Source organism: Heteronotia binoei, chromosome 11, assembly GCF_032191835.1.
Source record: "Heteronotia binoei isolate CCM8104 ecotype False Entrance Well chromosome 11, APGP_CSIRO_Hbin_v1, whole genome shotgun sequence".
In the NCBI taxonomy this organism is placed as follows: Eukaryota; Metazoa; Chordata; class Lepidosauria; order Squamata; family Gekkonidae; genus Heteronotia; species Heteronotia binoei.
In genome coordinates, this window is record NC_083233.1 from 84,342,656 (window position 1) to 84,394,241 (window position 51,586).

Genomic DNA, 51,586 nt, shown 5'->3' on the forward strand with positions numbered 1-51,586 from the left:
CCCCCTCCTCCCCCCAGAGCCCTTCGTTTCTCCACCCTGAGGCACTTTGTCACTGGCCAGGGCTTGTGCGTGTGCCATGAGGGCCCCATCCTGTGGCTTTGTTGGAGAGAGGTCTAATGACGCTCTTTGATGCTACACTCGGCTTTTATTGGATCCCATTTATCTATTTTACGATTCTTGTATCTTTAAGTGTTTTGATATTTTGATCATCTGGAAGCCATTTGGGGAATCAAGCTGAGAGAGGAAGATGCTCTTTTCAATTAATCAAGCATTCAAGGAGGCCGGTGTTGGGCCCAGGGACTGACTGCATCACACTCACGTCAAACGGGGGTCAGTGTGGGGGCTCCTTTGCCCCGAGCCAGTGCCTTGGAGCTCCCCCTTCCCCAGAGTCAATCTCTCTTAGGCTCAGTTTGGTGTAGTGGATAAGTGCACAGGCTCTTATCTGGGAGAACCGGGTTTGATTCCCCACTCCTCCACTTGCACCTGCTGGAATGACCTTGGGTCAGCCATGGCTCTCGCAGGAGTTGTCCTTGAAAGGGCAGGTTCTGGGAGAGCTCTCTCAGCCCCACCCAGCTCACAGGGTGTCAGTTGTGGGGGGGGGGGAGATATAGGAGATTGTAAGCCGTTCTGAGTCTCTGATTCAGAGAGAAGGGCAAGGTATAAATCAGCAATTCTTCTTCTTCAGTGGGATATTTTCCCCTGGCCCTGTTCAGCTACTTGAGGAACCAGCCACAAAGCTCTACCAAGCAAAGGCCTCATTCTGGCAAGATTCATGGCGTCAGCTCAGGGACTGAGCAAGGCTGCGGAGAGACCAGTGCCTCTTTTGGCACAACCAAAGTGGGAGCCACATTTCTGTCTTGGAAAAAGGAGTGTGAGAGAGGGGTGGGGGGGAGAGAGGGGGAGAGAGAGGGAGAGAGAGATCTGTTGCCTTCCTTTATTGTGTGGATTCTCTGCTCCTCCTCCCTGAGAGCCCCACAGATCCCCCGGCTCTGGCCTTGCAGGGAATCTGCTGGTTCCATCAACATTTGCCTGCTCTCTGATTATCGCCCCCTTCTTGCCTGGTGTTTACGCAATTAATGGCAGCAAGATTACGATTTGGTTCTTAAGAGTAATGAGATAAAGCGGCTTTTGCCAAGGAAACCGCAAGCTCTCCCTTCCATTCCTCCAACACCTGGAGCTTTGGCGAGCTTCCAGGACATGTGGGCATGGAAGATGCTGTCTGGAGCTGGTAGCTGCCTTTGGATGCCATCTGGCAACATGTGGAGAGGAACCCACTCTTGCCCCACAGTGGGAGCTGCTGTGAGAGGGCTGGGCAGTCCAAGTGCCCCCAGGCGGCCTGCATTCGGTCACTCACGCTGAGGGACGTTTAGAGCAGGCGTGAAATTCCACACAACAAATGAAATAACAGCCTGTGGCTGGCTTCAGTTTTCTGGGGGTCTCTGGGGGAGGTGCCATTCAGTGGCCCTAACTGAGTTGTCCTTGTGCACACACATGCATACACCCTCCTGGAAAAGGACAGGGTGCCTAAATCTTGGGGTGAGCAATTGACCCAACTTTCTTTGCTGGCTGTGATGTCTCTTGAGGCCAGCCTCAGATCGATCCTTTCCTCACAGCTGATCAGATACTTTCGAACCTGTTCCCTTCAGGGAGCAGTTTCCACACTGACTTTGGGCTGCTGAAAGACCACATGCACCACAACAGCTTCTGGGACCTGTTCTCAGCCATCCCCCGAGACTGGGGCTGCTGAACCACTCAGCGGCCTGCTTGCTGCTGGGGTATGGATGAGACTGGCCCCCTTGCCCAGCTGCAATGAACATAGGAACAGAAGAGAAGCCATGTTGGATCAGGCCAATGGCCCATCCAGGCCAACTTTCTGTGTCACATAAGAGAAGCCATGTTGGATCAGACCAGTGGCCCATCCAGTCCAACACTCTGTGTCACATAAGAACAGAAGAGAAGCCCTGTTGAATCAGGCCAATGGCCCATCCAGTCCAACACTCTGTGTCACATAAGAACACAAGAGAAGCCCTGTTGGATCAGGCCAATGGCCCATCCAGTCCAACACTCTGTGTCACATAAGAACATAAGAGAAGCCATGTTGGATCAGTCCAATGGCCCATCCAGTCCAACACTCTGTGTCACAAAAGAACATAAGAGAAGCTCTGTTGGATCAGGCCAATGGCCCATCCAGTCCAACACTCTGTGTCACATAAGAACACAAGAGAAGCCCTGTTGGATCAGGCCAGTGGCCCATCCAACACTCTGTGTCACATAAGAACAGAAGAGAAGCCCTGTTGGATCAGGCCAGTGGCCCATCCAGTCCAAAACTCTGTGTCACATAAGAGAAGCCATGTTGGATCAGGCCAATGGCCCATCCAGTCCAACACTCTGTGTCACATAAGAACATAAGAGAAGCCCTGTTAGATCAGGCCAATGGCCCTTCCAATCCAATACTCTGTGTCACATAAGAGAAGCCATGTTGGATCAGGCCAATGGCCCTTCCATTCCAACACTCTGTGTCTCACAGTGGCCAAATAAACCAAGTGCCATTAAGAGGTCCACCGGTGGGGTTAGAAGCCCTTCCACTCCCCCCCCCCCAGCACAAGAATACAGAGCATCAGTGCCCCAGACAGAGAGTTGCAACAATAAGCTGTGGCTAATAGCCACTGACAGACCTCTGCTCCAGATGTTTATCCAATCCCCTCTTGAAGCTGGATATCTTGTAGCCGCCACCACCTCCTGTGGCAGTGAATTCCACATGTTAATCACCCTTTGGGTGAAGAAGTACCTCCTTTTATCAGTTCTAACCCGACTGCTCAGCAATTTCATTGAATGCCCACGAGTTCTTGTATTGTGAGAAAAGTACTTCTTTCTCTACCTTCTCCATCCCATGCAGAATCTTGTAAACCTCGATCATGTCACCCTGCAGTCGACATTTCTCCCAGCTAAAGGGCCCCAAGCCTTTTAACCTTTGGCTGCCAATGGGCTTCCCCACAGGCACCAGCAGGGGAGAAGGTGCTCTAAAAACCTTCCCCAGAGGCAGTGCTGGGGCAGGAGGTCAACCCACATCACTGCTTAAATTTTAAGTGCGCCAACAAAACTTTTTTCTTGACACCCCCCTCTGCAGCCTTTTAGGCTGTTGCTTTAGTTCCATTTGTGTTTTGCATTGCTGCCTTCATGCCTTTTAGGTGGCCGTTTTGCTGTCCTTATTCTGAGTGTCCCTTGGCAGATGTCTGTCTTCTAAGGAAAAGCCTTGCCTGCCTTGGAGGAAGTGGTTGTGGGGGGGACGGGACGGGCAGAGGAGCTGCTTTCTGGGCAACAGACTGACCAGCCCTCCCTTCGCCCCCTGTTCTCTTTGGCCCATCTCAGTTAACCCTGAGTGGGTGGGGTGAGGCAATCCAGTGCTCCCCTTCCAGTTTGGGGGATCTTTAACTTGGAGGAGCCTGGAGCATCCCTCTCCCCTTGGTTCTCTTGGCAATATGATGCCCTTCTCCCAAGGAGAGCACAGGCTGCACTGGCCGTCAAATCTGAGACATTAAACACTTGGGCAGAGTCCTGGGAGTTTTGTCTTAAAGACTGCATTCCAAAAAGAAAAGGCAAAGGTAGAAAGAGTGCTGAATAACTTGCTTGAAGCAGAGAGCAATGGAGAAGATGCTTTCAAATTCAGTCATAGAATCCTAGAATCCGAGAGTTGGAAGGGACTTCTAGGGTCATCTAGTCCAACCCCCTGAACAATGCAGGGAACTCACAAACACCTCCCCCTAAATTCACAGGATCCTCATTGATGTCAGATGGCCATCTAGCCTCTGTTTAAAAACCTCCAAGGAAGGAGAGACCACCACATCCCGAGAAAGCCTGTCCCACTGAGGAATTGCTCTAACAATCAGGAAGTTCTTCCTAATGTTGAGCTGGAAACTTTTTTGATTTAATTTCAACCCATTGGTTCTGGTCCTACCTTCTGGGGCCACAGAAAACAATTCCACCCCATCCTCTAAATGACAGCCCTTCAAACTTGAAGATGGTGATCATATCACCTCTCAGCCACCTCCTCTCCAGGCTAAACATCCCCAGCTCCTTCAACCTTTCCTCATAGGACTTGGTCTCCAGACCCCTCACCATCTTCATTGCCCTCCTCTGGACCCGTTCCAGCTTGTCCAGATCCTTCTTAAAATGTGGTGCCCAAAACTGAACACAAGACTCCAGGTGAGGTCTTACCAGAGCAGAGTAAAGCAATACCATCACATCACGTGATCTGGACACTATACTTCTGTTGATACAGCCCAAAATTGCATTTGCCTTTTTAGCCACCGCATCACACTGTTGACTCATGTTTAGCGTATGGTCCACTAAGACCCCGAGATCCTTTTCGCAGAGACTGCTGCTAAGACAAGTCTCCCCCATCCTATAACCATGCATTGGATTTTTCCTACTGAAATGCAGAACTTGACATTTCTCCCTGGATGGATCCCTTGAAGGGGAGTCACAGTGGAGCTGGTGGGAAGGCAAGCTAAGCTGCCTGCACTCCCAGTGAAAGGAAAGAAGCCACGGGACTGGACAGGAGCAAAACATGCCCTGGGCGAACTGTTCCACAGGGTACCCAGATCCCTACCAGTGCTAAACTGAACATGCCCCTAGTTGGTTTGACAGTTTCTGAATCCATCCGTCTGTCTGTCCATCCATCCATGCCCTGCATGGCAACACACATCTTTATCTCCGTATCTGGATGCTTCACTCCCTCCTCTGATTAGGGAATCGGGACCAAACAGTTCTAGGAGGACTTTGCCTACTCCAGAGCCATTAGCAGCAGGGTTCTCCAGGAATTATCTATTCAAGGCTGCCTGTCAGCCCAGGTTCCTCGTCAGATTCTGGAAGATCAGCAGGCTGAGCCTCGGCAATGTTCAGATGGGAGAAGTCTAGGCAGGCTGCGGGAAACCACCTTGACCTCGAATCAACTAAGGGGACACCATATGTCAGCTGCGACTTCACCGGCAAACAAACACACCTTTAAATCTGAGAATACAAACAAGCTATATGTGAGGACAAAGGGTACCTTTAAGGAAGCTTAATTCTGGTTATCAGCTTTCATGTGCAGGCGCATTTCTTCAAATACGTAGGTGTGAGTGCTGTTCTTTCTACTAAAACCAGCAAACCAGACTGAAAACCTTCAGAGAAGTTATCTTTTGTTGGAAAAAGAAATAGTTCTCTTTAGTATGCGAGTCATTCAGAAGCACAGAAGAAAATTAACCCCACAGCTACTGCAAAAACAAGTGCTAAAATGATCCGAGTTGCTAACATGGCTTAATCGTATTATGGAGAGCAATATTTTAAAAAGCAAAGCAGGTTTCAGTTCTTGTCTCTCTGCCTTTAGGGATTATCAACAATCCCAAACCACACAAGCCCAGAAATCTCCCCTGAGCTTCTTCCAAGACTTCCATGCAGAGAAATCTGATTTGCTTCTCGTGGTAGTGCATTTTAATAGAAAAATACCAGACATCTTTTTCTAAACCTCTTCTCTCTTAATCATGTGATTACTATCTAGAGACGTGCTTGGTTCTTGATATGTCAGTCCAGGCAAGTGCAAATGAGCCAATCACATGAGTCCCATCTGATAAAACAATTTGAACTCTTAGCCGCTATTAAAGAGCAATTGATCCCACGTTTCTTAACCTTTTCAATTCACTTCGATTCAGGTGGGTAGCAGAACAAAGCTGGGATCCAGCCAGGCACCAGTAAGACCAACGATGTCCTATTCTGGGTAGAAGTTCCCACTGGATTTCCATTCCGTGCAGCTTAATATGTTGCCTACCATGAGGAAAGATGCAGGTGGGCGGCCATATTGGTGGACTTCCACATGGAAGCTTCTACCCAGAATAAAACTTTGTTGGTCTTAAAGGTGCCTGGCTGGACTCAGACTTTGTTCTGTTTCAACTAACCGTCAAAGATTAAAGTAACCTTAAGCAAACGGAGTACAGTTCAGTGGACAGTGGAAGAGTGCGCAAACTCTCTGTTAATGTACAAATCAGCAAGAATTTAACCAAACCTATGGAACAATGGCAACTCGGGACCTGTAGAAACCTGTAGCAGTTAACAGCCAGTCTGGTGTAGTGGTTAAGTGTGCAGACTCTTATGTGGGAGAACCGGGTTTGATTCCCCACTCCTTCACTGGCAGCTGCTGGAATGGCCTTGGGTCAGCCACAGCTCTCGCAGGAGTTGTCCTTGAAAGGGCAGCAGGGTGTCTGTTGGGGGAGAGGAAGTTAAAGGAGATTGTGAGCCGCTCTGAGACTCTGATTCAGAGAAAAAGGCGGGGTATAAATCTACATTCTTCTTCTTCATCATCAGACTAGTTTCTGGGAGATCCAGGATCAAGTCTCCACCAGAGCTATTGAAGCTTGCTAAGTGACCTTGGGCCAGGCACATGCCAGTAAAACTCAGGAGTGATTTCACAGATGCTGGAGGATTTTCAAAAGCTCAATGGTTTTATCATGGAGTTTTTGAAAATAGAAGCAGCCAGGCCATTAACAAACAATTAAAGGAGCTCCAGTCCTAACACCATTCCTTCTGGGCTCCACTGCTCACTTCCCCCTGCTGCAAGAACTAACTTCTGCTCTGGGCTTCCTGCTGCTCCACTAGTTTCCACTCCATGCAAGGAACTGTCCTCTTACTCCTGCCTGCCGGGTCTCCTCAGGAGCCTTTGGAGAGGAACTTTGCCCTAAACTGAAGCCCCAAAAGCTCATTAAGGACCCTGCTGGGTCAACCAGCTGCAAGGGCTAATGAATGTGTGGTGAGGGAGAGGGTTGCCAACTCTGGCTTGGGGGACTCCTGGAGGTTTGGGGGTGGCAGAGTTTTGGGAAGGGAGGGAGTTCATTAGGGATGTGATGCCACAGAGCCCCCCCTCCAAAGCAGCCATTCCCTCCAGGGAACTGTTCTCTGTCATTAGAGAGCGGACAATTCTGAGAGCCCTCTAGCCCCACCTGGAGTTTGGGAGCCCTGATGGGGCACTCACTGGCCCCTTGCCAGTTTCCACAAGGTCATCGGAGCCACTGGCTTGGAGCTGGTTCCCCTCATGCCAACCATAACTGGAGTCAGGGCGCAGTCCGCCTTGTGGTGTGTTTGCATGCATGCGGCCTCTGTGTAGAAGCTGCATCCCCCAGCCCCCTCCCCCCCGCCCTCCCACAAATCCATTCTCCACAGGCAGGCATGCTCTGCGGAGGAGGCAGAGAGCGTCAGGGGGCTCAGAAATACAGGGGGCACCATCCAAGCACATTGAAGGTGCATCAGCTCACCCATTTTGAGCTGCACAAATAATTCCAGGGGGTGGCTTCCTTCTCCCTGCCCCTTCCAAAGCACATGGGAGAGTTCTGCATCAGGCCCACTCAGCCCCTTCTCGATGGCACCATCCTGGCTAAATGAGCATGAGGAGCTGCGTAGGCTGGAGTATGCACGGAATGTGCCAATGACTCCGGAATCTAGTGGGCACATTCAAAACCACTGAGGCAGCTGGTGAATAGCCCACTGAAGCCCCCTTGGCACAGACATTCTGAGGCTTTTTTTATGCTAAAAGAGAAGCCTGGAGAGGGTGCCCCCCCCCCGGGCACTGCCCCCTGATCAGCCTGGAACCATCACAGCTTCTTGCCAGCTTGGCTGCACTCCCACCTTTAAGGCAGGGCAGCTGAAGGGAAGGGAAGGGCTCTCCCAGCTCCTGTGTTCTGTGGAGGCGACTTCTGAAGTTTCCTTCCTCAAAAGGCTCTGCTGCTGCTGCTGCTGTGCTCCTGTCCCACATCTGGTCCCGCTCCAGAAAGTGGGGGGGGGGTTTCCTAAGGCATTTCGCTGCAGCAGAATGATGTAAGCAAACTTCAGACCCCAACAGAATTCCACCCTGGCCGGAGAAATGGTCTGGGAGAGGCCCCCATCTCAGATGGCAGGCAGAAATTCGGAGCTGGCCGCCATTAGCAATATGCAGAGCTTTTTTTTGTAGCAGGAACTCCTTTGCATATGAGGCCACACACCCCTGATGCAGCCGATACTCCAAGAGCTGACAGGAGGCCCTGTGCTAAGAGCTCCTGGAGGATTGGCTAAATCAGGGGGATGTGGTCTCGTATGCAAAAGAGTTCCTGCTACAAAAAAAGCCCCATGATGGCCTTGAAAGGACAGGAGTCTGAAACACACAAACTAAAAACAAAACCTTTCTTGGAAACCACATTTCTCTTCTGCACTTGACCCTCTGCTGGAGAAGACTGGTGTCTTCCTGTTGCACTCACTTCCTGCCAACGATTCCCTCCAGCTCAGGTTGCTTCTCACAACAACCCTGTGAGGTGGGTCAGGCTGGGAGAGGAAGAGGGACCCAAAGCCACCCAGGTGTGTTGTGGCAGCAGGGACTGGACCCCCTGGCCTCTCTGAGCCTGCTCCGGCAGCAGGCCGGCCCTGGCAGTTCCTGCTGCTTCACCCAGAGAAGGCCTGAGGCTGCTTGGCCAGTCCCTTCCTCTGCAGAGCTTCTTGGAGCATCATCAGTGCAGCAGTTGCTGCTTCCCAGTCCTCCAGACAGGAGCTGCTTCAGACCCTCCTGGTTCCCTCTGGAGAGAAGAGCAGACAGACCAAAGCAAAACAAACATTCTACAAAAGCATTAGGGTTTGTAGAATCTTTCAGGCTCAAGTGCCGTGTTCTACTGGAGAAAGTTTTTCTTCCAGACGTTTCGTTCTCGGCTGCAGAGAACATCCTCAGTGGCATTGCAGCCGGAGCAGGCGCTCTGACCTTCTTGGCATTCTACAAAAGCATCTGGCCAATTTTTGACCACCAGCTTTATTTGATGTACTCCGCTCTGAGCCCCCAATGGGGGGACGGGTGGAATATAAATAAACTAATAATAATAATAAAGACAAGTTTATCTTTGAAATGTCTTTCCTTCTTTCCATTCCAGACGTGCATGCTGGGGAAAGGACCGGCTCTTCTAAAATGTCTCCCCCCCACCCTGAGGAATTCATGAACAGCACACTTCTCAGAGAGAATGCCAGCTCCAGACCCCCCACCCCAGGGAGCCTTGTCCAGTCAAGAGAAGACCCCGCTGGCCATCTGGCTGAGAGAGCCGCCTTGTCTCAGAGGGAGGCCTTCCCAGAGGCAACTTCTTCCTTGCAGCTCCCTTCTGACAGGAGGCAAATGCCCTCCCCTAAGGAAAAGCCCCCCTCCACGAAGCAAGAAAATGCATCCCGGAAGCACCCGAGGCTCCGGACAGCCACTGCCAGAGCTCCCAAAGCAGCCGCCCATCCCAGCATGCCAAACTCCAGGCTGTTTGTCTCTGTGGAGAGTCTGGACACACCTGAGGACACCCTCATTGCAGCTCGTGCAGAAAAGCCCACCGTGCCTGAACTGACCCTCTGGGGCAGCAGGAAAGGAGGCCGTGGGGTGACTAGCCACTCCCCCCTCCAGATCTCCCCCTTCACAGCCAGCCCCATCACTTCCCAGGCCCTGCCCCCTGGGCTGGGAGCTGCAGAGCCAGCCATGGTGGATGCCAGGGCCCGTCACCAAGAGGAGGAAGGCAGCAGTCTGGTGCCCGTCCAAGTCAAAAACACCACAGAGGAAGAGCAGGAGGAGGAGCAAGACCCAGCAAAGGGAGCATCCTTTGAGGAGGGCCAAGGAACCACCACCTCCACCATAGTAACCACCACTGTGATTTCTACAGAGCACTCGCCAGGTAAGGGCTTTCTAATCTGCCTTTTTGTCACTGCTCATTTGCAAACCAGGGGTGAGAAGTCCTGGGCATCCAGTCCAAGGGGAGCCCTCCTCTGCCAAACCCTTGTGCCTTCAACTGCTGCCACACGTGGGGTGGGCACTAACCTGCACCTGCTCTCCCTCAGGGCCTCTTCTGAATCCCCATGGCGAGGAGGGCAGGGCGTGCTCTTGTGCTCCCGGCCCCCCAGCTCAGCCTGGGTTGCAGTGCCTTCTGTGCAGGGGGGGCAGGGGGTGGGGGTTGCTGCCAGCACTAGCATTTCTAGCAGCGGCTTAACTGTTTCGTGATGTCACATTTGCTTGTTTTTGAGAGCTGCTTTGGATAGCTTCAGGAGAAGCAGGGAAGAAATAGACAGGAGAGAGGTGACAAATGACAGAGTGTTGGAAAGCAAGCGATGCACATTTCAGACCTTATAGAATTAACTGTTGTTGATTACCAGAAAAGACAGATGTGATGTATTGGAACTTAAACCCAATTAGGAACTAAGCAGGAGTCAAGTCGCACCTTATTCCCTCATCTGAAGAAGTGTGCTTTTAGCACACGAAGCTTACGTTCTGAATAAAACTTTGTTGGTCTTAAAGGTACAACTTGATTCCTGCTTTGTTCAACTGCTTCAGACAAACACGGCTGCCCACTTGGATCTACCAATTAGGAACTGCCTCTTCTAAACCCTGTATTGGCCAGCTGGCACCTTGGGTGTGAGAAGCTCTGATGTTACTTGCAAGCTGGATTGCCTGTTTTCCTGTCTCAGTGTTCTCTAGGTAGGAGAAGCAGCTTAACAAAGAGTTGTAAAGTAGCCAGGAGCAGACGGGAGGTAGATGCAGCATGTAGAATGCAATGTTTATTTCTTCTACTCCCAAGTACCTTTTCCTGATACTTTTTGCTAGTAAACTTTATTTCTTTCGATAAGCAATGCTCTTTGACTCCTTTATGCAAACTCCTCGCCTCTAATTTAAACAACTATCTCAACAGAGAGCAGAGAAGGGTACGAAGGCCCTTAATTTGGGGAGGGGGGGCTGAAGAACGCTTGCTCTCCACTCAGCCCACGGGCTTCAGCCCTTCTGGGATAATGCTGGGGTGTTCCTCGGTAGGTCTGAAGGGCCCAAGTCATTGACGGAACCTTTGTGGTGCTATGGAATGTTTACAGACATTCTAAGGGTGGTGAATAAAATGGCCGTTGACCCTGTGGGGGAATTTAAAGTGCAGGCGGGGAAAGATGGCACTTCGGATGTCTAGAGCAGGGATGTCGAACTCATCTGTTATGCGGGCCAGATCTGACATAAATGAAACCTTATCGAGCCAGACTGTGTGTGTTCCTATTTAAGATTAGGTAGCAGATATATAAACTTTTAAAAGGACACAGACAAACACAACTAAAGGGTTTTTTTAAAAAAAAACACCTTAAAACATGCTTAAAACATTAGCACTTGTTGGTATTAAAGGTGCTTTCTTTGTATCTCTCCCTTCATGGGATCCAGGGAACTGGGCAAAGGAAGCTCTGGCTCTTTCCCTCCCTCCCCAGAATACCAGGAGGGGGAGGAGCCTCAACCAATGGAGAAAATAGAGGTTTTGCTCTGTAGCTCCTGAGCAATTGAGCAAGCCTTGCAAAGCAAACTGAGATGCAGAAGGAAGCAAGAGAGAGGGAAGAGGAAGCAGATGACAGCCAGTTGCTTGGGGGCCTGATAGGAGCCCTCCAAGGGCCTGATTCAGCCCCCGGGACATGTGTTTTACACCCTGCTCTAGAGAGAATTGCAATGAAGCGCCGCTCTCCGAAAGGCAGCTTCCCCTGCTGGGCGGTTGTCATCTGCGGAAGGAAAGGAAGGAGGATCCCTCTGCCCAATAGACCTCCCTGGAGAAGAAGCTGGTTCTCATAGGGGGGCTAAGAGGAGGGGCCGAAGTCCAGAGTCTGGCTTGCTAACCCAGAGTTTCCCTCCAGTTCTCTGCGGCATGAACTTCTATGACCCAGAGGGATACATCGACTCGACAGATTTCCCTCCACTGCCTCGGAACAACTTCCTGGAATGCACTTACAATGTGACGGTCTACACTGGATATGGGGTGGAGCTGCAGGTAGGAAGGCTTTTGGGGGGGGGGCTGCTGCTGAATGGCGTGGGGGCACCCCCTCCTGCCCAGGCACACCTCTCAGATGCTCCACTTCAGCGAGACCCCCCCCCCAAGTCTGGGTCCCCCCCCCCCACTGCCTTTGCAAGCTCTGAATGGGCCGTGCAAAGCAGCCCAGGGTTCAGAAGGGCCTCTGGGTGCCCCCAGTGTGGCTCCCCCCTCAGCCCCCACTCTGGCCCTCACAAGAGGATTGGATGCTGGTGGGCACTGGAGAATGCTGTCTCTTCTCTTTTTGGGAAGAGCTGGTCACAGGAATTCCCAAGCCCAGAGATCGCCAAGGAATGTTGGGCCAGAGGGTTGGCTCTGGCCACCCCCTTCCCTGACCCAGCTCAAGACAGGATGGAGCAGGAAATTAGCCTTCCCCCCACTCCCCAAGCCCCCTTGCTGGCTCACTTTGCTGAAGCTTCTCCAGACAGCAGGAAGATCCTTGAAGCTGAGCTGGGTTTGCCAACTCACTCCTTCCTGACTTGCCACAAGCAAGCCAAGGAGCCTGCCTGGCTGCTCTTCTGGCTCAGAGAAGGCCTGCCGTGGGGGGAGGAGGGAGCAGTGGGAGATGCAGCGGGAACAGGTTCAACAAGGAAGGGAGAAGAAGGGCCATTCACAGAAGCAGAAGAGACATGAGCAGCAGTGCCAATCCAGAGTGCAGCATTTGGGCACACCCCATAAGCTGCCAGGCTGCTCTGACCCACCCCCAGCAGGCCGGAGGGACAGGCTCTCTTGGCCAAAATGAAAGGGGGGCAGAGCACTGCTGGGTCTTGGGTGCAGGGCCTTCTCCAGGGGCTCCGCAAGCTTTTCACAGGAGGTTCTGGGAATGCCAGGGGTACGGCCCTCCGTGGGAAGGGCAGCGTGGCGGGGAGGGGCACTCCCAAGGCAGGGACGGGGACTCCTCATAAGCAGTGATCCAGGGAGAGCAGTGGCTGGAGCAGCAGTGGATTTGGCGGCGGCAGCTTTCGTGCCAGGAGCTCCCACCGCTGTGTGATGAGAGGGGTCACCCTTGCCATATCGCGCCTGCTTAAAGGATTAAAATGAAAGGGAAACTGTTAAGCTGATTCCAGCACAGGCTGCAAAAGGGATTTCCTCCTTCCAGGCAGGCAGCGGCCTGCAAGAGCCAGCCCCAGCACAGCATCTCTCTTCCCCCCACTCCCTCCTCTGGGGTCTGAGGCCAGAGCCCTCTCATAGGGCAGAAAGGCGGGCTCCGTCCTGGGCAGTTCTAAAGGCTCCCGGGCCTCATCTCCAATGAGACAAACCCCTCTTGTTCATTCAAAAGCCTGTGCTTTGAAGCAGGCTGTGTCGCCTTTGTTGGATTGTACGAAACAAGCACACAAGACAAACACACTCAAGCCCCTCTATGGGAACAGACTTTGTGGAAGTCGGGTGACTCCATCAGAGGCGGTGCAAAGGGGGTTTAATCAACTATCCAGGATTTAAAAATTTCAAGCACAAGCACTTTTCTCCTTTTAGAAGCTGGATGCACTTTCATTTGATACAGACTGCTAGTGGCACTTCAAAATCTTCTGGAACCTTTCAGAACTTATCGCATGGATATGTGGCTTTGGAACTAAGATGGATGTGTACAAGCAGGGAATGAACTTGGCAGTCCTTGGACATTGTTTACACAAATGAGATGGTTATAAATATTTATTGAAATGGCACATCCTTTATTTGATAGTTATTAATTCATGGTGTTTCTTCTGCAATGTATCCCTAGAGACAGGGCAGGATTAAAATGTGCTAAACAGAGAGATAGCTGTGCAACAAGCAAGATCCCTCAAAGTCTGGCAGGATCAGCCCTGACCTGGGTAGCCCAGCTGCAAGCCCAGTGGTCTCCTCAGATCTCGGAAGAGAAGTTGGGTCAACTCTGGCAAGAACTTGGGTGGGAGACCTCCTGGGAATACCAGCAGCCAGGAGGGCAGGGGCAGGCTCTATTCAGCCACCTCTCTGAATATCCTCCAGGCTCCCAGGAGGAGGCAGTCACCAGAGGCCACCATGACTTCCAGGTGCGCGCACACATGTGCAAACAAAATAAAGAGCCAGTTTGGTGTAGTGGTTAAGTGTGCGAACTCTTATCTGGGAGAACCAGATTTGATTCCCCACTCCTCCACTTGCAGCTGCTGGAATGGCCTTGGGTCAGCCATTGCTCTTGCAGAGCTGTCCTTGAAAGGCCAGCTGCTGTAAGAGCTCTCTCAGCCCCACCCACCTCACAGGGTGTCTGTTGTGGGGGAGGAAGATAAAGGAGATTGTGAGCTGTTCTGAGACTCTGAGATTCAGAGTGGAAGGTGGGATATAAATCCAATATCATCATCAAACACACAAATACAAAAAAAAGTTTGCAGCAGTCTCATGAATATATATTACATATAAATACACGTGAAGCTGCCTTATACTGAATGAGAGCCCTGATCCATCAGGGCCAGCCTTGTCTCCTCAGACTGGCAGGGGGTCTCCAGGGTCTTTCCCATCCCCTCCTGCCTGGGCCTTTTCGCCAGGGATTGATCCTGGGACCTCTTGCATGCCAAGCGGATGCTCCCCACTGAGCCACGGCCCCACCACTCCCCCTGTGACTGCGCTTGAGACCTCCAAGGCCTTCAGCAGCCTCAGCCCCACGACCTCTTTTCCCTCCCTGACCTGCAGGTGAAAAGTGTCAACCTATCCGAGGGAGAAGTCCTCTCCATCCGCGGAGTGGACGATGACAACTTGGTGATCTTGGCCAATCAGACGCTCTTGGTGGAAGGCCAGGTGATCCGGAGCCCAACCAACACCATCTCGGTTTACTTCCGCACTTTCCCAGAGGACGTGGTTGGGACTTTCCAGCTGCACTACCAAGGTACAGGTGCTTCTCTTGCAGTCAAGATGAACTCCCTCATCCCAGAGCTTGGGGGAGAGCTCTGTCTCTCTCTGTTGCCATGCTTCTGTGGAGGCCTGGGCTGCTCTTGCAGGGCGACGAGGGGACGGAGTCTCCCACACAGCACAAAGCCCTGTTGTGCAAGTAAGGGAAGAGAAGAGAACACAGCAGCATGGATTCCCTTCTGTGCTGGGAATGCTTTCGTTTTCACCAATGGGAACATTGCAAATGTGACTCCCACACCTGTAGTTGTCAACGGTGCCCTCGGATGAGTGTGGAGGGCAGGCGGAAGAGAGCAGAGCATCTGCCAAGAAAGGGATTGGCGTGTTCTGCAGAAAGAAAGCAGGAGGGAGAGGCAGAGCAGAGCAGAGAGAGCTCTTCTCATTTCTGCCCTGCCCGAGCCCCTGCCCCGCTACCCAGGGTATCATGGGGGGGGGGGGGATTTGGCTCAAGGAGGCCCAGCTGGTCCTCGCCAGAAGGCCACAATCCGGCCGCTTAACAGACTTCATGGAGTTGTTGTGAGGCTAAAATGAGAGCACCATAACCCAGTATAATGGAAAGGCAACTACAGTAACTGGATCCAGCAAACAGCCTCCTGTTGTCAAAGATCTGTTCCCAGCATGTTCAAAACCTCCTTTCAGAAAAGCCAACAGCAGCTTGGGAAGGTTCAGTAAACAGTCAGCCCAGGGCACTTCCTGTGGAGTGGGTGGGGGCGAGGTTTGGGACCACGGAGCAACCACCGAGCAGTCCCTGCTTCTGGCCAGCTGCAGGCAGCACCTTGAGGGGGCAGGTGCTCAAAGCGGAGCCCCCGGAGCCCCTCCGGAAGAGCAAGGGGACCCTTCAGCTGCTGCCTAGGAGCAGGGAGACAGGTCTGGACTCCAGTGGGCAGGCTGCGTGAAGCCTCAGGCAGCGGTGTCACTTCTGGGTTGTGAAATTCCTGGAGGTTTGAGGGTGGGCCCCGGGGAGGGCCGGGACCTCAGTGTGTGTGGGGGGGGGGGTACAGTGCTAGAAAGTCTACCCACTGAAGTTGCCATTTTCTCCAGGGGGGCTGATCTTCATCATCTGGAGATCAACTGTGATTCCTGGGGAACTCCAGGCCCCAACTGGAAGTTGGCAACCGTAGTCCCACAGCCTGACTGGTTCTGACCCCTGTCCGTGCAAACAAGAACCAGTGGGCAGTGAGGCTGCAGTCCCGGCTAGGGCAGGGGATTGGATGAGGTGCCCTCCGGAAAGCCAAGAGGCCACCACCAGCCTGAGCTCCCTTGCTCTGAGAGGCAGAAGGCAGCGCTCTCTCTCTCTCTCCTCACCCAAAGGCAGGGGCAGGATCTCCCCCAGTGCCTCAGGCCCCCAGGGCACAGAGGCTCTTGAGAAGCAAATGAATGGCTCCATCTGGCTCCTGTCGGCTGAAGGCTTCTTGGCCGGCAAGCTACTTTCTTGTTGTTGTTCTTTGCTCAGCCCCGCAGGCTGCACCCTGCAACCCTTTCCAGAACATTCCCCAGGTCTGCAGCCACTTGCCTTTGATTGGCGGGAGAGACGAATGTGTGTCCTCTGTAGAAGAAGGACCCCAGCAGCCGGAGCCTGGGGAAATGGGAGGGCCAGAAGCCCACAATGGGAAACATTAACTGGCATTAAAAACAATAGGGATAAAATAGAGGCAGCCTTTGGAGTGAGGAGAGAACTGGAGGGGGAGGAAGAGAGGGACTCCTGGGCCTGCAAAGCAGGGGGAAGGGGGGTCCCTCCTGGTGGATTCCTGCTTACAGCAGAGCTGAAATGTCAGGGACTCCTAAGACAACCTTTCTGGAGGAAGCTGTGAGCCAAGAACAGAGGGGTCGCTCAGCAGCCCCAGCCGTCTCCGCAACCTCCAGGCAGGGCCTGGCATCCTCCCAGAGCTGCAGCTGACCTGGTGGCTTCAGAGGGTGGGCTCAGTGGCCTCCCACCCCAGCGAGGCCCGGCCTCCCTGGGCTGCACCCCCAAACCCCCAAGGATTTTGCAGCGCAGAGCTGGCGGCCCTAGGGAGAGTCCAAGGGGCCCCTTCGCAGGATCTGGAGAAGCCCCTCTGTGCTGAAGCCCCGCCTTTCCCTCTCCCAGTGTTCATGCTGAGCTGCAGCTTCCCCCGGAGACCGGACTTTGGGGAGGTGACGGTCCTGGGCCTGCACCCGGGGGGCACTGCCCGCTTCCACTGCCACCTGGGCTACGAACTGGAGGGGCCCGAAGTCCTGACCTGCATCAATGCCTCCAAGCCCCACTGGAGCCCCCCTGAGGCGGCCTGCGCAGGTAGGCAAAGGCAGGGGTTGGGGGCTGGGGGGGCCTGAGGCAGACAGCTCAGCATCTGACCAGGCCTCCTTCCCTTCTCTGGCTTCCCAGCCCCCTGTGGAGGAACAGTGCAGAATGCCACCCTTGGCCGCATCCTGGCACCCACCCACCTGCAGAACCACTCGGAGAGCCTGCTGTGCGTGTGGACCCTGTGGGCGCCCGAAGGGCAGAAGCTCCACCTCCACTTTGAGCGGCTGCTGCTGGGAGACAAGCAAAGGTGAGGGGGGGGGCTGACGCTGGCTGCTCTTGGTGCACCTGGGATCCAAAAAGGAGAGCGACCCACAGCTCTAGTCCCCTCTGGGCTCCCATGACTCCACCGGCACGTGCTCGCCTCTGCCCCATGGCTCTGTGCAACCTTCTATCCCTGAGCCCTGGCTGCAGGGCTGCCTCATTGCCCTTGAAGATGCTGGAATCTGTGGCTTCCCACGCAGGAGGAAGGAGAGATGCCTGGCCTCAGGTCTCAAGAGCAGGGAGAGTTGGCTGGCATCTTCCAACCTGTGAATGGTGAGGAGGTTTGGGCTGGACGCTGGGAAGAGCTTTCGGCCTGAAAGGCTGATGCCCCCACCAGACAGCTGCTGGACGGCTTTGATTAGCTGTGGGGTGGGTGGCTTAGTGGGGGCAGCTGGTGTGGCCTAGCAGTCAGAGGGTCAGACCAGGGCCTGCGGCTACTGGGTTCAAACCTCTGCTCCCCCACAGCACCAGGTGACCAGCCTCTCTGCCTAACCTATCTCACACAATTGTCACACAAAAGCCAGTTTGGTGTAGTGGCTAGGTGGGCCAACTCTTATCTGGGAGAACCGGGTTTGATCCCTCCCTCCTCCACATGCAGCTGCTGAGTGACCTTGGGTCAGTCACAAATTCTTGCCGTTCCCTCTCAGCCCTAGCAGCCTCACAGGGTGTCTGCTGTGGGGAGGGGAAGGAGATTGTAAACTGCCCTAGACTCCTTTGGGTAGTGACAGGCAGGGTATAAATCCCATCTCCTCTTCCTTCTCCTCCTCTTCTTCTTCTCTGGAGGATAAAATGCCAGAGAGGAGAATGAGGTGGGCCATTCCTTTGCCCCTTCAGCAAGACTGGCAGTTAGAGAGTTGGGGCAGGATCTGGGAGACCCCAGTATGAACCCCTGCTCAGCTCTGGAAGCTTGCTGGGTGGTCACACGCTGTCAGCCTACCCTACCTCACAAGGTTGTTGTGAGGTAAAATAGAAGAGAATGGTTGTGAGCCCCTTTGAGTCCCCACTGAGGAGGAGGAGGGCAGGGTGGAACTGAAGTAAGTGAACAAAAAAGATGTTTCTCTTTCAACATTCCCCCCGTAAGTCCTGGGTGCAGGCATTTCAGCCTCCCCCCCGCCCAGATAAGCCCAGATCAGCCTCCTCCGCTCTGCCTTCCCGAAATGGGCAACCGCCTGGCCTCCCACACAACAGAAGGCTCCATCCCACTTAGGAGGAGACCCGCACTGATGCTTAAGGAACATTAAAAACCCAGCCTGGAAACAGACAATAAAGCAGCTTTATGAGCTGTGCTGAAATGCAAGAGTAAAACACCTGTTTACGACTGCAGGAGACACGCGGAGCTGGTGAGAAGGAGTCTCTGTGCATGAAATTCCTCTGAAATAACATCTTTGTACAAGAGGCTATCAAGAAGCCCCCGGGAGGGGGGGGGCACACAGGACTGCTCAAGAAGTGTGTGGGGAAGGGTCAGTGTTGAGGGCATCTTCTCCTCTGGTTCCTTCCCTGCAGGATGGCCGTCTACAGTGGAGAGACCAACCGCTCCCTCGTCCTCTACGACTCCCAGCAGAGCAGCAGCCTGCCCTTCGAAGGGGTGATCAGCGAAGGCACCACCCTGCGGCTGGAGTTCCTGTCCGATGACCCCAGCACTGGCCCCGTGTTCAACATCCGGTTCGAAGGTACCTCTCCTTTCCCCTCGCCTGCTTTGGCGCTTGCTGGGTGCATTTCACGCCTGCCAGATTAACCATTAGGCCAACGGAGCACTGGCCTGTGTGCCCCACCCCGTTTCCCCTCTGCTTGCAGCCAGCAGCTGAACTGCTCTTTGCCCCACTTGCCTGGTGCGGCTGCTGCCGGCATCGTCACCAAGTTTGCCTCTCTCTGCTTTGTCAAAGAGGCTTTGGAGAAGGGGCTGCAGGCTGCAGTGGAGGCCATGGGTGGTGGGGTAGATACTCTGACACACACACCCCGGGGGTCTCCACAGGGTTTAATCTGGCTGAGCTCAGCAGATGAAGGCAGTTATTGCTGCTGCTCCTTCTCCAAGCCAGGCAGGAGCTCTGCTGGCCTTTTTCAATATGCGCCCCCCCCACCCCGACATTCAGCCTCTTGCTCTTGCCCTGGCTTCCTGGTGAGGAGGGAAGCTGGGCCATCTGATCTCAAGGAAGGGGAGAGGGGGGGCTACCTGGCAGGCCTCATTCCTGCACAGCCCATGAAGGATCCCCTGAAGCACTGGCTTGCTGACAACACTGGTCCTTTGGCCACACCAGCCCCCCCCCCCTCCACCATGTGGTTTCCTTCCTGAAGGGGGTGTTGGTGAAGGCACCATGACCATTGTCAGTCTTGCTTCACTGCCCGAGAGATCCAGTAATCTGTGAAGGCGGGGGGGGGGGGGGGAAGCAACAACCAAAGGCATTGCCGAGTGCCTGTCCAGCAGTTCCAGCTCCTCCCAAAAGTGTCCTTCTGAGGTCCCTTCCCAAGACGGCCTCCTTCCTCCAGCTCGCTGCAGAACTGCTTCTCTCCAGTTGGACTCTCCTGCAGCAGCCTTTCTGGCCGTCTTTTGGAAACAGCTCATAGCCATTAGCAAGCAGTCTGCTTAAAGCAAACACACAGAAAGGGGGGGGGGGGCGCCACGCCGTCAGGCTGGCTGCAAGACGTCTCCTGGGTTATCCAGTTTCCCTTCAGAGAGCCAGTTTGGTGGCCTGGGATCTCTTTCTTGATATCACTGGAGAGATCAGGAGGTATCTGGGCCTGAAGTCCCCTTCCTGAAACACCAGCTGCAGTTGGCTTGGCGTGAGGTGGGCACGGGGGAGGGCACAGCAGCCATCTCTCCACTGGGCCAGTAAGGGAGGCCCCCTGTGGGCAGAGTCCCTGCAAGTGCCTGGCTGGGGAGGGGCCCTTTGTGTTCTTCACCCTCCCCAGTCAGCAAGTGAGAAACCGTCTCCCTCCTTGGCTGCAGGCCCAGATTCTTGGCTCAATTACAGCTCCCGGCCCGGCTTTCTATTTTTGGTGTTCTCGTCACCCAGCTCCCCCGATCCCGGTGACAAGGCGGCTGCAGCTCTGAGCGATGGGCCCTGGGAGGAAGGCTTTCTCGGCAATGCTGGCCTCCGGCTGCGAATCCTGCCTCCTGCTTTTAATTAGCATGCAGTGGCTGGGTGGGTCAAGGGAGGGTGGGGTCTTTTGTTTCTGGGGAGGCTGAGAAGGGCAGCTTCCTTTCTGCTGCCATCTTCATCATTGCAAAGACTTCTGTCTGTGGAGCTGGCATCCAGCGACTCCTGTCCTCTCCAGCGAGGCAGAAGGGCTGTGCTGAGCAGGCAGGCCGGGGGAGCACAGAGATGGGGGAAGAGGGAGCCAGAGGGGGATCAAGTGTGTGTGTGTGTCCCCCCCCCCTGCCCGCTAGGGCTCCTCTTGTTGACACCCCCCACCTGGAGGTCTCAGCACTGGCTCCATGACCTCTCTCTGCGTTGGCTTCAACATTTCTAATCCTCACGCCCTGGCCACTGTTCCTTCCTTCCCCTAAGTATCAACCCCCTCCTTGCTCTTTCTCTGCAGAAGCTCCCCAGCTCTGGGACCCTCGTCCCTCTCTTTTTCTCTCCCACTCTCTCTGTGCCTCCCCCCTCCATTATGCCGACTCCCCCTCCCCAAATCCTCTCGGGTCTCTTGCCCACCAGCCCCTCCTCCACTCCCAAGTGTCAGCCACTGGGCCTCTGCCCCACAGAGGGGCCACCAAGCCTGCTGGGCAGAAAGGCTGCTTTGGGATGAGCTCAACTGCAGCCGGGCTCCTTCAGCACCTGCTAGCAGAAGGCAGCAGGAGGCGGCAGGAGGCAGCCTGGTTCCTGGGGGCAGTGAGCGGCAGAGTCCTGCAGGACCCTGGAGAGCTCCCTGCCTCCCCTCCTCTCCCCTCCCCACCACAGCAGGGATGCCAGGTCTCCAGGCCTGGAGCACAGTCTGGGCTGTAAAGTCCACTTTCCATGCCTGGGGGCTGGAGCCCTTGCAGGGTTGGCAAAGCGGTGGAATGAGGATGCTGGCGTCTCCCTGGATGAGTCTGAACCCCCTCCCCACCTTCCTCCCAGTGGACTCTGGAGCTGGGCCCCAGGCTGCCAGGGGCTGGCCTCACCTCAGCATCCCCTTCCAGAGCCCCCGGAGGCTGGGCCAGGACTCCACACCCGCCGGAGGCTTCAGAACACTGTTGGGGAAAGTGACCGTTAGGCATTAATTAAGCTGCATGCCGCCTCCTGAATCAACCCACTAATTACTAAATGATGTGTTATGCAGCACAGAAGAATTTTTAAGGGGAAAAACACTTCTCTATTTCAAGTTAGTTTATATGTAGGATGAGCGGCTACTGATTGGGGGGGGAGGGGAAGGGAGTGTTGCTCCTCCCCCTCCTTCATTGTCTCCTCCTCTCCCCCCCCCTAATTTCTGTCCTCCTGTTTCCTTTAAGCTTTCGAGAAGGGCCACTGCTACGAGCCGTACATTCAGAATGGGAACTTCACCACCTCTGACCCCACCTATAACCTTGGGGCAGTCGTGGAGTTTACCTGCGACCCCGGGCACTCCCTGGAGCAAGGGCCGGCCATCATTGAGTGCATCAACATTCGCGATCCCTACTGGAATGACACCGAGCCCCTTTGCAGAGGTGAATGCGGGGAGGGCTCTGAAAGGCCGAAGGACAGTGTTGCTGGGGTGGGGGGCTGCTGAGGTAAGCACACCTTGTCCCTAATCAGACCCCGCTCAGGGTCCATATCCAGGTCAGTCTTGTCTACTCAGACTGGCAGCGGCTCTGCAGGCTCTCAGGCTGAGGGGGTCTTTCCCATCATCTGTTACCTGATCCTTTTCAGTGGAGATGCTGATGGGGATTGAACCTGGGGCCTTCTGCATGCCAAGCAGAGACTCTGCCACTGAGCCACGGCAATAGAGATCACATGGGTGTAGCAGGCGATCTCACCTATGGCATGACCTTGAACTTGGACTTGCTCTACACACATACAGATCAAAAAGTCGAATGCTATTAGTGCCATGATTTGGGGAAGCTGTTTGCTGCTTAAGAAGAAAAAGACTGCAGATTTATACCCCGCTCTTCTCTCTGAATCAGTCTCAGAGTGGCTCACAATCTCCTTTATCTCCCTCCCCTACAACAGACACCCTGTGAGGCGGGTGGGGCTGAGAGAGCTCTCACAGCAGCTGCCCTTTCAAGGACAACTCCTGCCAGAGCTATGGCTGACCCAAGGCCATTCCAGCAGCTGCAAGTGAAGGAGTGGGGAATCAAACCCAGTTCAGCCCCCCCCCTTTTCACAGTTGGCTTACAGCAAACCTCTCCCCCCCCCCAGTGCTTTTCCTGATCCTGCTCAGCCACCAGGCTCTGATGCATTTAGGCCAGGTGGGGCTACCCAGCTCAGGGTGCCCTCGCCAACAAAGGGAAAGCTGCGTGGCTGTCAAAGGCCTACTCTGGGCTCTTGACCCTTCCCCTCAGTTCTGGGCAGTGGAGGAAGCTTAACGGCCCTCTCCTCAACCCAGAACCAAGGGGCTGAAATTAAATCGAAAGAGTTTCTGGCTCAACATTAGGAAGAACTTCCTGACCGTTAGAGCAGTTCCTCAGTGGAACAGGCTTCCTCCCTGGGAGGTGGTGGGCTCTCCTTCCTTGGAGGTTTTGAAACAGAGGCTAGATGGCCGTCTGACAGCAATGAAGATCTTGTGAATTGAGGGGGAGGTGTTTGTGAGTTTCCTGCATTGTGCAGGGGGTTGGACTAGATGACCCTGGGGATCCCTTCCAACTCTTCTATGATTCTAACAGGCTTCCTCCTTGGGAGCTGGTGGGCTCTCCTTCCTTGGAGGTTTTTAAACAGAGGCTAGATGGCCATCTGACAGCAATGAAGATCATCTGAATTTAGGGGGAGGTGTTTGTGAGTTTCCTGCATTGTGCAGGGGGTTGGACTAGATGACCCTGGATGTCCCTTCCAACTCTAGGATTCTATGATTCTTGCTGTTGCAGCCATGTGCGGAGGGCAGCTCTCCACTGCAGCAGGAGTCATCCTTTCCCCCAACTGGCCGGGGCCCTACGCAGAGGGAGAGGACTGCGTTTGGAGGGTCCACGTGGGAGAGGAGAAGCGCATTTTCCTGGACATTCAGTTGTGAGTATTGCCTGCCAGCTGGGGGGGGGGGCTTCCCCCTCACTTCTGGAGTGGGAGGCTCCACCTTCCCAGCACCCCCCTCCCTGGAAGGGCTCTATTTGCTTTTTGGAATTACATTCTGCTTCTTTGAAGCATGAAGCTCAGTAGAAAAACGCTGGAATCAGATCTCTGGATTGTAAAAAAACCCTTCTCATGTAGAGATGGCTGGCTTCCAGAGGCTTCTTGGAACAGTGAGGCTTCCCTTCTTTTCCTGAACTTTGTCAAAGAAGGTGCCTCTGCACTGCCTCCCACACCCTAGTCACAGGATCAGGGCCTCAGAGAGGCGGCCATTGTCCACAAGGAGGTCAACTGGACCTCGCCAAATAAGGGGCCTCCAGAAGAAGATGCTCAGCTGGCAAGCAGGTGAACCAGATCTGTGGGCCACAGGAGTAAAAGGATCCCCGAGAACAGGCAGGCTGATGAAATGGTGCTGCCCCAGCTGAGAGGCATGCAGCTGCATTCCTGAGTTACCTTCCAGGGCAGCCCCATGCGGAGCAGACACTGTAGTAGCCCTGTCCAAAGGTCACAGAAAAAAGGCTCATCAGCATGGTCAAGGCAAGGAGAGCTTTTGAGCCCGATAAAATGGAGAAGCACCACCCTGACTCTCAGACAGGAAGGCTGGGTCCAGAAGCACCCCCAGACTCAGCACTGCTAAATGCAACAAAACGTGGGGGGCGGTCTTCCACCCAGGCACAGGTCAAAGCCAGGCCTGCTGTGCTTCAGCAGTGTGTTGCCCATGCATGCCCTGCTTGAAGGGGCACACCCCCACACGGCCTCAGGGGGCCTCTGCACTCAGATCCTGCATTTACTTGGGGGACTGCGCAGCTCTTGGCGGCAGCCTGTCAAAAGCCGCATGTGCTGTTTTAGGAAGTGAAGAGAAAGGCAGAACAAATGGCCATTTGCTTGCAGTGTGATCCTTCAGCCGGAAGAACAAATGAAACAGCGGCTTGTTTTCATGCCCCAGCAGTGGACCTGAGATCGAGTTCTGCACACAAACAAGCCTGGGTGCTAGGAAAGGAAATCAATTCTCAGGCAGGCAGGCAGGCAGGCGGGCTGAAGCTGGGACTCCAGGAGAATAAACGTCTCATCTCCTACCTGGCTCTTCTCACCTCTCTTGAAGCCCTGCAGTCTTAACCTATGCACATGTCAACTTGTGTGTGTGTGTGAACAGTTCTATTTAATGGGCACACGCCCTGGTTTGCACTCTGATCCAGGGGCTGTGAGGGCTGGGGGGAGGTCTAGGTGGGCAGCCGTGTTGGTCTGAAGCACAAAGTCAGAGGCCAGTGGGCACCTTTAAGACCAGCAGAGTTTGAGTCAGGGTGTCAGCTTTCGTGTGCAGGCGCACTTCCGCAGAAGGTATGAAATGGGAATGGACTCTTACACATCTTATATGTCTTACATATAGCGGGTGGGCAGTAAAATGAGTGTACTCTGCACAATGAAGTGTGCATCCCTTTCTGGCTTCCAAGCAAGGAGGGGGAGTGTGTGTCTTTGTTTCCCCTGCCCGGGCAGCTGCAGAGCTGGGAGAGAACTGGCCAGAGAGAAGAGTAGCCAGACTGTTGTGCTGGTCTGAAGGATGTGGCCTCTTCTCTCCTGCTGCCTGAGGCTTTGGACCCCAGCCTGAAGACAGTGGGGGGGGGGGGAGGAGCTGGCCTCTGAGGGGGGTGTCACCAAGTGGCTTTTGCAGCCACCCCCTCGCACGGCTTCACACCCAGATTCTCCTCCTGCCTAGCTGCTCCCACGGAGTGAAGCCGTGTGAGGTGGGCCCCAGTCGAGGGGCTGCAGCCAGGCAAGTCCAGACACGGCAGGAGGGACTCTGCAGCAGAGGAGCCAGGATGTAGCCTTCTGTGGGCAGGTGGTGGCAGGCTGTGCCTGGGTAGGCCACTCACTCATGCCATTGGGTGCCTTTCCCTGATCAGGGGCTGTGGCCAGAATGTCCTTGGGAACTGGCCAGCAATGCATGCGCCGTGGCAGAGCCAGCAGCCTAGTTCTGTTGCAGCTGGTGGGTGGAGGGGCTCTCTCTGCCCCCCAAGGCCTCCCGTCTGGAATTCCCCTGTGTGGAGGATGGCTTCCCCCTCCCTCGTGGCAGCCGAAGCAATCCGCTCTGCTCATTAAAGCTCCTTCTGGAATCCGTGAGGAGAGTTTTCAAGTTGGAGGAAGAGGAGGGGCTCTGCCTTCCCAAAGGGGCGGCCCAGTGGACCTCAGGGAGGGAGCCAAGCAGTGTCCTCCTGTCACAAACACATCCCCCCCCCCAAGTCCCACAGAAGTGAATGGCAGCATCACAAGAGCTCCTGCCCTGGCACCTTCCAATGAAGGAGCTTGCAAAAGAGCTTTGGTGGAAGAGGCAGTGGCCGGGGAACAGGGTTTCTTCCTGACCAGCCCCTGAGGCTGGAGGAAAGCTCTCCTCAACCAGCAGGGCCACCAACATTGTTCTTCGGCTCCTGCCCTCTGAGCAGATACAAAACCCAGTTTGCATCCAGCGGTGCCCTGACGACCAACAAGGAGGCTTCATTCTGGGTCTAAGGAGGCACCCAGACGCCGCTGGCCACAAGCTTCATTCTGGGGCTTCAGCCGGGACAGCTGCTACCTCCCCCCCCCCCCCACTCCCAGCCCCGTCCCGCAGGCTCCCTTGCTCAGAAAGACCCCCCCCCCCCCAAGCTGGAGAGGAGGGCGCCTCCTCTCAGCTCTGGCTCTGGCTCCGGCGAGAGGAAATAACTGGCGGGAGGGGGGAGGCTGGACCCCGGGCCGGCCCGCGCAGATGCCTCCGGCTGCCTCTCTGGCTGGCCTTGGCAGCTTCTCAGCTGGTCGCTGCTGGGGCAGTTCTGCTTTCAGCAGCACTTTGTGACCCGCAGGAGGCCTGGGGAGTTGGGGCGGGCGCGGGGGGAGCCTCACCTGCCTGGAAGCGCCCCAGCCCAGAGCGGCCCGGGCTGCTTCCTTCGGCGGCCACGCACTCAGGCGCGGAGGCGACGCGACCCCTCTTCTCGGCTCTCCTGCACCGGCCGCCGGTTTGCATTGCTGGGAGAACAGCGCCCTCTACGGGCCAGCAGGAGCTCAGCGGGGAGGGATCTCTGAAACCGGCGCGGGTCTGGGAAAGAAGGCTCCTTGCGCGCTGAGCGGGGTTTTGGCGCTTCTTCCTCGCCTGTTTTCAGCAGCCCTTGTCTAGAGAGCATCCATACGCTGTTCTCCGCCCTTCCCACTTCTGCTTCTCTGCATTCTCTTTCCATAACGATTGCAGTCAAAATGCACCTTTTTTGGTACTCTCTCTGTGTGTGTCAATTTGTATGGGTTCCTCCCACGTCAGCACCATTTTCTTGGTTCTTCTGCAGCTGCAGCTTCCCCCTCTTCATTCCCTGGAGGGCTTTGGGCAGACTTCTGAAAAAAAAGAGAAACTGGGAGACCACTAGAGAGTTAGGGTTAGAGCCACTCTAATAATCTATTGCAACAGTGTGCAGGTTTCTAGAGTTCATTTTTCAAAAGTAAGTCTGTATGTCTTTTTGTTGTGGAGTTATAAAGGGAAAGGTGCAGGCTGCAGATTTTCCTCTCCTGACTTTACAAGAAAGGGAATTAAAATGTGCTTTGGAAAAAAAAAAGCTGGGAACCAGGGAAAAGTTACAATAGATAGTGAGAACAAACCCAGGCTGAAGCCAGGCAACACCCACTGCGAGCAGGGTAGGCTGGCCAGTGACGTGACAGGGAGAATCTCTGGTGGACTGCTGGCAGCCAGGAGCTCTGCAGGGGCCACGTACCCCTCAGATGGGGCTTCCAGTCCACCCAAGCAGTGTTGCTGCTGGAGGCGGTGGGTGAAGTCATGTGCACTGGTGGCCTCACTGGCCAAGTGAGAGCAGCCTGTTGCCTGCAGAACTGGCACGTGGGGCTGACGGGATGTCCCAGAACCAAGGCCTGGGCTGGCAGTTCTTTCTAGAGCTCCAAACAGAGGACTCCTTGACCATGTCCCCTTTAAGCTGCAGAGTCTTGTGAGCAAACATTCTACTTTGTGAGCTGCTGGCATTAAAGTGGGGAGCTACTGTTCTGGGGTCATCCTTCCTGAGCTAAGACAAAAAGGTGTGAGCTGGAGGCTAAAAATCGGGGAGCTGGCTCACGCCAACTCAGCTCCTGACACCCTTCTGGAAACGCCCATCGCTGAGTCTCCCAGCCCAGGAGCAGCCAGCCAGCCAGCCCTCACACGCTCCTTCGGGCAAGAGCCCTCCTGAGAGCCTGCTTTTTGCCCTGGCAGTCTGAACCTGAGCGACAGTGACATCCTCACAGTCTACGATGGCGACGACCTGACCACCCACATCCTGGGGCAGTTCCTGGGCAGCAGTGGCCCCCAGAAGCTCTACTCCTCCTCGCCAGACCTGACCATCCAGTTCCACTCTGACCCAGCAGGGCTCTTCTTTGGGAAAGGACACGGCTTCATCATGAACTACATTGGTGGGTGAGCCTGGGGCACACGGGCTGCAGTGCCCAGCTGGGAGGGAGGGGCGGGCATGGGAAAGGTGAGAGCAGAACTGCAGAGGGCCTTTCCCCCTCCAGAGCCTCTCTGCTTTTGCCTTTCTTCTTCACACAGCAGACTCGCTGGTCCCTGCTATGCCCTGCTGTTGGCACTCCGCATGCTTGCCAGGGTGGGGGCTGAGACAAACAACCATCCCACCATGGGGCTAAGTTCCCCCAAGCTCTCTGCATCCTTCTTGACTATGCTGAGGATTTCATTTGGGAGCTGTCATCAAAACTTTGACTCTCTCTGTGAAAACAGACCCTCTACACTTTGGGTAGCCAGCCTCCCGGTGCAGCCTGGAGTTCTCCTAGAATTACAACCCATCTCCAGCTTACCTGGAGAAAACATCTGCTTCAGAGAGCAAACCCTCTGCTAACCCTAGATCTCCTCTCCCATTTCGCAGGCACTGTCCCCAAATGTCCAGGGATTCCCAACCCTGCCTGCACAGGAGCACATGCACACTACGAAGCCCGCGTGGACGCCCCCAGGGCCAGCAACTGGGCCCTCTCAGCCCTTTGGCAGCTGCAGACCCCCCCCCCCCCAGCGCAGAGTTCCTTCCTTCTGACCCATTTTTATCCACAGTTAAATCACATTTTCATTTCCCTCTTCCCAGCCACGCTGGTCTTAACAGTCTGCCGCTTAACCCTCTTGTATCAGGAGCTTAGAATATTGTGCACTTTCTGTGACATCAGAGAAGTGCAGCCAATAGCTGAAGGCATCGTTTATCATAAGATGCTGCTGCTGCTCGGCAGCAACACACTGAAGCAGGTAAAATGTTATCATTCATTGGGGCAGTTAGACTGGAGTATGCACGGAGTATGCAAGCTTTAGAGAGTCACAGGGCTCTTCATTTTCTCTAATGGCACATCTTATATAGCTGCTACTGTCTACTGGGCAGCTGTAGGGCAGCCATTTGCTGCATCTCCTTGGCCACAAACACACCGGGAGCTGTGAGTTCCTCACAGGAGGTTTCTTTCCAACTGCAGAAGTGTCCCGGAATGACTCTTGTTCAGACCTGCCAGAAATTCAGAATGGCTGGAAAACCACGTCCCACACGGAGCTCGTGAGAGAGGCCAAAATCACCTACCAGTGTGATCCAGGATATGACATCGTGGGGAGCGACACCCTCACCTGCCAGTGGGACCTCAGCTGGAGCAGCGACCCCCCTTTCTGTGAGAAAAGTACGCGCTTTGCCACCCGCGGGCCTGAGCCTGGCCTCAAGTGGGCTTGCTCCTGATGGCTGCTGCTGCCACCACCTCACTCCCCCCCCCCCCAGGTTGCACTCTCTCCTTCCCACCTGCACAGCTCGGCCCTTGAGGGCAGCCAGGTGCCCTTTGCCTGGCCGGGCTCTCCTGGCAGAGAGAGAAAGGCCTTTCCTGTCCCCTACCACCTGATCCTGTTCTTCCCAGAGAGGCCGCTTGGGATTGGCAGTGCTGGAGCCCCACCCACTGAGCCACGAGGGTACCTCATCCACCACTCACTCCTGCTTTTTGGACAGGAGCCTGGGGGTGCAGTCTCTGTGCTAAGAAAAGCTCCAGAGAGCCAGTTTGGTGTAGTGGTGAAGTGTGGGGGCTCTAATTTGGGAGAACCAGGTTTGATTCTCCACTCCTGCACTTGCAAATGCTGGAGTGGAGTGACCTTGGGTCGGCCACAAGTTCTCATAGAACTGTTCTGCTCAAGAGCAGTTTCTGTCAGAGCTCTCTCAGCCCCACCTCCCTCCCAGGGTGTCTGTTGAGGGGAAGGGAGGGGAAAAGAGAGTGGAAGCAGCTCTGAGGCTCCTTTGGGTAGTGAAGGGCGGGGTATGCAGAGCTTTTTTTTTTAGCAGGAACGCACAGGAACACAGTTCCGGCTGGCTTGGTGTCAGTTCCGGCTGGCTTGTTATCGAGGTGAGGCCCAATATGCAAAAGAGTTCCTGTTGGTCTTTTTCTACCAAAAAAGTCTGTGTGAAACCATGGTGATGTCAGGGAGTATGGCCTAATATACAAATGAGTTTCTGCTGGGTATGAATCCAGTCTCTTCTCTTATGTACTGCGTGTTACGGAACACTGGAATAGAGGAGGGGGCGTGGCTCAGTGTTTGGCGTGCAGAAGGTCCCAGTTAAAAGGACCAGGTGGGAGGTAGTGAGATAGATCCCGTGACTTCCAGGTGGGCAACTGGGACATGAACCAGCTCCAGGGCTCCTTGTGTGCCTGTGAGGATGGTAGAAGAATTCTGCTGCTGTGACTGCTTCCCCCTCTGCCTGCCGGGCCTGCTGCAGCTCCTCCCAGCCCAGGAAAAGCAGCAGAGACCTGTCCCCACAAGGCCTCCTGCTGCTCTTGCTGGTTTCCCCCTCTGCACCCATGAAAGGGTCTTGGACGTCCTCCCCCACTCCTGCTGGCTCAGCAAGGAGGCATATCAGGAAATGCCCCCCACCCTGAATGGAAGCTGCCAAGGGGAGGGGGCAGGCCAGAGGGAAGTTTTTCTTTTTGCTAATGCAGGCAGCAGCACACCTGGACCCAAGAAGAACAGGAACGGGTCTTCTTCCCTTGGAAGAGTTTCTGTTGCGGGGGGGGGGGGGTGAAGGAGGACAGGGGGTGAGGGGGAGAGAGGCATCTCCTCCCCACAGACCTCTAGGGACTAATCTAATTCCATCTCAGGCTGCTCTGTGTGTGTCAGTGTGGAAAAGGGGGCATGCATCTGACACAGCAGTGCGTTTTTCGGTGAGCCCGGGAGGGGAATTTGTGCAAGAGAGCTGCAATGCCATGAAGGAGATGGTCGTGAAAAGTGGCAGAGGGCAAGGAAAGGGACTTCCCAGCTGACTGCGGGTCGTTGAAAGAGACGCATCAGCCTCCTGGATGTCAAGAAAGACATCAAAATTACAGTTTTAAAAACAAGAAGAGCAGGCGGGGGGAGAGAAAGAAAAGAAACCCAGGTGAGCCAGATCTCAGGAGTTCAGCAGAGTTAGTACTGGGACAGGAGACCCCAGAAGAATGCCCGGTCCCCCTCCTGACGTGGAGCCCTCTCTCTCGCCTTGAGAACCCTGCATGGTGGGCACAAATCAGCTGTTGAAATAACCCCCCACCCCTCCCCTCGCCGGTGTATTTTGCCACTGCTGCTCTAGGTTTGTGGCGGCAGAAGTGGACTCCTGGGCCTCAGAGAGCCGGCTCCTGACATTTCTAAAGAAGGCTTTGAGGGGGCTGAATCTTTCCTGGGCTTGTTCACCAGGACCTGCGCTCCTCAGAGACATCTAGTGGCGGCTTGAGGGAAAACACCAAGAGGCAGCAATAGACTCAGTGTGGCTCCGGGCATAGCAGGCGGCTGGTTTGAAGTCACACGGGGCGTGTCTAATTTGGCCTAGGCCACTGCCTAGTTTGCCCAGTGACAGGGCCAGCCCTGGGTGAGAAAGGCCCTTCCCTGCCATTTTGAGTAGACAAGGGCCAGAGGGGAGGGGAGGTCTGATTCAGTCCAAGGCAGCTTTGTGTGCTCCTGGCTGAGAAAGAGAAAGGAAGCCTGGGCAGGCCGAGGCCCCACAGAGCACCGCAGGAGGGGAGGGGGTGGGGTCTGCCTGGCTGTTGTTCTGGGCAGTCCAAGCCAAGGAGGCTTCTCAGAGGGCCCCACAGAACGGAGGAGGCTGGCAAGGCACAGCCTGGGCCTCCTGTGAACATTCTCCAGGGGGAACAGGAGCGGGGGGATTGATTCCCTGCTGAGTTCAAGCGAGGCCCAGACCATGCCTTGGGGGTCTTGCTGCCAGTGCACCCCACCCCCCGTGCCGCCAGGGCTCCAGGCCTCGCAGCAATTCCAGGGTTGCTCTAAGCTGCCTTGTAGGGGAGTTGGGGGACACCAGCTCACCTTCTCAGAAAGTCCCATTTGAGGAGCCTGGATTGAGCGTGAAGCGGCTGAGCTGAGCCTGGAGGCTCCTCCCCTCACCTGCAGCTGGGCAGGCTCCGCCTCCTTGGCTTTTGGTCACATGATCCAATGTTCCCTCTAAGCTGTGGAGTCTTATGAGCAAAAATTCTACTTGGTGAGCTCCTGGAATTAAAGTTGTGAGCGAGCAATTTGGCTTCTGCATCAGTTAGTTTGCTCTGGAGCCATCCTTGAGCTGAGACAAAAATGTGTGAGCCAGAGGTTAAAAAACTGGGAGCTAGCTCACACTAACTCAGCTTAGAGCGAACACTGCTCTCATCTGATTTCAGGGCTTCAGAAGGGTTAGAAACTGATCTATTGCCAAACTCTGCAAAACCTGATTTTGTTTACTTACTTTTTTTGTTCCTTCATTTATACACCCCTTTCTCCCCAGCGGGGACTCAGAGTGGCAGACATCGTTGTCTTCTCTGCTTTACCCTCCCAGCCGCTTTCTGAGGGTCTTGTAGGCTAAACTGAAGACAAGGGCCATAGTCTGCTTTTTAGAATGCACATCTCTACAGATGTTAAGTACATCTTAATCAATCCAGTGACTGATCTGTTCATGTGAGAAAAATCCACAAAACCTGATTTCACTTAACATGATCGATAAGCAGAAATAGGAATGTTAACAGCCCATTATATTTCTATGCAGGCAAGTGGACGACTCAAGACACTCTGGTTGTTGTGTGGCTTGTGCTGCCCCAGTGAGTGCTGGGTTTGGTTTCACAGGAGTGCTGGAAGAGGCAGCAGCCGTTGACTGTCCTTTCCCCAGGAGTGTTTGATGGAGAGCACCGTTCAGAGTGCTGCATATTTACTGGAGGAGATGGAGCTCCACCCTCTGTTCCTTTACTCCAAAAGTGGCGGCTGTATCCTTCTGGGGCCAGGCCCTGGTGTCCTTCGGGGCAGAGCCCTCTGCTGCTGCCCAGTGACCCTCCTTGCCTCTCCTCCTCCAGACTGACGCTGTATGTTTCTCTCCTAGTCATGTACTGCACAGACCCCGGGGAGGTGGGGCACTCGACCCGCCTGATCTCTGATCCGGTGCTGCTGGTGGGGACCACGATCCAGTACACCTGCAACCCGGGCTTCGTGCTGGAAGGCAGCTCCCTCCTCACTTGCTACAGCCGAGAGACGGGGACCCCCATCTGGACCTCCCGGCTCCCCCACTGCGTCTGTACGTTCGCGTCCTGCCTCTGCCGCTTCTTTGGCCCTTTCTGGCTCCCCCATGTAGCATAGGCCTCTCCCCTATGGAAGTGGGGCAATGAAGGAGGGCCACTGGGGATTTCTACCCTGAACTCCTCAAGGGCCTGCTTGGCCTGGCACTGCTGGGGACCTGGGGAGGGGGAAGAGGTCTGAGCCCCCCCCCCCCCCCCGCTCATGAGCAAAATGCCCAGCAGCATCTGAAGATCCTTCCCGGTAGTGGACGGGCTAGCCCCACAGCAGGCCTCGTAAGGAGGGCTCCTCTGAGGCCACTGCTGCTGCCCTCACAGCCACTGCCCCTGTTTAGTCACTTTGCCTTATAGCCACTGAGCCCCCCCCCCCTCCTCCGTGTGCTTGTATCGCCCCCCTCTGAGTTTGCCTTCTAATTTTGCATTTCCTGTCACACTGCCCTAGCCAGGAGTTTTGAATTCTAGGATGGGGTGGTGATGGATACCGATGAATCCCCTAGTTTTATAGACCCCTGTCCTGCCCCCCCCCCCCAAAGCTCCCAAGTGCTTTTCTTTGCACTAAGCAGCTGAGGGCCAGAGTGCTGCAGACCCTAATCTGGAGAGTGGCAGACCCTAATCTGGAGAGCTGGGTTCGATTCCCCCTTCCTCCTCCACATGCAGCCAGCTGGGTGACCTTGGGCCAGTCTCAGTCCTCTCAGAAGTCTCTCAGCCCCGCCTCCCTCTCAAGGGGCCTCTTGTGGGGAGAGGAAGGGAGGGCGAACAGAAGGTGCTTTAAGACTCCTTTGTGTAGTGAAAAGCAGGGATAAACATGAACTCCCCCTTCTCCTCCTCTTCTTCCTCCTTTCTGCTCTTTTCCAGCTTTGCTACCCCCAGTGTGCAGCCTTCCCAGCTTTGCCACATAAACAGATGACTGTGTGGCCCCCCTCCCCATCTGGCTTCCTCTGTGCCCACCTGTGGGACTTTGCCCCCCTCCGCCCCCGCCCAAGGCAGAGGGAGCAGCTGGCCAAGGGGCAGGCAGGGCTGACGGGAGTCTCTTTCTTTCCAGCCGAGGAGTCCCTGGCCTGTGACAACCCCGGCTTGCCCGAGAACGGCTACCAGATCCTGTACAAGCGGCTCTACCTGCCCGGCGAATCGCTGACTTTCGTGTGCTACGAGGGCTTTGAGCTCCTGGGCGAGGTCACCATCAAATGCATCTTGGGGCAGCCCTCCCACTGGAGCGGGCCCCTCCCTGTCTGCCGAGGTACCTCCCTCTGGAAGGAGGGGAGGGGAGGGGAGGGGGGGCTGCCAGCCCCACACTAACCCACCTGTCCTTCTCTTCCAGTGAATCAAGACAGCTTTGAACACGCTTTGGAAGGTGAGCCACACTGAGGCCTGCTGCCTCGCGGGGGGGGGGGGGGAGGCGCCCTGCTGGGTTGAACTTCCTTTAGAGCAAGAAGCCTTGGAGATTCCTGCCCTCACTAGAGCCAGGGCTGTGGGTTGCTGTGGGGCCACCCCTCCCAAGAGGGCAGATTGGAAGGACAGCTGCCCTGGCATGGCCCCCCCCAGGGAAAGGAGGAGGAGGAGGAAGTCTCTCTCCCCCCCTCCCCCGGCCAGGGATGGTGCTGAGCTTGGGAGCAGGCCCAGGCCTTCTGCTGCTGCCCAGGAGGAAGGGGGGGGGGAGCCAGTGTGATGTAGTGGTGAAGTGCACAGACTCCTATCTGGGAGAACCCGGTTGGATTCCCCACTCCTCCACTTGCAGCTGCTGGGATGGCCTTGGGTCAGCCAGAGCTCTTGCAGGAGTTGTCCTTGAAGGGGCAGCTGCTGAGAGAGCCCTCTCCAGCCCCACCCACCTCACAGGGTGTCTCTTGTGAGAGAGGAAGATATAGCAGATTGTGAGCCGCTCTGAGACTGATTCAGAGAGAAGGGCGGGGTATAAATCTGCAGTCTTCTCCTCCTCCTCCTGCAAAAAGCAGAAATGCCAGGGCAGGGGCAGAACTTCACCCAGGGATCCTGCCTGCAGGAGGCTCACCAGAAATGAGGCCCTTCTCAACCTCCCAAGGAAGAGAGGCACCTCCCTGCCTCCAGGGCCTTCCAGGGAGGAAGCTCTTGTGCATGTGTATGTGCGGGGGGGGGGGGGGGGACTCCCACATCTGCAGCTCCTGGGCCACCTTCTCAAGGGCGGGGAGGCTTCCTCCGGCCTGCAGGGTGCAGTGGAAGGCAGAGAAAGGCCTCCTGCTCCTCTTCCCAGGCTCCCCCCACTTTGGGTCTCCAGGGGAGGGAGGGGGAGAGAACTGGGCACCTGACCCCTGCCTTTCTTGCTCTCTTTAGTAGCCGAAGCTGCTGCCCAAACCTCCTTGGAGGGGGGGAACATGGCTCTGGCCATCTTCATCCCTGTCCTTCTCGTCTCCTTGCTGCTGGGCGGAGCTTACGTCTACCTCACCAGGTGAGTCTGAACAGGGGGGGGGGCAGATATGGGGGAGAAAGCTGGGCCACCACTGTGGGGATCCCCCCCTCCCGCCAGCAGCTCCTCTTGTGTTCTTCCAATCCCATGAGGCCGCCTGCCTCTCCAGTGGCACAGCCTGGAGCTCCCCCCCTCCAGCTTCTTCTTCGTGATGTGATGATGCACCTCCTTGTGGCCTTGTGCTTTGGGGGGGGGCAATCTGGGCCTGCCTCAGCCATGGGGCTGAGCTCGGTGTCGTCAGAATCCTTCCCCATATTTGGTGCAGCAGAACCAACCATTTCCTGGGGGGGGGGTGCGGGGAGCACACAGCTGCACTGTCCCTGCTGCAGCGACTCTCCCCCCCCCCCCGGTGGCTTCTGGTCCTGCTGGCCTGACGTCTTTCGCGTCTGTCTGTCCGTCCACAGGTGTCGCTACTCATCCAGCCTGCGCCTGCCCCTCATGTACTCGCATCCCTACAGCCAGATCACCGTGGAGACGGAATTCGACAACCCCATTTATGAGACGGGGGTGAGCGGCTTCCCACTGGGGGCTCAGGCCTCCCCCCAACACAGCTCCTGCTGCTGCTGCTGCTGCAAAACTCCTGCCCGGCCCCAAGGCACAACCTGATGCTTCTGCCACCAAGGCTGGGCAACTTCTTCTGGATGAGGAGAGCAGAGCAGCTGGTCCCTCCCTGGTTCTCCGACATGCACTTCCAGGGGGAAAGTTCTGGCCAGTTCTTGCAGCTCAGTAGTTGAAAATGGACTGCCTGGCCCTGTGGTCTTGTCCCCCTCCCTTTCGACAGCGACAGCCTCCCCCCTCCCATTGCTTTCTTGATGGAGTTGTTGGGCCTCCTCCCTCTTTTCCTTCCTGCTGCCTTCCACTTTTCCTAGCATGGCTGCCTTTTCCAGTGAGGGCTTTTCCGCAGCCTCATTTTCCTCACTTGTGTGTTCCTGTTGGGGTTTTTGGGGGGGGTTGGGGGGGGGTCTGTTCTGCACAGGTTTTGCTGCCCCTGGTGTCTGATTCTACATTTCACTGCTTTCTGTCCCTGCGGTTTAAATCTGCAGAGAGAGGTGCCGGACATAAAGTGGTGTGATATTGAATTGGCCACTGGAGGAAGCACAACATGTGCAAAATGGGGCTAAAACCTCGAAGCAACAGACACACAAACCAGGAGAATGAGAATGTAGGGGGGAAAAACCCCGCCCCGTCTTGTCTTCTCACAATGGACCAAAGTGGAACAGCCTCTGTTTGGTCATTGCAGCTTCTCGGGAGAGTCCAGGCTTGACAGAGCTTTTCTTTCTCCCCAGGAAACACGAGAATATGAAGTGTCCATCTGAAGCCGGCCACTGGGACCTTTCCATCCAGCCGCAGCTGTGCTCTCCTCTCCCAGGATTTCCATGGTGCTTAGCTGGCACCCTGGGCCTACTGATCCTTCCCCTTCTGGTCCATCTTCTCCCTTCTGAACGCAACTCCAACTGCATCCCAAGTCTCACCTGTGGGCAGCGGCGGCAGCTGCTCTGCCCGGCTCTGGCTTGCTGAAGTCTGCTCAGCGGTGCCCCTCCAGCCTGGCTGCATTAAAAGGAACCGGCTCTTCTTTTCCATGTTGTTGAGTGAGAAAGGTGGCTCTGGAAGCCAGACATAGCTGGCCCGATGGCCCCTCTGCCAGCAACAGCTGGGCAGCCCCTCTCCATCAAGCTCTCCTGCTGCTCAAGAGTCCTTGGTGCCACCCGTGCCCTCCTTGGGATTTGGCAGTGGTGCCAGCTAGAAAGGTCACCAGGATTCATGTCCAATTAGAAGCCCATGAGGCTGAGGAGAGAAGCAGCGGTCAAGACAGGGAAAGCACCATGAAGCTTCCTTCTCCCATTTCTTGTGACTTGTGGATGTCAAACAGAACAATCAGCTCTGTGGGCTGGGCAACTTGGTCAGGAAATACAGAGCAGAGTGCCTGCCCTGGGGAACAGAACCATCCCGTGACTTCAATCCATTTTTACTCCCAGCCAGTCTTCTTCTTTAACCCCCCCTAGCTACTGCTGGACTTGGGCTCCTGTCCCAGCGTGGATCAGAACCACAATGGCAGGAAATGTCCTGATGCACACAGGAGCCCAAGGTGAAGGAAGGCAGCAATGGCTCTTGGACCCCAGAAGTGGCAGGCGAGGCATGTGTGTGAGGACATTTTCACCTGGGCAAGAAAGGACACATTTCCAGAAGGGGGGACAGGACCTTCTCAGCAACCTTAAGCCTAAACCTCTCCAGCTCCTTGCTCAGCATCCGCTCCAAGTGGGGGCGCTGGGGCAGGAGAACTTCTCACTGGGTCCAGTCCTGTGTGGCCCTTGTTGGAATAAGCATAAGGGAAGCCCCTCTCTTGGCAAGACAACCTCAGAAAAGAGCCAGCTCTTGGAGCATCGGTGACAACACAACCCCAACCCGCCTCCTCTCTGGACCGTCTCCACTTCTAGAGCCTGGGGCAGTTAAAGAGGGAGCGCAGATTGACTGTCTTGCCAGAAAAACACCACGACGCCAAAAGAATGCTGGATTGAATCCAGGTTAAATTTTCCATCAGCAGAACTGAATTTCTCTTTGGCTTCCCTCTCCCTGCAGCCCACAAATCTCCACAATGTTACTCCTGGGGCAGAGGGGGCCCTCAGGGGTGGCAGGAGGGGGGAGGGGGAATGAGTGGAAGTGGCCCCAACCCCCGTCTGCCGTATGGAGGATCCCCCCTTTCCCCACCCGCTCTGACTCCTGACCAGACCAATGGCTGAAGCGGAGGGGGTGTCCGAACAGCCCGTGTCCCTGTCAGCAGCTATTCCTGTCTTTGTAAAATGGTGAAACTGTAACCATGGCAATGTTTTTTTTAAAAAATGTCTGTTTTAGATTAGAAGCAGATTAGTGCATTTTTGCGGTTGTCAAAGTTAGTTTAGATTTATTTATTTTTATTTTTTACAAATACAGAAAGAAATAGAATGTGTATTTGTAATTCGTAAAGGTACGAAGAAGGCAAGAGAGGGGGGGAGAGGGAAATCCCACAAAAAGTGCCAAAAATGTATCCGGCAATCTGTTCCCGTTCCTAGACATCTCTTTTTATAAGATTGATGGGATTCAATATTTTTGAACATGATAAACCAACTTTCTGAGGAAAGTCCCAGAATTCACTGTAACTGATTTTGTTCCAAAGACTGTTATACTTTCAAATGATGATTTCCAAATCTGTGGACATTTGAGCTGCAGGAAACACCTGTGCTTGGGCTGGGGGGAACCGCTCTGGGAGGGATGCCTGCTCTGGGCTGAGAAATTTCTGGAGACTTGGGGGCTGGAGCCTGTGGCAGGGGCCTTTGGGGATGGGGATGGGCGGGCTATCATGCCGGAGACAACAACTCCCAAAGCAGCCATAGAGTGGAGACAATCTCCAGTTGCCACCTGGAGATTGGCAACCCATACTCAATATCCGATGGCCAATTACCCCGCCCCCTGCAGGCATTAATTGAACTGAGGCCAATTAACATGCTTGGTTGTGACCCAGGACCAATAATCCCTTTATGCTTCTCTGGGTGCAGCTAATCGCCTGTGTGAGACAGATGACTGTGCAGGTAACTAAGGCAACCTACCTCTAACCAATCCAGCTTAACAGGTAAAAGGAAGTCCTTCTTCACCCAAAGGGTGAATTCACTGCCACAGGGGGTGGTGGCGGCTACAAACATAGATGGCTTCAAGAGGGGAATGGATAAGCATATGGAGCAGAGGTCCATCAGTGGCTCTTAGCCACAGTGTATTGTTGGAACTCTCTGTCTGGAGCAGCGATGCTCTGTATTCTTGGTGTTTGGGGGGGGGCAACAGTGGGAGGGCTTCTAGTGTCCTGGCCCCACTGGTGGACCCCCTGATGGCACCTGTTTTTTTTGCCACTGTGTGACACAGAGTGTTGGACTGGGTGGGCCATTGGCCTGATCCAACATGGCTTCTCTTATGTTCTTAAAGAGTCACTTCCTGCATTCACAGGATGTGCTTCCTGGATGTACATGAAGCTGCTCATCAGGCTCCCAAGCAACTGGCTGTCATCTGCTTCCTTCTCTTGCTTCCTTCTGCATCACAGCTTGCTTTGCAAGGCTTGCTGAATCACACAGGAGCTACAGAGCAAAACCTCTATTTTCTTATTAGCTGAGACGCTTCTCTTGGGGAGGAAAGGGGGGGAGGGAGAGCTTTCTTTGCCAGGCTCTCTCAATTGCACAGCAGAGCTACTTAGCCAAGCCTCTCTTCCTTCTATTGGCTGAGGCTCCTTCCCCTCCTGGTCCCCTGGGGAAGGAGAGAGAGATACAAAGAAAGCACCTTTAAGACCAATGAGTGCTAATGTTTTAAGCATGTTTTAAGTTTTTAAAAAATCTTAATTGTGTTTGTTTGTGTCCTTTATAAAGTTTATATCTCTGCTACCTAATCTTAAATAGGTACACACATGGCCCGGCCTGTCAAAGTCCAGCCTGACAAGGTCTCATTTATGTCAGACCCGGCCCTCATAACAGATGAGTTTAACACCCCTGTGCTACAGTCTGGAAATCCCTTGGAATTGCAACACCCCCCCAGACTAGAGATCAGTTCCGCTGAAGAAAATGGAGGCGGGGGGGCTTTTTTGCACTGTGCCACACGGAGGTCCCTCCCCTTCCCAAACCCCATCCTCGCCAGGCCTCACCCCCACATCTCCAGGGGTTTCCTAACCTGGAGTTGACAACCTTTCAGGTCAGGGAGTTTTCTGGTTTCAAGTCAGAGTCTTCAGGCAGGCCTGTTCTCATGTGCCCCTCCTCCCAAATTTAGCCTTGACCCAGCTCTTCCAGACTGTAGGAGCTGATTGCTTTCTGCACCCCTCCCATACGGGGGCTGCACTTAGAGAGTGGGCACGATCCAGCCTCAATTTAACTGTTGTAACTTTGTGAAAGCCTGAAGGGGACCAGCGGTTCTGTCTCCCTGATAAAGGCTTCATGGACTGTTACTGACCAGCAAACGTTAGTTTATGTTGTCGAAGGCTTTCATGGCTGGAGTCCATTGGCTGTTGTAGATTTTCCGGGCTGTGTGGTCATGGTGAGACCTGACATTTCACCAGCAACCTCTGGGTTACACCTCTGAGGATGCAAGTCACAGTTGCTGGCGAAACATCAGGTCTCACAATGCCAAGACCTCGGCCACGCAGCCCGGAAAATCTACAACAGCGAATGTTATTTTACTTCCCTGCCCTCAAAAGAATCAGCTGCACATTTATTTATTCATTTCCTTCCTTCCTTCCTTCCTTCCTTCCTTCCTTCCTTCCTTCCTTCCTTCCTTCCTTCCTTTTCTCCCCTGTGAGGATACAAAGCATCCTCCATACATTCCCCACACTTCCATTTTATCCTCACAAACAGGGCTTTTTTTGTAGCAGGAACTCCTTTGCATATTAGGCCACACACACCTTATGTAGTCGATCCTGCAAGAGCTTACAGGGCTCTTCTAACACGGCCTGCTCTCAGCTCCAGGAGCATTGGCTACATCAGGAGGGTGGGGCCTAATATGAAAAGGAGCTCCTGCTACCAAAAAAAAGCCCTGCTCACAACTATCCTGTGAGGCAGGCCTCACACATTGATAGGGCAACCTTAGCCTTGTGGTGTGTGTGTTCTTCCCCACCTTTCTCTCTCTCTCTTCCAGGTTTCCTGAGAGACGTCACGGGGGACTACACTGCCTCGTTCTTGACAGCCGGTTCCTTCATAAGAACATAAGAGAAGCCGTGTTGGATCAGGCCAATGGCCCATCCAGTCCAACACTCTGGGTGTTTTCGCACTTACCTTTTACTGGCGCGACCATCCTCCTGACGCCGGCGAATCTGCAGGGATTTCGCACCAGAAGCGCCGGCGCACCCAGAAGCGCCGGCAACTTCCGTCGCTAAGCCAGCGCAAACGTTTTCCTGCATCTTTGCGATTTCCGTTTGCGCTGGCTTAGCGACGGAAGTTGCCGGCGCTTCTGGGTGCGCCGGCGCTTCTGGTGCGAAATCCCTGCAGATTCGCCGGCGTCAGGAGGATGGTCGCGCCAGTAAAAGGTAAGTGCGAAAACACCCTCTGTGTCACACAGTGGCCAAAATACACACACACACACACACACACTGTGGCTAACAGCCACTGATGGACCTCTGCTCCATATTTTTCTCCAGTCCCCTCTTGAAGCTGTCTATACTTGTAGCCGCCACCACCTCCTGTGGCAGTGAATTCCACATGTTAATCATGCTTTGGGTGAAGAAAGACAGGTTGCTTACCTGTAACTGTAGATCTTCGAGTGGTCATCTGTGCATTCACACTCATGGGATAGTGCGCCTGCGCCGATCCCCGAATCGGTATCTGAAAAAGCCCGGGATTTTTCCGCGCTCGGCGCCAACGAGCATGCGCAGGCGACCCACTGCGCATGCCCACCAGCGCCCGCGCGGCAATCCCGCCAGTTCCTCCCTGACCGCTGAAAGCCCCTTACTGAAGAGAGACCGTCAGCAGCGGGGAAGGAGGGCGGGTAGTGTGAATGCACAGATGACCACTCGAAGATCTACAGTTACAGGTAAGCAACCTGTCTATCTTCTTCGTGGTCTCTGTGCCTCACACTCATGGGAGATTAGCAAGCAAAGCATACCTGGAGGCGGGAAGACGGTCAGCCTGAAGAAACAGCTTGCAACACCGCAGCTCCCAACCGAGTCCTCTGCTGAGCATGCACGTCCAGCGCGTAGTGCTTCATGAAGGCATGCGGAGAAGACCAGGTAGCCGCCTTGCAGACATCGGAAAGGGACACCCCCTTCAGGAATGCCACCGACGTGGCCATCGCCCTTGTGGAGTGTCCACGAACAGGTCCAGGCAAAGGCTTCTTAGCCAACAAATAACAAAGTTTGATCGTCTCAGTAAGCCATTTGGACAGTCTCTGAGAGGAAATTTTGGACCCTAACTTTGGGGCAGAGTAGGAAACAAAAAGTTGATTGTCCTTACGAAAACCCCGTGAACGATTCAAATAAAACAGGAGGGCACGCTTAACATCTAACGCGTGCAGTCTGCGTTCCTCATCCGAGGAAGGACTAGGGTAAAAGGTGGGCAACCAAACTTCTAAGTTAAGGTGAAACTGGGAAACCACCTTCGGGAGAAAAGTAATGTCTGGAGCCAGAGAGACCCCAGCCTCCCTAAAGGCAAGGTATGGGTAGTCACAACGCATCGCTGTGAGCTCCCCCGCACGACGTGCCGAAGTTATGGCAACTAAAAATGCAGTCTTCCAAGACAAAAGTTGCAGGGAACATGTCGCCATAGGCTCAAAGGGACGACGAGTCAACTTGTCCAGAACCAGAGTCAAGTCCCACAGCTGTGGAGGGGATCTAGACGGGGGATGAAGGCGGAACAACCCCTTCATAAATCTCTTGGACTGCGGGTGAGCAAAGACGGAGTAACCCTCAACTGAACCATGAAAAGCAGAAATAGCTGCTAAATAGACCTTAATGGATGAGAATACCAGCCCCTCATCCACCAAGGACAAAAGAAACTCAAAAACTGTGGGCAGCCCCACAGTGTCAGGTGACATTGGAGAGTCAGCCACAAAGTCACTAAACCTTTTCCACTTCCTCTCGTAAGAGGCACGGGTGGAAGGTTTCCTGCTACTCTGGAGCACTTGCTGAACCCTGGTGGAAAAGTCTAGTGGTCGATGAACCACGCTGTCAGCTTCAGGTGCGGCACGTTGTGATGGAACACGTGCCCTCCCTGGGCCGACAACAGGTCCGGTTCTGCCGGGAACTGGTAAAAGGTCCCCTTCGACTGCTGGAGCAGGATCGAAAACCAGCTCTGACGGGGCCACCACGGGGTCACCAGGATGCAACGTGGCTTCTCCTGCACTAATTTGTGGACCACCCTCGTTAGCAGAGGTAAGGGCGGGAACATGTACAGGAACCAGCCCTCCCACTGAAGTAGAAGTCCGTCTCCCAAGGAAGCCGGATCCGCACCTCCCCTGGCACAGAACAATGGGCACTTCTTGTTCTGCGCTGTGGCGAAAGCGTCCAACTGTGGGTAGCCCCAAAGTTGGAACACCGGCTCTAGGAACCTCCAATGCAGTTCCCATTCGTGAGGGGAGGCTCCACCCCTGCTGAGCGAGTCCGCCTGTATGTTGAGGACCCCCGGCAGATGCGTAGCTTTTACAAAAATGTCCCACTGGAGGCACTCCTCCCAGAGGTCCATCGCCAGCGAGCATAGCCTGCGAGACACTGTCCCCCCCTGTCGGTTTATATAACACAGGGCAGTGGTGTTGTCCGTAAGCAATGCCACAGTCTGTCCCACCAGCAGCGGGCGGAACGATCGAAGGGCAAAGTGAACTGCTAGCAGTTCCAGATAGTTTATGTGGCACCGGCTCAGTTTCGGTGGCCACTTGCCCCCCACACATAGCTCTTCCAGGTGGGCTCCCCACCCCCACATGGAGGCATCGGTAGCGATGGTTACTGTAGGGGTCGGCAGATGAAAAGGGGCCCCTTGACGGATATTGCTCTCTGTTCCCCACCATTGCAGGGAGCGGAGAGTCCCGGGTGGAATGGTGAACCTCTTCCGAGGTGAGTCCCTGAGAGGTCGAAAATGGCGCAAGAACCATATCTGTAGGCCTCTCATGTGCAGTCTTGCGAAACGTAGCACGCTTGTCGTCGCGGCCATCAGCCCCAGCATCCGCTGAAGCTGCTGAGCCGTGCCCCACTGCCGCCTTTGAAGTAGCTGTACCAGAGTGATAATGTCCTTCGCTCTCTGCGAAGGGAGGAATGCTCGATGTTGTTGAGTGTCCAACAGAGCCCCTATGAATTGAACTGTCTTTGAAGGAGTGAGATGGGACTTTTCCAGGTTGACTTGCAGGCCCAGGGTGCCAAGAAGACGCAGAGTGATAGCGATGTGGGTTGCTAGACTCTCCCTCGACTTCGCCACAAGAAGCCAATCGTCGATGTATGGAAAGACAACGACTCCCTGCAGACGAAGATGGGCAGCCACCACACTCATCAGCTTCGTGAACACCCGAGGAGCAGTAGACAGTCCAAACGGCAGGGCCCTGAATTGGAAGTGACGAGCACCCACTGCAAATCGTAGAAAACGCCTGAACGCTGGATGGATGCTGACATGAAAATAAGCATCCTTGAGGTCCAGAGTCGCCATCCAGTCTCCCTGATTGATGAGGGGCAGGATTGTTTGCAGCGTAGCCATTCTGAACTTCTGGTACAGAATAAATTTGTTCAGACTCCGAAGGTCCATGATAGGCCTTAGGCCTCCGTCCCTTTTGGGGACCAGAAAATACCGGGAGTAGAAGCCTCCCGTCCTGGCCTCCGGTGGAACTACCTCTATGGCTTGTTTCTGTAGGAGGTTGTTCACCTCCGCCAGCAGAGGTGGGGAAGGGGGAGTGGTGACTACCACGGACTGGTTCGGGGTCTGAACAAACTCTATTTTGTAGCCCTCTTCTATGATGGACAGAGCCCACCTGTCTGTGGAGATCAACTCCCAGGCCGGTAGGAAAGGGCGTAGGCGGATGGATGAATTCCCAATGGGGGCGATGACGCGTGCTTGGAAGAAGTCAAACCCCCTGCTTCTGGGAGCGAGCCCCCTTCGACTTGCTGGGCGGTTGTGACCCGTAACGGTTCCTGCCGTTGCCTGAGTAGGGTGATCGTTCGGATTGGGCAGGGCGAGGACGCCACTGCTCTGGGGAGAACTTCTGGTAAGGCTTTTTGGTCCAGGGTTTGGACCATTGCTTGGATTTGGAAGCCTTAGCAGCAGATTGGACACCCAAGTTCTTAGATGTCTTAACGCTCTTGTCGAACTCCTGGAGGGCCGAGTCAGTCGTTGTACTGAAGAGCCCGTCACCCTCGAATGGCAGATCCTCAATGAAGGTCTTAGTGTCCTGGTGGAGCGTGGTAGACCTGAGCCAGGAGTGCCGTCGGATACAGACTGCAGACGTGATCTGTTTGGCTGAAGCTTCCACCATATGTTTTGCTGCGGCCAGTTGTTGTCTGGCCACAGCGAGACCTTCTTTCTGTAGCCTGGTTGCAGCAGCTCTCTTGTCCTCGGTTAAAGAGGAAAGGAAGGGGGAAAGTTGTTCCCACATGGCATACTGATATCTAGCCATGCAGGCGGCATAGTTAGACACCTTTATGCCGAGTGCCCCCGCGGAGTAGACCTTGCGGCCCATTCCATCGATCTTCCGCCCTTCTTTGTCCGGTGGGGAGGAGTGGACCTTCCTTGCCTTTGAAGAGGAGGAAACTACCACCGAGTTCGGGCGCGGATGGGTGAACAAAAATTCAGCCCCGGGCTCCTGGACCCTATACATATGGTCCAGTCGTTTGGATGAGACTGGCGTCGAGGAGGGTCGTGCCCAAGGCTCCTTGACCACTTGAAGGATCACCTTGGTCACTGGCAGAGCCACCGCAGTGGATGTGTTCCGTTGCATTATATCGAACACGTTGTCGTCCACTACAGGCTCTGGTTGCGTTACAGGCAGCTTGAGGGTGGCAGCAATCCGCTTCACAAGGTCCCCATAGGACTTCAGATCCTCCGACGGTGAGATCGGAAGATCCTCGGCCGTCTGGGAACCCGGTGAAGGCTCCAGTCCCTGGACTTCACTCTCCGATTCCGACGACGAGGAGTCTCTGTGTGTAGAGTGCTCCGAGAGCATCGGGGTCGACTCTCGCGGTGGAAGGATTGGTGTTCTTCGATCCGCATCTACCGGAACCAGCTGTCGATCCGGGGGAACCGATGCCGACGCAGAAGCCTTTCGGGACCGATGGGAAACCCTCGAGACCGATGAAAATTGGGATGCCTGCTCCCAATCGGGGTAGTCGTCCGGGTACCAACGACAGGTCTCGAACCGGGAGTAGGGAGGCTGCCACCTGCGTTGCTCCCACGATGGTATCGGGAAGCGTTGAGGAGGGTAGAAAGTTTCTCGCCTGACTCGGGGCTTGAATGGTGGATCGATCACCGGTGCCGACGCGTCAACCTCCGAGGTCGATCCGCTTTCGGAGCGACGACGGGAGCCCGAAGACGAAGACCGCTGGGTCAAGTCGATTTCCGGCTCTTGTTCCGACGCCGACAGGCGCTGCTGGTCAGCTGGGCTACGGCGCGGAGGCGTCCGAGGTTTTTTCGGGGGTTTTGTCGACGTCGATGCCGACGTACCGCCCGATGGGGAAGGAGTGCGGGGTCGCTTTCGCTTCTCCTTCGACTTCGCCTTTTTCGGAGGTCGGGTCCCCGAATCCTCCTGGCGCTTTTTAGCAGGCATATCCACCGTGCCCTCGAGGGGACGTTTAGTGGAGCCCCGCTCTTCCGGCAAGTCCAGAGTCAGTATCGGAGCCGCATCGGCCGATGCGAGCTCCAGTGCCGGGGTTTCGGACGACTTCGGTGCCGATGCCTCCATCGGTCGATGGGGTCTAAGCGCCGATTCGATCAGTGCCGCCGATAAACGAGCCGCCCGGTTCTTTCTCGTCTGCTTCGAAAAGCGGAGACAATGCGGGCACGCGTCTACTCGGTGGGCCTCTCCCAGGCACAGTAGGCAGAGGGAATGACCGTCTGGAGGGGCGATCTTCTTCCCACACGCACGGCAGCGTTTGAAAAACCCCCAGCGACTTTCCATAGAAAGTAGCCGCAAAAAAACTCCCCAGAACAATCTGAGCGAGAAAAAGAAGAGCGGGGGAAAAGCGCGGGCGAAGCGCCCCGAAGGGCCGTAGCCTGACGAACACAAAACGCTTTTTTTTTTTTTTTTTTTTTTTTTAACTAACTAACTAACAACTATAAACTACAACTAACTACTAAACAACAATATTAAACGGGCTAACAAGAAGAAAATGCGAAGCCAAAAACTTCTCACCGACCGGGGAAAACGGAAAGGTAAACCTCTCAGCGCAGCGGTCAGAAAGGAACTGGCGGGATTGCCGCGCGGGCGCTGGTGGGCATGCGCAGTGGGTCGCCTGCGCATGCTCGTTGGCGCCGAGCGCGGAAAAATCCCGGGCTTTTTCAGATACCGATTCGGGGATCGGCGCAGGCGCACTATCCCATGAGTGTGAGGCACAGAGACCACGAAGAAGATGTACTTTTATCCGTTCTAACCCGACTGCTCACAATTCCATCGAATGCTCACGAGTTCTTGTATTGTGAGAAAGGGAGAAAAGGACTTCTTTCTCTACCTTCTCCATCCCATGCATAATCTTGCAAACCTCTATCATGTCACCCCGCAGTCGACATTTCTCCAAGCTAAAGAGCCCCAAGCGTTTTAACCTTTCTTCATAGGGAAAGCGTTCCAACCCTTTAATCATTCCAGTTGCCCTTTTCTGGACTTTTTCCAGTGCTATAATGTCCTTTCTGAGGCGTGGTGACCAGAATCTTCATCTTGGCCGGCAGCCTCGTTTTGGTCACCTTGCCCAGCTCCTTCACCTGCACACCTCGGCCTGCCCTGCAGGAGGCGGACCCTGTCGTGGAGGCTGGGGAGGGCTCTCCCTGTCCCCGTGGGGGCCCCCTCTCCCCACAACAGCCCCCCCATGAGGCGGTACGCGAGACAGAGAAGAGGCTCCCCAACAGTGGATGCGGAGTTCAAACCCAGAGCAGCTACAGCAGCAGCCAAGACTAGGGAGGACAGGCAGGCAGAGAGGAGGGCTCACTTGGGGCCGGGGAGGCTGAGGGTTTGTTCTCTCAGGGGAAGTGGGAGGCGACCCACACAGGCTGACAGGAGCCACCATGTAGCTCTTGAGTCCCTGCCAGAACGCGGCAGCCGCTGGTGACGCAAACTCACATGCCTCCAACTTTGGTTAACAGTTGCCTTTGATTTGCCTCCCCCCATAGGAGTTGAGGGCTGCGAGAAAGGAGTGCGCATTGGAGTCTTAGCAGTGCCCCCCGTCTCTGGACACCTGCCGTGAGTGCTGCCAACCAGGAGGGTCTTCTCCTCTCCCAGTCTCTTCTGCCAGCTCATACCCTCCACTCTTGTGGCACCAGCTGCCCGGCAGTGTCCGTCTTGGCCCTTCCACAGCAGGCAGCGAAGGCACTTCAAGCAGAGACGGCTGTTTCTTCTGGCAGCCCTGTGCCCCTACTCGTGCCACCCTCCTGGCTCCTCTCATTCCTCTCCTTGGGAGCAGCGACAAACAAGCTGGTGACTCCTCCCTCCTGGGCGGAGCAGGAGTTGACCACTCTGCTGCACAGATCGGGCAGGTGAAAAGACGACTGACCGGCCAGTTGCTAGGATCCATTTTGAGCTCTGAGGACTGGGCCAGATCCTTGAATCGTTAGAGTGACATCCTGGTTTCCTGCACCAGAGAGCCTCACCAGCTGGTCTTTGGATGGTTGTCTTTTGAGAGGCAGTGTGAGAACCTGGTTTATCTTGGGAAAAGACCACCTCCCTGGGCCTCTCTTCCCGAGGGCCCTGGAGCTGAGCAGCCCCCCCTTCTCTTAGCACCCAAACTGCCATCCTACTGGAATCCATTCCTATGAGGGAGGAATTCCTCAGCCCTCTGTCCACTCAGTTCTTCACATTGCAGAGGTGGGCAGATGTTTTGGGCTGAGGCCCACCTCTGAGGTTCCACCTGCTTTTGAGGACTCTGGGCTGGATGAGTCCCAGATGTGGCTCTCTCTGAATAGTGCTTCCTGGCCCTTGAGCTGTGCCTAAGTTTCTTTGGCCCGTATTGCAATCTGGGAGACTGAGGAATGAAGCCACCTGAATGCTGGCTGGGAAGCTCCCTTGCAGAGGGGTAGATGCAGCCCCACGAGCCACGTGTGGCCCTCCTCTCTGGGCCAGAGTCTGTGCCTTTTCCCCTTCTGGCCTGAAGGGATCCTTCAGACCTTGCCTTTTTGGGAAAGGTGGTTTTCTGCCTCAGAAGAGGTGCAAAACTCAGCAGGAGCTGCTCTGAGTGTGGGTCAGGCTGTTCGTGTGAGCGCCCTCACAAAGCCCCGTTTCACGATTCCGTGTGGCTTGAAAAATCCTCCGACAAGGTCACAGGAGGGTTGTGCTGGTGTGGACGAGCCTGGCCTGGTGCACATTCAGATCTGCAAGAAATAAAATCCATGTGCCGTTCTGACTTCCTATGTGCAAAAACCTCTTGCAACTGGCTTGCTTTTGCTACTTGCAGGCTGCTTCATCCATCAGTATAGGCTTCCCTCTTCTCAACATCCTCAAGAAGAATCACAGCCTGCTTTTCACCCACCACGGCTGGTGGCAATAACCGGGCAATAACCTATTGCCACCAGAAGTTAGTGGGGCGGGGAGCCAGCCTACTGCATGGGCCCACCGCTATTGCCACCACCCGCTAGTTGGGCAGGGGGCTGGCCTACTGCTTGGGTCCCCTGGCTACTAGCTGGTCGGGGGGCCGGCTGCTGCATGAGCAGTAATAGACAGCAGGCTTCTGGCTCCACTGGTGGATCTCCTGAAAGCACCTGAATTTTGGTCACTGCGCAGCAATGAGTGTTGGACTGGATGGGCCACTGGCCTGATATTAGGCTAACACAGCCTAACATTAGCCACCAAATCCGGTATGCCTTGGTGGTCTCTGCATCACCGGACTTGGGGATGGAAGATAACACAAAATACAAAAGGCCAGTCAGCAACAATAAAGGGAATAACACCAAATAAAAAACATCAGTAACAATAACGGGGATTATACAAAATACAAAATGCCAGTCAGCAGGAATAAGGGGATCACACAAAGTACAAAAGCCAGTCAGTAACAATAAAAGGGATTACAATAAGTAACAATAACAGTCTGTAACAATAACGGGGGATTACACAAAGTACAAATGCCAGTCAGTAACAATAAAATCAAAATAAAACACCAGTCAGTAACAATAAAACAAAAACAGTAACAGTCAGTATTACAATAAGTAATCAGTCAGTATCACAATAACAGTCAGGGGTTACGATAAGTAACAATAACACTCGGTAAATGTAAGAGGGATTACACAAAATACGAAACACCAGTCAGTGGCAATGAGGGCAATACACAAAAAGACAACAGGCCAGTCAGTTGCAATAAGGGGATCACACAAAATACAAAACACCAGAATCAGTAACAATAACGGGATTACACAAAGCACAAATGCCAGTCAGTAACAATAAAACAATAACAGTCAGCATTACAATACGTAATCAGTCAGTATTACAATAACAGTCAGGGGTTACGATAAGTAACAATAACACTCAGTAACAATAAGGGGGTTTACACAGAATACAAAACGCACGTCAGTGACAATAAAAGGGATTACAAAAAGTAACAATAAGGGGGATTACATAGAAAACAAAACACCAGTCAGTAACCATAACAGGGATTACACAAAGTCCAAACGCCAGTCAGTAACAATAAAACAAAAAAAACTATAACAGTCAGCATTACAATACGTAATCAGTCAGTATTGCAATAATGGTCAGGGGATACAATAAGAAACAATAACAGTCAGTAACAATAAGGGGGATTACACAAAATACAAAACGCCAGTCAGTGGCAATAAGTGGGGTATACAAAATGACAAAAGGCCAATAAGCAGAAATAAGGGGGATGACACAAAATACAAAACACCAGTCACTAACAATAATGGGGATTACACAAAGTACCAAATGCCAGTCAGTAACAATAAAATAAAAACAAAAACAATAACAGTCAGTATTGCAATAACAGTCAGGGGTTACAATAGGTAACAATAACACTCAGTAACAATAAGGGGGATTACACAAAATGCAAAACGCCAGTCAGTGGCAATAAGGGGGATTAAATCAAATGGCAAATCAAATGCAAGACTGTGATCAGGCAGGCAAAAAGGGACTATGAGGAGCATATTGCAAAAAACATAAAGACCAACAATAAAATTTTCTTCAAATACATTAGAAGCAGGAAACCAGCCAGGAAGGCAGTGGGACCCTTGGATGACCAAGGGGTGAAAGGATTACTGAAGGAGGATAGGGAAATGGCTGAGAAGCTGAATGCATTTTTTGCCTCCGTCTTCACTGTGGAAGATGAAAAGTGTTTGCCCGCTCCAGAACCGCTAATTTTGGAAGGGTTGTCATTTTGTGTATCCTCCTTATTGCCACTGAATGGAGTTTTGTATTTTGTGTAATTCCCCTTACTGTTACTGAGTGTTATTGTTACTTATCGTAACCTGACTGTTATTGTAATAGTGACTGATTACGTATTGTAATGCTGACTATTATTGTTTTTTATTTTATTTTATTGTTACTAACTGGCATTTTGTACTTTGTGTAATCCCCCTTATTGTTACTGACTGGCTTTTTGTCATTTTGT

At 54.4% G+C, this 51,586-nt stretch overlaps 1 protein-coding gene across 1 annotated transcript; it reads left to right on the forward strand.

Moving 5' to 3' along the window:
* The first annotated feature begins 7,387 nt into the window (after window positions 1-7,387).
* SEZ6L (seizure related 6 homolog like) lies at window positions 7,388-36,779 on the forward strand. The gene is made up of 17 exons (XM_060249190.1): window positions 7,388-7,469; window positions 8,916-9,686; window positions 11,659-11,786; window positions 14,469-14,667; window positions 16,774-16,959; window positions 17,050-17,215; window positions 18,733-18,899; window positions 21,659-21,853; window positions 23,207-23,345; window positions 27,619-27,815; window positions 28,866-29,060; window positions 32,741-32,932; window positions 33,973-34,167; window positions 34,249-34,281; window positions 35,235-35,349; window positions 35,772-35,874; window positions 36,654-36,779. Exons 1-17 carry the CDS (start codon window positions 7,388-7,390, stop codon window positions 36,681-36,683), a joined length of 3,093 nt encoding a protein of 1,030 aa, XP_060105173.1. The 3' UTR covers window positions 36,684-36,779.
* Window positions 36,780-51,586: the final 14,807 nt, after the last annotated feature.

Excerpts from the sequence above, each read along its gene's own strand:
- SEZ6L (XM_060249190.1), top strand. The coding sequence starts at position 7,388 with ATGGCACCATCCTGGCTAAATGAGCATGAGGAGCTGCGTAGGCTGGAG. Across the intron at positions 18,900-21,658 it reads GTTCAACATCCGGTTCGAAG|CTTTCGAGAAGGGCCACTGC; the intron begins GTACCTCTCCTT and ends GTTTCCTTTAAG. Across the intron at positions 35,350-35,771 it reads GCTTACGTCTACCTCACCAG|GTGTCGCTACTCATCCAGCC; the intron begins GTGAGTCTGAAC and ends GTCCGTCCACAG.